Source organism: Odocoileus virginianus, chromosome 2 (genome assembly GCF_023699985.2).
Source record: "Odocoileus virginianus isolate 20LAN1187 ecotype Illinois chromosome 2, Ovbor_1.2, whole genome shotgun sequence".
Lineage (NCBI taxonomy): Eukaryota > Metazoa > Chordata > Mammalia > Artiodactyla > Cervidae > Odocoileus > Odocoileus virginianus.
The window spans coordinates 41,488,979-41,549,926 of NC_069675.1; the positions used below are offsets into that span (position 1 = coordinate 41,488,979).

The window sequence follows — 60,948 nt, forward strand, 5'->3', positions numbered from 1 at the left end:
AGGAGCCTGGTAGGCTGCATGCCATGGGGTCGCAAACAGTCGGCCACGACTGAGCTATTTCACTTTCACTTTTCACTTTCATGCATTGGAGAAGGAAATGGCAACCTACTCCAGTGTTCTTGCCTGGAGAATCCCAGGGACAGCGGAGCCTGGTGGGCTGCCGTCTATGGGGTCGAACAGAGTTGGACACGACTGAAGTGACTTAGCAGCAGCAGTGGTAATAAATTGTCACTCATGTCAATAATGGAGTGATGCAATGTATAACAATTTATATTTCATTAGATATTTACTGAGCATCTTAATACTCAGGGCACTCAGTACTGACCACTGTAGGGATAAACAATGACTATGACAGTCAATGCCTTTAACAAAAAAGCTAAAGTACTGATTTTAACTTTTCCCATGGTGTTCAGTTGAGAACTTTTGGGAAAGTAGCATGAGGGGTTTTTTTTTTTAAATTGAGGGACAGTTGATGTACGATATTACATAACGAGAGTCTTAAAAGATACAGAGCCGTGGGAGGGGGGATCGGGATGGGGAATACATGTAAATCCACGGCTGATTCATGTCAATGTGTGACAAAACCCACTACAATATTGTAAAGTAATTAGCCTCCAACTAATAAAAATAAATGAAAAAAAAAAGATACAGAGCCTGTGAATACTAAATACTCCATATGTTAGCATTTTTACCAATAAGATTATGGCTGTGAGGTAACTATCAAATATTTTCATATTGCTTCCTATCTTAGATCATATTTGGAAATGTAATGTGACATGGAAGATCCAAACTATGAGTTTGGAGGTCTAGTTTCAAGCTCCAGCTCAGCAAATTAGCTGTATGATGTGGGCATAGCACTAAAATTTTCTGTGCCTCAGTTTTTTCATGTGTAAAATGAGGATGTGAATTAAACATTCTACAGGATTCCTTCCAACCTTAAAATTTAACTATCCTCTGTTGAGACATATCAGAAACATCATATGACTTTAAGGTGCAAATGACTTTAGTACCAGTTCTGAAAAATGCTAACTCTAAATCTGTGTAAGTAATTATTGGATCACATGCTTGTGAAACAACAGCTATTATTACTACTGTTACAGAAACCTAGTATACTGAGTCATGCTTCCAAGCAGTGCTATATACATAAAGCTAACATATATAGAACTATAAGGCATACACAATATAAAGATTAAAAAGAGAGAGAGATTTGACAAATGAATGTTTGTGACTGCTTTTTAGAGTTTTCAGATTCTAAGATTTCAATTCTCTGGGTGTTCACAAGCCTTACATTTCAGTTCCTCAAATGAAAATAGGTGAGCAGGGCATGTTTCATCAGGGCTAGAGGTTCTTATTTTAGGGACTGGTGGTGGATACGAGGGAAAACAGGCAGACGATCTGGGTTTGCTGCTACACTCCAAACGATTTATGCAGTTTGAAGTTAATCTATGTATTTCTATTTTCCTGGTAAATTCAGGAAATTCTTGCTGCATCAACAGTTTTCCATATAAGCCATCTAGGCCTTTTCTCTGACTCCTGCTTCTTCTTAATACCCTATGTCTAGTTGGTCACCAAGGCTAATCACTTCTCTTTGTAATATCTTTTGTTTTCCTTCCTCTCATTTTTTTACTTCATTTCCACACTCAGTATTCTGGTCTGTTTCAGGCTCATATTTATTTCACTTCAATAACCACTTAGTGGAGGCTTTAAACGCTACCAGTCTGATTTTCCTGAGATATGGCCCCCATCACAGCACTCTTTAGTTTAAGAATTTGGAATATTTCTCCAATGACAAGGAGATAAAACTAAACTATTCCTCCTGGCATTGTAACCTCTCCATTACCAGGTTTTAACCTTATTTCTATTTCCCAATATGTACTCATAATATTAGTTATTGTAACGCTAGCTGCTATAACAAAGAGATTCAAATGCAATGTGTGAGAAAAAGAGGTTAATTTCCCAATTTAATGTTTGAGCTCCAGTTCTCAGAACCCATGTAATCATACAGATTCTTTCCATCTTATTTTTAACCTCTAGGACAGCATCCTTAATATTAGAACTAAATCTGGATAACAGGACATCTCATTAGCTTGAGGGAAGGCAAACAAAAAAGAAGTAGGCTCACCATCTGAAAGGCTCTGCCTAGGAATGGGTGGGCATATATTTCCACTCAAGGGAAGCTGGGAGATAGAGTGTAGTTGGGCAATCATACACACCAAGCTATAGTTAACACCAAAAAAGAAGAAAAGTCAGCCAACACTGTCTACCACACACCCTCTGCTTCAGTTTTCCTGGTTGCTCCAACATGTAGGTTTTCCTTCTTTCTTTTCTCTCCACTTAGCCAAATGACATCCACCCTTCTCTTTGCAGTACTGCAGCCATTTTCAAGGAATGCTTCAGTATGTTGAAGAAAGTGGAAATGATTCCAGGACTCTTCAAAGCTGATTTGTAGTCCTCATTTTTTTATGTTTTTAAAAAAAATTTTTATGTATACATTTTATGTTTTTTCCCTTACTTTTGTCTTTCATAACATCTTAATTTATGGAAGTGGATTTAGGAGATCTCAAACAGTGCCCACATAGAAAGTAAGTAAACAGGGGAGGAGCAGTGAAGAGATACAGTGAAATCTACTCCTAAGAACTGAGTCCGGCTATTACAACTGTATGTCCTGACTAGTAGTACTTGAATTGGGACTATTGTAGTCTTGATAAAGCTTAATTTCTTGTAAAATAACCCTGTAGCCAAAACTGATGTAAAATATCTGCATAAACTATGAATAAAAAGGGGTATCAAAGAGAAGCCATGGTCATGTTCATCTGGGGCCTGCCTGGTAGTCCAGTGGTTAAGACTTCATCTTCCAATGCAGGGGGAGTGGGTTTGAGTCCTGGTTGGGGAGCTAACATCCCACATGCCTTTCAGCCAAAAAAACCCCCAAAACATAAAACAGAAGCAATATTGTTCTTCAGTAAGTTCAATAAAGACTTAAAAAATGGTCCACATAAAAAAAAATCATTAAAAACTGAAAAAATAGAAAATAAAATTTTCTAAGGAAGAGATGCATTGAATCTGATGAACAGGATCATTCTAGTTATTACAGCAGTGTAAAAATAACTGCTTATGCACGTTAAAGTTTTGAGAGAGAAGTGTACTACTGTCTACAATTCAAATCCAAGGTCTGTGTTGTTTGCAAAGCCAGGGCCTTAGTTAAGTATGGAACAACAATAATTCAACAGCCTTTTTTCACAGCCTCCATTAAATATTATTTAGGATTCTCTCACTTATAGGGTAATCAATACAAAATATAGATTTCAGGGCCCTTCTCCTACCCACTGAACCAGAATTTCTGGGAGTAGAACCAAAGCATATGTATTCCCAAGAAGTGATTCTTCTGACCACCAAAATTCAAGAACCAGTGTTCCAAACCATTGGGGATATTCTGGAACTCTATGACCAAACAGTCCACAATAACATAGGAATACCTCTGACATTTACTGCAGGGGTAGTCAGGAATGCTAGACGCTAGATTCTCTGCAAAGAACAGTCTAGTATGGCCAAGAATTGTCTCCCATCATCATGACCTTCCTATGTCTCACCAAAAATTTACATTCATATACATGAAAAGTCTATTTATAATGCAAGCCTAGATCACAATTCCATTTTACATATGAACTTCCCAGGAATGCAATTATAGTTGTTCGTCAGTGTCCAAAAGTGATTGGTTCTAGGACCTTTCCCCCCATATCAAATATTCTCTTATGCCCAAGTTTCTTACATAAAATGGCATAGTATTTGCATAAAACCTACAGCAATCCTCCTTATATACTTTAAATCATCTCTAAATTACTAATAATACTCAATACAATGGAAATGCTATGTAAATAGTTGTACATACAATGGAAATGCCATGCAAATAGTTGCTAGGGCACAGCATATTCAAGTTTTGCTTTTTTGAGCTTTCTGAAATATTTTCCCCAAATTATTTTCAAATTGTGATTCGTTGAAACTGTAGATATGGAACCCATGGATACAGAGGGCTGATTGTACTGTATAAGTCAAGAGATGATTATTTTATGAGAAAAGCTTTTTAAAAGTTGAAAAATTGCAACTGTGATAGCCTACTAATACAACACATCAGTATCAGGCTGCATTTGTAGCCTGTGATTCTATGTATAAGTACAAACATTTAAAATCTTCATTATGGTCTTTTAATGTAGTCATGCCCAAACATTTACATATCAAAGTCAATATAATTTTTCATAAATGGCTTTCTATTTTGCTTTATATTGCTATTATGGCATTATTTTTGTTTGAAAACATACATGTAAGGTAGATTATACATAAGACTTTCATTTTGGGGTAGTAAAGGGGATGTTACAAATATTTGCTATAAAACAGTGAACACTGACTGAGCTGGTTGGGCAGAAAGGCATTACTCTTGATACTAAAGAACATGGCTTAAACATTTTAATTCTTGTTGTGGAAAGAAAAAAAAAGACACCTGTCATTAAACTGAATAGATATAGTTATAACAAAGTTTTATAATAAGATTCATTGTAGGCTCAGAAGAGCTATCCAAATGTAAGGTATATGCTATACCACACACTAGAGTCCAGACATGGTGGCATGTTCAATGAGCACACCAGGGCAGAGAAACAAAGGTGCTGATTTCTAGACAAGATAATTCATTCAACAAATATTGAACTTCTGCTATGTGACAGCCATCTGGAATAAGAGGCCCTGCTTTCAAGGATTTTATAGTTTAGTAAGGGAGCCAGGCCAGGTGGTGCTATTGGTGAAGAACCACCCTGCCAATGCAAGAGACATAGGAGATGCAGGTTCGATGCCAGGGTTGGGGAAGATCCCCTGAAAAGGGGCATGGCAACCTACTCCAGTATTCTTGCTTGGAGAATCCCATGGACAGGAGCCTGGTGGGCTACAGTCCACATGGCCACAGAGTCAAATACGACTGAAGTGACTTAGCACACACGCATGGGAGCCAGGCGCAGGACCTGTACTTCCGTGTGGTAAAATGAGTGGTAGATGATTTGCTGGCTACTATGTTGCCCAGAGTAGAAACAGCCTATCTGACCAGAGGAATCTGTAATAGTTTCCTGTAAGCGAGGTCTTAAAGGATGAGGAGGAATGAACCAGGTGAAGAAAGGTGGGGGCGGGGGCGGATATACAAATTATTGGGTATAAGATGGGTTCATGGGGACCCTGGTGGTTCAGTGGCTAAGACCCTGTGCTCCCAATGCAGAGGGCCAGGTTTGATCCTGGTCAGGGAACTAGATCCCACATGCTGCAACTAAAAGATCCTGCATGCTGCAATAAAGACCTGGTGCAGCCAAATAAGTAAATAAATATTATAAATAAAAACACTTAAAAAATAACAAGATTATAAGATAGGCTCAAAGATGTATTATACCACACAGGGAACATAGCTAAATATTTTGTAATAATTATAAATAGAAAATAACCTTTCACAATTGTATAAATTTTTTAAATGTATTAAATCATTAAAAAAAATTGAAATAAAATGAAAAAAAAAATGTGCACAGGATGCAGAGAAAAGGGAGGATGCAGAGAAGAGGGAGGTGGTAAGCAAGGTCTCAAGGTAGGGTCTCAAGGTTGTGTGGCCTTGGTGGTGAAAAGTATTCAAAAATCTTTTCAAATACTTTTTAAAAAAGGAAGTATACATAAAGTAGACAATCTATATACCAGTATAGCTCGATTAACTTGTAAATATATGTAACCTGTTTCAAAGATAAACAAAGCCAAACACTAGAGAAGAAAGATTCTATTCAGTAGGAAAGATAGCCCAGTATAAACTGACTGCAATTTTTACTTGTGCAGAGGTAACTGTACATTTTCAAGGGAGAATGAGGCAATAGGGAAGCAAATAGGCAGCATGAGGGAAGTGGAAATTTATAAAAAGTGGGAAGGGGAGCTGGCCAATGGATTTAGGCCATCCAAGTCTGTTAACTGGCACTTCCGGAAGTGAGGGTCCCACCTACCCACAGAAACTGAGAGATCGCGGCCCTTACTTTAAGTGTTGGCTGGAATAAACAGCAAATTCTTTTGGCAACCTTCAGTTTTCTTAAGCTGAAAATCTATGGGTGCTGAAGTTGTCATCTTAGGGTTGCGGCCTTGAGCTACAGAAACTTTGCTAGAGTTTACTCAAGTCTTTTAGCAAGAGAGGGTTGACAGCATCACTTGTGCTGAGAACCTTCAGTTGTTAAAGGTCAAGCATGAGGCCAAGTTGACAAGAGGGCTCAGAAGAGCCTGACAAGAGTTTGGTCAAGGAGAGAGACTTTGTCACTCATCCCCCAGATCAAGATATGGGATGTTTCCAGCAACTCAAAAGGCTCCTTCAGGGCCACTTCTCATCAATTTCTACCCTCAAAGACACCTAGTATTTTGCCCTCTATTATAATAATTATTTTTATCTGTTTTTGAACTTGATATAGGTGGATTCATATAGTATATACTCTATTGTATGTGACTTTTTAATTTATAACTCACCCATATTATGTGGCAATAGTATATTCTTTTTCATAATTGGGGATAAGTCTATGTTATGAATATATTACAGTTTATTTATCCATTCTGCTGCTGATAAATATTTGAGTTGTTTTCCTATTGTTAGATAATATAAATAAAGGTGACTTAAATATTCTTATCTGTCTTTTGGTAGATACAGACACTTATTTCTGTTCAGAATATATCCAAGATTAGTATTGCTGGATCATTAGGTATTTGAAAAAGTTGGCTTAAAACTCAACATTCAGAACACTAAGATCATGGCATCTGGTCCCATCACTTCATGGCAAATAGATGGGCAAACAGTGAAAGAGTGGTAGACTTTATTTTTTGGGGCTCCAAAATCACTGTAGATGGTGACTGCGGCCATGAAAATAAAAGACATTTGCTCCTTGAAAGAAAAGCTATGACCAACCTAGATAGGATATTAAAAAGCAGCAACATTACTTTGCTAACAAAGGTCCATTTAGCCAAAGCTATGATTTTTCCAGTAGTCATGTACAGATGTGAGAGTTGGACTATCAAGAAAGCTGAGTGCCGAAGAGTTGATGCTTTTGAACTGTGGTGACAGAGACTTTTGAGAGTACCTTGGACTGCAAGAAGATGCCACCAGTCCATCCTAAAGGAAATCAGTCCTGAATGTTCATTGGAAGGACTGATGCTGAAGCTCAAACTCCAATACTTTGGCCACTTGGTGAGGAACTGACTCATTAGGTAAGACCCTGATGCTGGGAAAGATTGAAGGCAGGAGGAGAACGGGACAACAGAGCATTAGATGGTTGGATGGCATCATTGACTTGATGGATGATGAGTCTGACCAAGCTCTGGGAGTTGGTGATGGACAGGGAAGCCTGGCATGCTGCAGTCCGTAGGGTCACAAACAGTTGGACACGACTGAGTGACTGAACTGAACTACTGCCAATTTGCCCAGGTTGCTGTACGAATTTACATTTCAACAAAAATTTTATGAGAATCCCATTTGTTCTGTCTCCCCACCAACACTTAGTATTGTCCTTTTAATTTTAGTCATTCTGATGATGATGGCTCTAAGATTAATGAATAGCCTTACAGACCACAAGAGTGGTCTGATGTGCATTCGTCCAGAGGATTCAAGCAGCAATGGGTTTGAATATGACTGAAAGGCTTTCAAATGGGACCAAGATATAGACAGGCAAACAGAGGTCCATTACAGTAGTTCAGGTGAGACATGATGAAGATTTGAACAGAACAATGTCAGTTAAGATGGAAAAATAATGGATTCATATTGGGCTGGTAAAATCAGCAGGACTTGATGATCCTACATTGTGGGTTAGGTGGAGGACAGTTAGAGAGTCAGAGATGGCTCCTAACTTTCTAACTTGTGTCTGGGTAGATAGTGGTTCAAAAAATATGGGAGTAAGGGTAAACTTGGAAGAGAAGATGTGTTGATTGAATCCAGGATGTCTATGAGTCTCCTAATAAACAATCAGATATACAGGTCTGAAACCCATGAAAAGATCTAGGCTGTATATATGGTCCTGGTACAACAGGTAACATTATGGGAATGGGTGACACTCCCAGGGAGTATGTATGTATGTTTGAGCTTAGAGGTACTTGGCATCCCTCCTTCATATTTCCATTCAGATTTAAATTTTCCTAGTTCTTTGTCTTCTTTTTCAGAAAGAAACCCATTGATATACCCTGGGTTAACAACCACATATGAAATACTGTGTACTACTCTGACTTTATATTTATGACCACAAATTTCAACTGGTCATTCAGTACAGCCAGACACATATAATGTTCCACTTTCACACTGCATTTTAAACTTCTCTTCTTCCTTGCGCCCTCCACTCTCAGCTAAACATAACCTCATACCTTACACATCACTTAAAAAAAAAAAAAAATGGAATGCGACTGACTACTTTATCTCCATACCATCAGGTCTACCAGGTTCTGCCTTCCTTCCTGTTACCAAAGAGGAAGTGTCTGCATTCCAGTCTGTGGCCAACCCTATAACCTGTGCTCTAGATTTCACTCTTTCTCCCATACTCATGATTCCCTTCCTCTCAATCACTGCCAGTTTCTCCTTCACTAGTGAGTCAGTCTCATCTTTTACAAACATGATTTAATTGCACCCTCTCTAAAAAAAATAAGAGTTCAGTACCAGAGACTGCTAGTGATTACTCATGTTCAACATCTTCCCTACTTCCAGGGCACATAACTAAATTCCATTTCTCCAATTATATTTCTCAGCCCCTTTGTGGAGGCCATATGGAAAGTAGACAGAAGTAATGTATTCCATTTTCAGGTCTGGCCCATAAAAATCTCCCATTTGTGATTCTCTACCCTCTTTCCTTTTCCAAGGTGATTTTGAAGGCCACATGTTGGTGCTACAAGATAAAAGGAATTTAGGCTCCTGGATTACTTACAGAAGAAAGCCACTCAATTTACAATGGACTGTGACTCAGCAATAAATAAACTTTGGTTCTTGTTGACAGGGAGGTGGGAGTTATAGTCCTTAGCCTAATACAACCCCATATCCCCCTCCAAATAGTGTGCCATTTCTGTTTCCATTAACAGCCTTCAAAGCATTCTATATACTCATGCTTCCATCATTTCTCTTCTCAACCTTCTCCATTTCAGCTTTCATTCCCACCATTCCACAGACATGGCTCTCATCAAGGTCATTAACGACCTTCATGTTGCCAAAGGCAATCGTTTCTTTATTCTCATCTTTTGCAGTCTCAGCATTATTTAACACAGCTGACCACTTTCATTCTTTTTGAAGCAGTCTCTTGGTCTTCCTCCTAATTCACAGGCAGTGGCTTCTTTTCTACCCACCTTCTTGGGCTCTTTTTAATTTTTTTTTTTTCTCTATGTTCTTTCTATCTCTTTTTTTAGTGAAGTGTTCCTGACTCACACACCTCTCCCCTTAGACTAGTTCTACATATATCCAACTACCTACTCGAGATGTATAATAGGTATCTGTAACTTAACATGTCTAAAACACAACTCCTGGTTTTCCCTTTTAGAGCTTTTTCTCATCAGCCTCCTTTTTACCTGGTTGCTCAGACAAAAAAGTGAGTTACCTTTGATTCCTTTTCTCCCCTTCCATTTGCATCCAATCCATCAGCAAGTCCTTCAGGCTCTTACTGAATATTCACCCAAATCTTACTGAATATGACCCCTTTTCACCATCTCCTCTGCCAGAACACTAATCCAAACCACTTTACTTCTGTAGACCACTGCAACAGCCTCTCTGCTGCTCTACCTTCACGCTTGCCTCTGGTTTTCCTACAGTGCCCCGAACAGTTTAACACATCCTCCAGAGTAAATCTCTCAAAACATAATCATAAATCAACCATGTGCTTAAAACTCTCCATAGGTTCCTCTGTGCAGCTGGAATAAAATTCATCCTCCTTACCATGACCCTGCTTATCTCTTCAACCTCATTCAGTCTGGTCTGGTCCCACTGGCCTCTAAGTCCCTCAGATTAACACTTTCCTGTCCCAAGGACTTCACACTTGATGTTCCACCGACTGGAAGGCTCTTTCCCTGAATCCTTCTGTGGATGTCTCTCATTCCTCAGGACTCGGCTCAAATGGCACCTCTTCAGAGTATGCCTCTCCCTCTCAATCACTTTCTATCCCATTACCTTATCTTCTTTACAGCAATAAAGAAATAAAATAGCTTAATTATAGTATTTGAGATGATCTTATGTGTTAAAATGCTTGATGTCTTTCATGTGAAATATAGCTGCATGAAGGCAAAGATTTTGTCTTTATTTTTTTTAACTGAGGAATAGTTGATTATCTTGTTATTAATGTTTGTGCCACAATCTAAAGAGCACCTGGCATAGAGTAGATATTTGCTGGACTGAATAAATAGTATCAACAACTGCAAGCCCTTGAAGAAAAATACCACGTGCTAGTCATTATAATGGGCTTCCCTGGTGGCTCAGTGATAAAGAATCTGCCTGCCATTGCAGGAGATGCAGGCTCAATCCCTAGGTTGGGAAGTTCCCCTGAAGAAGGAAATGGCAGCCCATTCCAGTATTCTTGCCTGGGAAATCTCATGGACAGAGGAGCCTGGCAGGCTACATATAGTCCATGAGGTGCAAAAGAGTCGGACATCACTTAGGAACTAAACAACAACAACAATTCATTATAATCCCCACCAACTAGCTACCAATCATCTTTACATTAATACACCATTTTTTTCCCAGGGTAAGTCCTAACAAAAATAAAACTACTGTTCGTATTTACTGTTGTTTTTAGTCCAACCATTACCTTGTCTTGTAATCTTCCTTTCTTTCTAATTAAATTTATCCTGCACAAGTGAAATAGTTTCACTTTTCAGATGTGGGCTGGATCTTTGATAAAAGGGTTCAGCAAGTTTTTAAAAAACATTTATTTATTTATTTGGTTGCACCGGGTCTTAGTTGCAGCACGTAAATGGTGACATGTGGGATCTAGTTCCCTGACCAGGGATGGAACTTGGGCCCCCTGCAAAGGGAGGGCGAGTCATAGTTACAGGACCACCAGAGAAGTCCTAGCAAGTTTCTAAAATAGTGAAAACGTTTTCAAAAAAGCCTTTTAAGGGTGAGATAATATAAACCTATGGCTTACGTGTTTGACAAATACAAATAGCTCTGGAAATAAATACAAACATGCATTCCTATTAGTGAGGAGGTTTAAATAAGTTAAGTCTTTGGAAAATAAAAATAAAGCGAATTCAAAATTGTGTTGTGTTACTAAATCTCCTAAGTTCCAGCTTGTGATTTCACAGATAGGAGTGGTTTTAGAACTCTGGGGTCCTGTACCTGGGAGAGCTTTTCTGTCTGGATCCAAACTCTTCTGTAAACAAACATTATTGTGTTCTATTAAGAAGCACCTAAAGTCAATCAGTTTCTGGAGGTGAAATATAAGAAAATAGATGCAAAATATTTTCCATTACTCTTTGTCTCTCATCCTCCTAATGGATTTGTAAATGTTTATGTTTAGTTCATTCACATAGCCCTGACATTTGGGGTGGTAAGGGTAAATACAAGTCTAAAATGATTACACTGAAAAATCTGCCTAGCCCCAAAAAGAACAGAAAACATTTTCCCATCTTTTTTCATTTAGCAATGCTTTTAGAAAAAAGGAAACTGTAAACAAATATTGTACACCTTTAAAAAAGCTAAACAAGCTTCTTGCCAGTTTTGCCGCCCCCTTAAGATCCCAAAGAAAGGCAATCCAAAAGAATGCTCAAACTACTGCACAATTGCACTCATCTCACACGCTAGTAAAATAATGCTCAAAATTCTCCAAGCCAGGCTTCAGCAATACGTGAACCGTGAACTTCCAGATATTCAAGCTGGTTTTAGAAAAGGCAGAGGAACTAGAGGTCAAATTGCCAACATCCACTGGATCATCGAAAAAGCAAGAGAGTTCCAGAAAAACATCTATTTCTGCTTTATTGACTATACCAAAGCCTTTGACTGTGTGGATCACAATAAACTGGAAAATTCTGAAAGAGATGGGCATACCAGACCACCTGACCCACCTCTTGAGAAACCTATATGCAGGTCAGGAAGCAACAATTAGAACTGGACATGGAACAATAGATTAGGAAAAGGAGTACATCAAGGCTGTATATTGTCACCCTGCTTATTTAACTTATATGCAGAGTACATCATGAGAAACACTGGGCTGAAGAAGCACAAGCTGGAATCAAGATTGCCGGGAGAAATATCAATAACCTCAGATATGCAGATGACACCACCCTTACGGCAGAAAGTGAAGAGGAACTAAAGAGCCTCTTGATGAAAGTGAAAGAGGAGAGTGAAAAAGTTGGCTTAAAGCTCAACATTCAGAAAACTAAGATCATGGCATCTGGTCCCATCACTTCATGGCAAATAGATGGGGAAACAGTAGCAGACTTTATTTTTTCGGCTCCAAAATCACTGCAGATGGTGATTGCAGCCAGGAAATTAAAAGACGCTTACTCCTTGGAAGGAAACTTATGACCAACCTAGATAGCATATTAAAAAGCAGAGACATTACTTTGCCAACAAAGGTTCGTCTAGTCAAGGCTATGGTTTTTCCAATGGTCATGTATGGATGTGAGAGTTGGACTGTGAAGAAAGCTGAGCGCCGAAAAATTGATGCTTTTGAACTGTGGTGTTGGAGGAGACTCTTGAGAGTCCCTTGGACTGTAAGGAGATCCAACCAGTTCATCCTAAAGATCAGTCCTGGGTGTTCACTGGAAGGACTGATGCTCAAGCTGAAACTCCAATACTTTGGCCACCTCATGCGAAGAGCTGACTCACTGGAAAAGACCCTGATGCTGGGAGGTACTGGGGGCAGGAGGAGAAGGGGACGACAGAGGATGGGATGGCTGGACTGCATCACCGACTCGATGGACATGACTTTGAGTAAACTCCTGGAGTTGGTGATGGACAGGGAGGCCTAGTGTGCTGCGATTCATGGGGTCGAAGATAAGGGGACACGACTGAGCAACTGAACTGAACTGAAGATCTTTCTTGGGGGCCTTGGAGCTATCCCTTTGAAATCTGAACATCAAGGAAGGTGGGGCCCCAGCTCCCTATCTCTGGGAGTTTCAACCTCGAGTTTTAGCTCCAAGATGTAATTCCTATTATTTTCCCTTGGGAGAAAGACAATAGGTATTGTAATTGATTGCATCTATCTGATGATATAAACGAGTGAGATTTCCTTTTTCTCTTTGCGGTCTTTTAAGTGCATCACAATATGGCTTAAGGCTTATGCTATCATAAAACTGTTTCATTGTTTTCTATATTTTGTGGAAAGGGTGCTTTGGGGTGGAAAGAGGGGTGGTGACAGGAGAGTTTATTTTTAATTATTTCCCAACTGGGGCCTCCAGTTTGGGCATTTGTATGGCTGATAGTTCCCAATGCCCCTCCATACATATTTTAAACGGTAAAGGAAAGTGGAAAGAGCATGGAGTTTTGGAGTCCGAAAACTTGAGTTTAAACTGTTCTTTTTTACTAGCATTCTGAAGTACAGGCAAGTTACTTCTCTGAACCCTGATTGCCTCATCTATAAAATGAGGATAATAATACATTATAAATGGGGTAACTAAACTGACACATACAATATTCTTTACACAGGAAGGAAACAAAAGTTACCCTAGATTCTGATGTTACACGTTTGTCCTCTTTTCCTCGTGGGTCTGTCAAATCCCAATGGGGTGTCCACTTCATTAACTTGGAGCACTGAGTCACGAGGAAACGAACTCACACCGCGGACCTTACGAGTTTGAAAACTTTTTTAGTTTGTCAAGTACGTTAATAGAGCCCTCACAGATGAGATGATGCAAAGGGAGAAGATCAGACTGCGGGGGTCCCCGTATGCAAATACCTGAATTACAGGCTCACCAAGGCCGCGGCAGCTTCCGCACTTCCCCTCTAGGGCGGTCCGGGACGCCCGCGCAGCGCCGCCCGCCCGTCCGGGGGCGGAGATTTGCATGTGCGACAGAGGGAAGAGGGGGAACCACCCAACGAAAACCCCGGCCGTCGTTCCCCCTAGCCCGGGAGGGCCGGCCCCACTTCGCCGCCCGGCCCGCCCCGAAGTGCTCGCGGGCGGGCGGGCGGCCGGCCCTTCTCGACGTCACCGCACCCTCCCACCCCTCCTGAACTTTAAGCCTAGCGCCCAAGAACATCCTGGAGGAGGGGGATTTCTCGGGAGCCGCCGCTTTCGCACGCTCGGGGCCGTCACTCACCGGCTCCCAGCGTTCCCTACGTTCCCGAAGAGCCAGCTTCCCCGACCGGTTCCCGAGCCCACCCCGGCTTCAGCAGAGGGGGTGGGGGGGCGGGGCATGGGCGGGGCGGGGCCGGGCAGCGGTGGGCGGACGCACGCGCGCAGGTCGCAGGACGCTCCGCCCCCGCCCCCGCCCCCGCCCCCGGGTAGCGGAGGTGAGGGATCCTACGTCAGTCGCGGGAAGTCCCCCTCCCGCCGGGCCGCCTCTCAAGCAGACTTGCTCTCCGCTGTCTCTGCGCTCCGCCTCCTGGCTTCTGCCACCTGGACGGGCGACGCCGGGTGACCGGAGCGCGAGGATTAAACGGGTGGGAAGGTGTGAGCCGCAAACCCAGAGGAGGGCGGGAAGGAGGAGGAGGAGGCCCCGGGGGTGGTCAGGGGGACTGGGGATCCCGCCAGCAGAGTCCCTGGGCAGGCCGACTGACTGACGGGCTGAGTGACTGTAGCGACCTCCGGTCCGGACTCTCGGAGCGGAGCGGCGCGGTGAACGGAGCCATGGCCTCAGGTGAGCGTTCCTGGCGCGGGCTACCGACGGCCGGGCGTGGGCAGGGTCCCGGACGACGGGGAGGGAAATAGTGCGTCCAAGGGTCTAACTGCTCAGGGTTTCGGGGGCCCAGTTTTGGTTGTCTCATTCTGTTTTTAAAATCGCCTCTGGCAAGTTTGTCAGCCTTTTAAAAGTGACCTGGTTCAGGCTTCGCGAGCGAAATCAAAGTCACGCTCTGTAATTTGATGCCATTGTAATAGCCGGCACCTTCGACCTTCCAAAAGACTTGGTTTTTGGATTAAGGAAGTAATAAGAATCTAAATAAAGGAGGACGAAAGAGTTCCCGTATTTTTAAATTGATATAAGTTGAAATGGTGGTTTTTCGTTTTAGAATAGGAATGAGGAACCTTTTGGTCTTAGGAGAGCTCTGTCTTTAAGTTCAGTTTCATCACTTGGCAAGAGGTGATCGCAGTTGTGCTGACAGTTGGACAAATGCTACGCGCCTTTAAAAATCACCAGTGGTATTTTAACAGGTCTTAAGTGGAAATGTTGCTTCAACAAGTGGATCATTTTTACTGTAAAGTGCCTATCTTTTAATTTATGGAGCAGAAATCGGGTTTTGTTTTCTTTTGTTCGAAGGAAGGGGAAAAGAGGATTTTTAGGATCCCTGTGCTTTAAAGTAACGGGTGAGAATGAAAACTTTATGTCACTTATGTGAATACTTATATGTAGTCAGTAAATGCGGGAATCTTTTGCTTTACCTAGAAACTGCTTAAAGGATGAGGGAGGGAGCCACCCATCCAGCCGTGGTTTAGGTTTGCCTGCAACCTAAGGGTTACTAAATCAAGTAGACTGCTTTGGAGTGGGACCTTCACAGTAGTCTGGCACAGTTCTTGGGGGCACCTTACCCGCAGAGGGAGCAAGCGTGAACAGAGGCAGGTAGGCCTAAAAGTGTCTATTAACGCTGTGCCAGAGGCTGAGGACAACAGGAGGCTGAAGAAGGAGGCTTGTTTATGTTTGACCTGCATCCTCCCAACACCCTGGTTCTGTGACCCTCAGTAGAAGACTAATGACTACCAGAAAAGAGGAAGTAAAAAGCATAAAGGACTTCTTTTTTTTAAAAGGGTTGAGCAGAACAAAGCCATAGCTACTGCTTTAGGCCAAAAAGGAAATTGGGGTGGTTCACATGACATTTGATTTCAGTTTGTCTGTGGTTTTCATGTGAGAATACAAATGTAGTTTAAAATATTTCAACTTTCTCTTTAGCCACTTCAGTGACCCTAAACTTTCAAATAATCTTGTAAATTCATAAATTCAGACCATGTTGAGATGAAAAGTGCAAAGATGATTGAAACACTTGGTTAATTTATTGACTATCAGAAAGATTTTGTATGAAAGTTAAAGAATGGTTAGCATAGTAAAGTAAAAAGAAAAATCAGCCTTATGGTAATTTAACCAAACTTTGTTGATATATGGCATGAATGTAACACTTGTAATCCATTCGAAAGAGAAAAAAAAGAATTAGCCATTTATATAGACTATTGTAAGACCCACATCATTTAAAAATGTGGTACAATTTAAACTTGTTTAATGTCATTTGTTTTTGTCTTATTGTGAGGACTGATTTCCTAAATAGAGGGGGGAAAAATTTAAAGAGTAATTATCACCCTCCCCTTTTCAGGAATTATATTAAAATGACATTATTTAAAATGTAACAAGTTATTTAAATTGTAACTCAGTTGTTTGAAAACTAAGGAAAAATCTGGGTGTACTTTTCCTTAATCATTTGTAAAAACCTTAGAGAAAGAGATTCACAAAATTATAAGCTCCCATCCTGTTTTGAAACAGTAATTTAAGCAAAATAGTAACTGAAAAAAACCTTTTGCTTAGTTAGTTTACCATTGTCTAGTTTATAGTTTGTTTGTAGTAAAGAGTATAAAACCTCAGGAAGTATTTTTATTGATTACCAAGCATTTAAGACTGTTTCTCCATTTCTCACCGGATGTTATATGTAAATAGGTGTCTGTAGTTGAATATATGGTCTGTATAATGTGACAGTAACATCATAATCTCATAAATAAAATTATATAAGTACTATGAATAACTGGGACTATATGTATGATTCTAAATTTTGTTCAGTTAAACTGTCATATTTAGGATTTCACAGCTCAAGTTCTATTAAGCTGTCTTGATTACTTTTTTTAAAAAAAATTACACCTTGATTCCAGTCTTTTGACACAGTTAATTAGGACAGGCATTAAAAAAAAGTTCTCAATCCCATCCAAGGTATACATAAGCAGTCCTTACTCTTGTATATTTATGAATCTAATCTGTTTAAGGTAAATAAAATTAGCTATTTTTTGGTCTGAATATAAAGCTTCTCCTTATTCCAGTAGAAAGTACAAATAGTTTTGTGTGCTTTGTTTACTAATAAATAGTACTGTCTTTGGTAAAATATGTATTAAAATTTAGATAATTTATTTTTATTTACAGTTTTAAAAATTATTATTTTTTAAATTGGAATATAGTTGATTTATAGTATTGTTTTAGTTTCACGTGTACAGCATAGTGACTGGGTTTTTTTGCAGATTATATTCCATTATAGGTATTGTTACAAGATACTGGATATAATTCCCTGTGCTGTACAGTAAATCTTTGTTGCTTATCTATTTTATGTATGGTGTATTCAGTTTTCTTTAGTAGTATTCTGCTACATCATGTAATAGGAAGTACACAAAGAAGTTGTATTTGCAGACCCACTGCTTATCACCTTTGTAGTGTAAATTTCAGGAGAACTCTTTTGAGTAAGGAGGAAAAATCAGTGTATGACACAATCTTTAATGATAAAACTGGATGCTGAACTTGATAGGTAAAGAAAATGCTTTTTTTTTTTGCATAAAAAACTAAACACATAAACATGAAGCCTGCTTCAGAAGTGCAGTACGTGAAAATGTCAAGATAACAGTATTATGAAGGAATTAGGGTGATATATGATAGACATAGAGTGAAGGGAATGAACTAGTGAAATGACTGGGGAGGAATCAAAGGATGAGTCATAATTAGGAACACCTCGGCTGTGTGTAGTATCTTTCTCAAATGTAATTTGAGGGACTCAGAATTTCCTTTTATTCCATCTTTCCTTCAACTGTGTTTTCTACAAATGACTGTGTTTGTAGGCATACGACCCAAATAATTGCATGGAGTATACATATGGTAAAAAAATTATTTGTTTGGTTCATATTTAAATGGGCATCCTATAATTTTTATTTTTAAATATGGCAGTCTTAATTGCCCAGATGATTTGGCCCTGCCATATATTTTTAACTTAGTTTCTCTACTTTTTTTCATCCTGGAAGTTATATTTTTTTCAAGACTTATTCCTCCACTCCATACCCCAACAGCAGTGGATTCTCTAGCAGTAGGATCTCTTTGCCAAATTTTTTTACATCTCTTATTTAGTTTATGGTGCATACATCAATCAAGTACTCTCCTGCACATCCCTTATTTGGATTCTTAAAGCCCAGATGAGAGGGTAAATCTGATATATTGGGGTAAACCTGGACTTCAGTCCATGATGGACCTGGGTTGGTTTTTATTCTAGTTCTGCCCCTCTGTGATTTGAAAATGGGTCTAACTATGTAGAGTCTTAATAGGAGCAAATGAGGTAATATATGTCCATAAATGTTAGTTTTCTTCTATAGTGGAGCTGTTTTGGGACTCAGAACTCTAAGAAATAGGTGCTACTAGGCACATTTGGCACTTAATATTGTTTAAGTATCCTGACAATTATAGAATTTTACGAAACCTTAAGTTTTCATAAAAACAGACTAAACCAGATGCTAGATAGAAAATATATCTTTTAAGAATGTGTAAGAATTCCCATTTACTTGTAAATAAGTTGAAGTGTTTCTGTATGTATTTAAACTAGGGGAGTAGAAGTTGACAGTGATCTTTGGAGGCCATCTCCTTGGTCCACTTAATGATAGCATTCTGAAGGAAAAAGTAAATAAAAAATTGTTTAGTAACTAAACCACATGTCCTTTTGGTAATTTGATTGATATAACTTATCTATCCTTCGTCTGATTTCTTCTGCACCTTCTGTGTTAGTCTTCTTCTGACTTTATGGGAAGAGGCTTGAGTTTTCTCTGCCCTTTTGTTAATTGGATGCGATATCATCTACGCAGGAAATGGTATCTCTAAATTACGTAGGAAATGGTATCTCTAAGTTTTTATCGTAATTGGGAAGAAATGGAAAAAACTCACCTGTGTCTTGAGGTGAAGAAAGAGCAGCATAATTCCTAGCAGCTGGGTTCCTAGGTTTGAGGAAAGAATAGTAGGTCTTTTCTTTTTCTCCAAAGTGAGTAGAGCTGATATTTGAAAAAGTATCTATTGTTAGCTGCATTTGCTACTCTGAGTCTTAGGCAGTCTGTTATCCAGGACTTCAATGAAGGAGATGCAGGCTCTAGTCAGTTACTAAAAGCTCTGGTGTGTCACACTGGCATGCTGTCTTGTAAGAAATGTTACTGATGGTAGTTATAATAACTAATTTTGTATAAGATGTATTTTAAATAAAGCAGTGTAGTTGAAGGCTGTCTCTATAATAGCACCTTTTTTTTTCCTCTTGCTTGCCTTTGGGCAAACTTTTGAGAGAGGGAGAGAGTTAACAGGTAGTCAGAATTCCTGCGCCTAGTTTATCCATCACCTGGCTCATCCTTGTACATGGATTTGGGGATTGCTTCTCTAGATATGTGCCTTGTTGTTTCCACCTCTTTATGTTTTAGGGCAGTGGTTCTTAATCAGGAGTGTGTTCAAATTGCTTGGAAAGTTTTCTTCAGAAACAGGTCCAGGCTTTAGATTGATTTCTATTTCTGTTCAGCAGATCTCAGGTGGGGTCAGGGCATGTATTTTTTGAGAAAGCTACCTAGATGATTCTGATATATAGTCCCAATATGAACTCTGTTCTAAGAATTTTGTTGGATCCAAATAGGATCCAACAAGATGCATTATTTTCTTAAACTAAGTTGCATTTATTTTAGCTCATTTGCTCTATCAGCTATTGTGACTTTGTCCCCAGCTATTTTTGTGCTTGTTCTGATAAATTTGATATCCCCTCCCCACCAGGATCCCAGCTGTCATATTTGCTAATCTCATTCATAATTTCTTTTTCTTATAACTTCATATAATTTTGAACTTTAGTTTTATCAACTGTGAAATGGGATAATATTTGCTGTCCTGTTTTTATGAGATTAAAGTTAAGAGGATCAAATGAGAAGTGTCTTAAAAGAGTGTTTTAATTACTGTAATTAACATTTTTTTCACTGTTCAACTAATGCTGGTTCCCAGTGCTACCTGTAAGGTTTTAGTTAATAATCTGCCTGTCTGACAACTGATAGTCCATTTTTAACTTTTATTTCAGTATACTTTCTTTTCTTTTTTAAAATGTACTTTCTTTTTTTAATCTTAAAAAATCAAGTAGCACTCTTTCTTGCCTAAGTGCAAATAAAAACAAATATATCTTGCAAACATTTTGGCTATATTTCAAATATTATTCTAGTCTGCATTAGCATTTTACAGTACTGTTAAAAAATTTAGGAGTCAATCCCAGCTTTGCATAATATAGGTTAAAGAAAAGTACAGTGATCTACTTGCTTAAAACCAGTTTTGAAGACATTTCTATTGAGATAATCTTAGTTAAGAGTACTCATTTTCTCTACAATTCCCTAATTTATGTTTTACTGTCTTTCACTCCATAAATGATTGCATTTCACCACTTTTTATCTTCAAGAAGGACAGCACTTTAAAACAGGGTACTGAGGAAGAAAGTCACTGATACACTGTACAGAGGCATGATATTATAAATGATTTATAAGTGGGAAGCTTTTTAAAGTTATAAACATAGATAAAGAAATTAGAATATGAATAGATATGAGGAGTATGAAGGTATAGTGATTTTAGCACTTAAAACTTTTTCCCTAGTCGGTTCAGTTCAGTTGCTCAGTCATGTCTGACTCTTTGTGACCACATGGACTGCAGCACGCCAGGCCTCCCTGTCCATCACCAACTCCCGGAGTTTACCCAAACTCATGTCCATTGAGTCAATGATGCCATCAACCGTCTCATCCTCTGTCATCCCCTTCTTCTCCGGCCTTCAATCTTTCCCAGCGTCAGGGTCTTTTCAAATGAATCAGCTCTTCGTATCAGGTGGCCAAAGTATTGGCGTTTCAGCTTCAACATCAGTCCTGCCAATGAACACCCAGGACTGATCTTTAGGATGGACTGGTTGAGTCTCCTTGCAGTCCAAGGGACTCTCAAGAGTCTCCTCCAATACCACAGTTCAAAAGCATCAATTCTTCTGTGCTCAGCTTTCTTTATAGTCCAACTCTCACATCCATACATGACCACTGGAAAAACCATAGCCTTGACTAGACAGACCTTTGCTGGCAAAGTAATGTCTCTGCTTTTTAACATGCTATCTAGGTTGGTCATGACTTTCCTTCCAAGGAGCAAGCGTCTTTTAATTTCATGGCTGCAATCACCATCTGCAGTGATTATGGAGCCGAAAAAATAAAGTCAGCCACTGATTCCACTGTTTCCCCATCTATTTGCCATGAAGTGATGGGACCAGATGCCATGATCTTAGTTTTCTGAATGTTGAGCTTTAAGCCAACTTTTTCACTCTCCTCTTTCACTTTCATCAAGAGGCTCTTTAGTTCTTCTTCACTTTCTGCTGTAAGGGTGGTGTCATCTGCATATCTGAGGTTATTGATATTTCTCCCAGCAGTCTTGATTCCAGCCCAGTGTTTCTCATGATGTACTCTGCATATATTTTTCCTAGTGGTAGAACCTAATAAGGAAAATCCAAATAGTTATTAATATAGTCCTTCATTGTTTGCATGAGTTACACAAACAAAAAGATCTCCAGATTTTCAGTCATTCATTCCACAGATAATTCCTGAATATCTGTGCAAGACTGATGAGTAAGACACAATTCCTGCCTCCAGGTAGCTTGAAGAAATAAAACAAATGGCTTTTTTTTTTTTAAGAAGAAATAAAACAGTAAGTCTTCCCTCACAGTTATTTGCAATAATTGCCATAAACAAAATGCTGCAGTAGTTTAGAGCAGGAGGTTATTTCTGGCTAGGGGAATGGAGAATATTACAATAGACTCTGATTGTCAGACTTTTTACCATTAAAGATCTTCTGCAATAGGAAGAAGAGAGTTCAGGGGTTTTAAAAGTACTTGATATTATATGATAACTAATATATGTCATTCTTAGTATTCAAACATCTTTTTAAAATGTTTTATTTAATCTTTCAACAACTGCTTTTCTCTTCTCTTGTCCACAAACTTTTTTCTTAAACACACTTTTTAGTTTAAGGAAGTGTTGTATAACCAATGAAAAATATTTGAATGCTCACTTTAAGCCTAGCACTTCTATTCACACTCCTCCCTTAAAAGTTAGCCACTTACCATTAATGATGTCATTTTGTATCAACTTCCCACTAAGATACCTTTAAATAAGCAGTGGGCAGGGATTTATTTGACCTTTATTTCAACCACATAGATGATTTAAGATATTACTTAAAAAATACTGTTGAGTATTTTGAACTTAATTTTGAGAGGAAAATGTACTTTCTTTTAAATACTCCTACAAGGATTTGTAAGTATGTGAAATATTTGAAACTGAAATGTGAATTTGATTATTTGAAATATATGAGGATATATATATAAGGATGTGAAATTGTTTTGACTTTTTTAAAATTAATTTTTATTGGAGCATAGTTGATTTACAATGTTGTGTTAGTTTCTCCTGTACAGCCAAGTGAATCATACATATACAGACATGTATAAATATACATATGTGTACACACACACAGAGCCACTTGTATTAGGTTCTTTTCTCATACGGGTCATTAGAGTCTTGAGCATGTCCCTGTGCTCTACTGATTAGTGATCTGTTTCATATATGGTTATGAATTACTGATTAATGCTGATTAGTGATCTGTTTCATATATGGTTATGAATTACTGATTAATGCTGATTAGTGATCTGTTTCATATATGGTTATGAATTACTGATTAATGCTGATTAGTGATCTGTTTCATATATGGTACTGTATAGATGTCAATCGCAGTCTCCTGATTTATCCCTCCCAAAGATGTGAAATTGAAATACTCATCTGTATGCCTTACATTTTTCAGTAAAATTGAAATGAGTATTATAAATTTGATTAGCTTAAAGTCACTTTTCTCTGGCTGTTTGTGTTTGGAGTAAACAAATAGATAGTAAATTCAAGCACAAAGAGTCTAAACCAAACAGTAGAATTAAAGATACCAATAATATTTTACTTAGAAAATATAGAGCCATCATTGATTCTTTACTTTCTGTTTACCCTAATGTTCACTCGGTCACCAAGTACTGTCAATTTTGTCTTGTAAATAATCCTTCATTCCTGTTACCACTACCAAATATCACATATACCGTCATTATCGCCCACATTGCTGTAACAGCCTCTAAACTGATCACCTTGCTTTCTCTTTTTTCAGTCTGTCCACTGCCACCAGAATTCTTACTCTAAAATGTCAATCTGATCGTGTGATTCCCCCATATAAAACCGTTAATTGATTTTCTGTCACTCAGAGTGAAATCCCGATCCCCAGATGTACTCTGGTCTGGTTTTCTTTCTAAGGGTAGAAGTGTATCTTAGCTCCATTGGGGCTGTCCTGTGATTCTTTAGCTCTTTTTTTCTCTGCCACCACCTTTGGACACCCTCTTCCCTTTCCCTCGAAATGCCTGCCTTTCTTCCTTCCTTCTCCTAACTCCCCACCCAGTATTTCAGTAACTTTTGTTTTCCTTGACATAGATAGGCTTTCCTGACTCTTTTGCTCTTATTATCATTTTATGCAGAATTTTGTTAGCATAAAAAAAAATTTTGTTTTGTTCTTTCCTCTATAGTCTAATAATTTGTGTTGTTTGCTACATTGTTCTGTAAGATCCTTGAAAGTAGTTGTTATACTTGAAAGTATCAGGATAAATTATATGCTTTAATTATATGCTATAAATTACTGCTTTCAATAAAACATCTAGAATAATAATAGACCATTTATTGAATATTTGTTATATGCCTGACACTTGGTAAGAAACTAACATTGTTATCTCTGATCCTCACAACATCCTATGTGATAGGTGTTATTGTTATTATGTCCATTTTATAGAGGAGAAAGCTTAAGAGATATAATATTTCCAGTGTCTTCAGTGTTAGGAAGTGGCTGAGTAGGACTCAAAAGGCCTCTTCCCCGTACTGCACTGAAAAGATCCACTGTGTTACCCTTTCTGAAGATTTGCTTGCATCCTAACAGAGGATAAGCCTTTAGTTAAATAAATGGATATCTAATTGTGGGAGTTTAGAAATCACTAAACTGATTGAGGGAGGGGTTTTTTTGGGGGTTGTGGTTTTTGATTTGGGGTTTTTTTCATGGAAGACATCTTTATACCCCAGAAATAAAGATACATTGCTAATATCCTACTTGTAAGCACACTGGTGTGCTTTATTTAACTGTCATTTCCATGATTTGGATAATAAGAGTCGATAAAGGTGCATTTGTTTTAGACAAATTTATTGGCATATAACTAACGTACAATATTTAGAGTGTGCAATTTGATAACTTTTGACATATTTATACAATTTTGAGATCACCACAGTCAAGTAATTAACATGTCTGTTGTCCTCTAAAGTTCCTCATCCACTCCATACCCCTATGCTTAGGCAACCAGTGATCTGCTTTCTTCCATTATAGATTAGTTTACATATTCTAGAGTATCATGTAAATAGAATCTTAGCACATAAAATTATGTGCACTTTTGATTTGACTTCTTTCACTCAGCATATTTAGGTATTCATCCACATTGTTGTGTGTGTCAGTAGTTCATTCTAAAGGTATATTTTGAATTACATTCATTATAGAAAGTAAGTAATTATTTTCCTCTATTGTGTCTTATACTTTAGAGGGACTGACTGAAAATTCTTTTGAACCTAAATCCCTTCTGGAAGTTGTTTTGATGTACTATGTGTAAGTCCTTTAAGAGTCCAATGGAGATATTAAAAAAACTTAACATTTCCTTCTGCAAGGATTTAAATACATTTTTATTTTCAATGAACAGTCTTTTAGTCCACTGTTAAGATAAGTCTAATGTAAAATCAAGCAAAGTCATTTTGGAATATAATATTGTACTTCTGAAGACTATCTTCTTGACCCTTCTGGGAGAATTTTGGGGGAAAACCCTTCTGCTTGGTCTCATGTAAGTGGGTATCTCTGAAGTGGTTATCACAGAACTTCATGGTAGCATTAGTTACAGATATTAAATGATAAAGTGCTACCCAGTAAATATGATTTGAGTGACTTGTGTTTACACAGTAAGGGAGTACAATTTGAATGAGAGAGGAGTGTCTTCACCACCCAGTCTTGGATAATTGCATTTCAACCTTGTTATTTAGTAGAGAGGGAACATTTTTTAGACTACTGTTTCCTAAAAAATGAAATGGTTAAAATCCATTATTATTTTGATTATAATCTCACTCTTCCCCCTTTTAAAATTTCCAGGTGGGTTTAACCCATGTATAGAGATAATTGAGCAACCCAGGCAAAGGGGAATGCGTTTTAGATACAAATGTGAAGGGCGATCAGCAGGCAGCATTCCAGGGGAGCACAGCACAGACAACAACAGAACGTACCCATCCATCCAGGTAATAGAATGCTCCTGTGTGTGTGTATGTCTCTTAGTTGCTTCATATTTTAGCTACAGCAATTATGTTAAAGATCCAGCTTCTTCATATTGATTTCCACCAGCTTTTCTTTTCCTTTTTCCCCCCTCTCTTTTCTTTTTAATTAATCCCTAGTGCATAGAATTCTTGGGACATTTCTTAAGTACAGTATGGACTCTTCATTCCTGCAGATACTTGTGTGTTACTCTAAGTGATTCCCAGTGGTTAGTGTACATTGGCAACTTTTTGGATGATTATCCCTTTTGTGGGACAAAAAGGTAATGAGGAAAAAGCTTTCTCTCTTTCCAGAGGTGGGCAGAATTGTTCTGGAGATTGAGAACATGTATTTGGGAACTGACTTAGACTTCTTCCTACAGTCACTTGGCTAATCTAGGGGCTATGGAAGAAGAAAACATTTTTGCCTTTTTTCTCCTTACCTTTATTGCCTGTCTCTGATACTCTAGGTTGCCTTGACTGACTTGAAATATTGTCAGTTTTTAAATACAGTGTTTTCATGTTAGCATAAAATTTGAAAGTAATTTTGTAATCCAGAATGACTTTGGTAATACAATGTATTTATAAACTACACTGTATTTATATTTTATATTTGTATATTACATTTCCTTCCATTTTTAATGATTTTTTGATTCTTTAAATGCCAATTTAAAACCTAATGGCAGAGTGCATTTTGAAAAGCATTATTCAATGTTTCATCAGTAGATTTTAATCCACTGTTTTATAACTACATTATTTACAAAATTTACTCTATTGGACTTTAAGAAAATGCTAAGTTATATAACAAACTAGTATTAAAATTACATATTGAATTCCAAATTCCATTTTTTTATCACATTTTTTTGTTAGCAATATGGATTTGAGTTATCTGTCTTTTTTTAAATATTAAAATGGGAGAGATGTTAATAAAAAGTAAATAAGAAAACAGTAATCCTTTCCTCTAAGAGCAATTTTTAACTCTTCTCCATAATTCAACTTATTCTATATAGTCTCTTGAATATTTCTATAATCTGTATCCTTGCCATTACAACATGTTCTAAACCACTTTGCAGCTTGAGTTCTACATTAACCTACCTTTCACTTTTTTTTTGCTTTTTTTGGGCTGCACTACACTGCTTGCAGGATCTTAGTTCCCCAACCAGGGATCAAATCTGTGCCCCTTGCAGTGGAATCTCAGAATCCTAACCACCAGGCTGCCAGGGAATTCCCAACCTTACAGTCTTAAGTTGTTACTTTCTCTTTTATTCAGAAAGGCAATAAATACTTTCTGATTACTGTTCAAATTAAGTTTAAATTCATAGTTATGGATTTTAATGCCCTTTAACCTGTGAAGCCACCCATTTCTCCTTAACTGCCTTGTTCCGTGTATACTGGTTTCTCATGTTTCCTGCTTTGTGCTTACAAATTTGCTAGCTTCCAAAGTAAATATTAACTCCTTCCCATAAGATCCTCCTTCCTCTCCCATGTTTAACTCTTCTCTTCATTCTCAGTGTTCTGTGTGAAAACTTAATTTTTCAAAACTCAGCTTGATTTATTGCCTGTTATACAGTGAACACGGGATATGCTTACTGATTAACAAATAGTTTTGTGAAATGAAATGTCATGTATTAAGTTACTTAAGTGATCATATTTATGTACTATCGTTTCCACTGTCGCTTAAATATGTACTTTGAAGGGATGTTTATGGTATGGCAATGAATATAGCAGCATGGCATTCAGTGACTCAGCATCTTAGAATTTCCTCATCCACTGTGATAATATTTTGGAATACTTTGACTTGTTTTCAAAGGAAAATAAGCAAAATCAGATGATATAACCAGTTGAAATTAGGGTACAAAATGATATACCAAGGAACTGAGAGGTAAATTCTTCCCTACTGGTATTCTCTGGAAAGTTTCATGCATACTACAGTTGCCAGTCAGTTGTACTTTATCCAGTGCTAACTATATGATGTGAATTGAACTATTTGATATAAATTCTGATACTGATGTAAATTTTATAATTCAGTTCTTGGTGAGACATATTTATGGATCACATATTTAATTTTTCCCCTTTTCAGATTTCGAACTATTATGGAAAATTAAAAGTGAGAATTACATTAGTAACAAAGAATGACCCATATAAACCTCATCCTCATGATTTAGTAGGAAAAGACTGCAGAGATGGCTACTATGAAGCAGAATTTGGGCAAGAACGCAGGCCTTTGTTGTAAGTACACAGTCACAGACATTTTTAGGAATAGTATAAGAATAGGATTCTCCTATTTCCTATCTATGTATCTCTGTTACTTTTTGGCAGAATAAACCAATTCCTCACTGTACTTCTATTTACTGTAGTATATATTTGCATTCTCTTACCATTTGCATTAGAACTACCCTTTCATTTTTTATTAGTAGACACAGCCCATGATGGTAGTAGGAGTACTTCTTTATTGTAACTAAAAATAAACATAAACTTATTTTATGCTGCAATTTTCTTTCTTAGTTTGAACAATTTATGAAATGTTTTCTCTAACTTAAAAATTGTCAGATGAGAAAAAATCACCTGGAAAACTGGAATTTTTATTTGAAAAAGGCAGTATAAAACTAACACACAACAATAGTTTTAAAATTTAAAAAAATATATAGTACTTTGTGTTTGAGGCTGCTGGGTTCATTTTCATCCTATTGGTGAAAGTGTAAATAAATGAAATCTTTCTGGTAGGCACTATATGTAGCAAAGCCTGAAATTATATGAATGTCTCTTGAACTAGCAATTCTACTTCTAGGAATTTATCTTGAGGAAACAATTTCTAATTAAGTATGTTCAGAAACTTAGCTGTAATGATGTTCGTCGAAGCTTTGTAATGGCAAAAAGTTAGAAGCAATCCAGATTATAAACAGGGAGATTAGTTAAACTGGCACCTCCATGCAGTGTACTCCTATGTAGCCTTAAAAATAACATTGCAAAAATGTCTTTGTATAAAAAGATATTCCTGATATTTAGATAAATAAAATAAGGCTTTATAATGAAGTGTGATAAATAATTTTAAAAATTGTTATTTTACATTGGAGTATCATTGGTCAACAATGTTGTTAGTTTTCCAAAAGTAAGTGTATACATATACATGGTAGTTTAAACACTAAGGTGTTGATAGCAGTTGTCTCTGGGTAGGAAGAATTGTGGGGTTTTATGTTTTTCTTTTAACTGATGTTTATTTTATAATTCTTTTTTGTAATGAACATGTATTGCTTCTGAGAAAAAAATGAAACTGATTGCAACAGGAAAAGATTAGTAGCCTCCTTAAATACAATTAGTAACCATTTAGAAAATATACTTTAGTAACAGCACAAAGTGTAAACTATAGTAACAGCACAAAGCATAAACTATCTGGTTATACAAACTTGGCAAGAAATACTTCCTGTTTATATTATTTTACCTCCCAATGTTTTACATTGTAGATTACTCGCTTACTGAAACATAATTGCTCCTTGTTTTCTGATTTAGTGAGAACAAACTCTTCTGTTTTACTTCTTATTTCTCTGGCTGTTCTTTGTCAACCTTAGGTATAGGCAGTTCGATTTTTGGACTACCTTATTTATGTCCGGTGATGCCCAATAATGCCTTTAGAGCAGTCATGAAGTTAAAAGATGCTTACTCTTTGGAAGGAAAGTTACAACCAACCTAGACAGCATATAAAAAAGCAGAGACATTAGTTTGTCAACAAAGATCCGTCTAGTCAAGGCTATGGTTTTTCCAGTGGTCATGTATGGATGTGAGAGTTGGACTATAAAGAAAGCTGAGCGCAGAAGAATTGATGCTTTTGAACTGTGGTGTTGGAGAAGACTTGAGAGTCCCTTGGACTGCAAGGAGATCCAACCAGTGCCTCCTAAGGGAAATTGATCCTGGGTGTTCATTGGAAGGACTGATGTTAAAGTGATGTGAAGAGCTCATTCATTTGAAAAGACCCTGATGTTGGGAAAGATTGAAGGCAGGAGAAGGGGATGACAGAGGATGAGATGGTTAGATGGCATCATTGACTCAATGGACATGAGTTTGGGTAAACTCTGGGAGTTGGTGATGGACAGGGAGGCCTGGCTTGCTGCAGTTCATGGGGTCGCAAAGAGTTGGACATGACTGAGCGACTGAACTGAAGGGAACTGAACCTTGCCCCTCAATCCAAAATCCTGTTAAGGATCATACATTGTATTTAGGTGTCATGCTTATTTAGTCTCCTTTAATTTAAAACATTTTCTCAACTTGTGTTGGTCTTTCATGACATTAACATTTTTGAAGAATATTAGTTTTGAAGAATGTTAGTCAATGTGGGTTGCTCACGATTGTGTTCATGTTAACATGAAATATTTTGGATGAGAAATCTACAGAAGTGATGCTGTATTGTTCTCAGAGTAACACTTCAGGAGATGGTGATACTAGTTTTTTCCCATTGGTGATATTAATTGGCATTCTATTATAAAGAAAAACTTCTCCGTATTCCCCTGCCTCAGTTGAAAAAATACCAGTATAGACTCATGGATTCTTTTTTTGACAAATAATTTTGTTTATTTATTTTTGGTTGTGCTGGGTCTTCATTGCACACAGGCTTTCTCTGTTTGCGGAGAGCAGGGGCTACTCTCTAGTTGTGATGTGTGGGCATCTCTTGTTGTGGGACACAGATTATAGCACTGGCTTCAGTAGTTGCAGCTCCCTGGGCTCTGGGGCATAGGCTCAGTAGTTGTGGCACACAGGCTTAGTTGCTCCATGGCCTGTGAGATCCTCCCAGATCAGAGATCCAGCCCGTGTCTCCTGCATTGACAGGCAGATTTTGAACCACGAGAGAAGTCCAGACTCATGGATTCTTATAGTCAATGCCTTATAATTGAATGATAGTCTGTTACTAGCATTATTATTCTGATTTTCATGTTGACACAAATTTGACCAATGCAAGCCCCTTCAATGGAGAAGGAAATGGCATCCCACTCCAGTATTCTTGCCTAGAGAATTCCATGGACAGAGAAACCTGGCAGGCTATAGTCCATGGGGTTGCAAAAAGTCAGACAGGACTGAACGACTAACACACACACACACACACACACACACGCCCCTTCAAACTCTTTACACCTGCTCTAGACTGTGAGCTCTATGAGAGGAGGGATTGTATATTCCCATTACTCATCACAGTCCTTGATACATAGTAGGAACTCCAGAACTTATTGAATGACTATGAATGAATGAATAATTGATTCAGGTAATCTCTGTGATCATGGTTTCCTTATGTCAGAATTTATGTATGAATAGCACTCAAATAGGATTATTCAGATGAAACAATCAAGTAGTGTGTAAATATCTTCAAAGAGTCCTTTAAAATCTTTTGTCAAAGAAAAAGTGAGAACCAACCTAAGAATCTTTCAAAAAAGTGGAATACTTTTGAAGAGAAATATGGTTTTAGGGTTCAAGAAAGGATTACAAGTTCAAGATTTTTTTGTAAATTTTGGAGGCAGAAGAAGGAAGTGTTAAAGATATTTTAGGTGTTAAAAATCACAAGGGTGGTAAATATGAAAAGCATGAACAATAAGACAACAGAGCATAAAGGGGGCAAACACGGCAAGTGACCTCCTGTTGCCAAGGGCCATGTGAAGTTTGAGCAAATAGTAATGTTTTTATAACCAAGTTTTGCTTCCTTATTCACACCCACCCAGTTGTAATGATGTCATGGTTTTTCCATGTGGGAACAAGTATGACTAGTGGTGGTAGGGGAGTTCCCCCCACCATCATCTGTACACACATATGCAAATTAGTAATATTTGTAGCTGTTGAGAAATTTTCCATAAATGACATTTTGAATCTCTGGTTAAATATTATTGTTAGTTTTAAATATCTGTCTAATGAAAAAATACATAGTTTGATGCTTTCTTACGATAAACGATTATTGTAACTTCATGTGATAAGGCATAAAACATATTCCAGTGCTGCTAGTAGTGAAGTCATTTGTAGTCAGAAACCAGATGTCTGTGGAGTGGAGAGGCTGAGGTATCAGAGGACTAGCAGGCACTGCAGCCAACTGGAGAACCCCGTGTGAATGGGGCCGCAGGTACTTAGCTCCAGGCCGGTGTTTCTGTGTCAGTCTACTGTTGCCAGACCTTTAAGATATTCAAGAGAAAGCAGGAATGTTTATATGCAGTTACCTGATTTTTAAATGTTGGTAGTCTGCACACATTTAAAGAACATGTAGTCAGCATTTTTATGAGCTCAGCAAAACTATACATGTAGGGGTCAGCCTGTGGGCAACTTTTTATAACTTTTGCTTTATATTATCAAATGTACAGATTTCATTGATTTGATTATGAATTTTTCAGGGAGGTAAATTTTACCTTTTTGGTGTTGCTTTCCTATTAATCTTTGTCTACTTTGATATGTTTGATGCAGGGATGTTAGTAAAATATAATTGTAAAACACTGTATATAAAAGTACTATAGTGTATATTACTTTTCTCTTAACAGTTCTCTTAGAAATATAACCCCATTTTTAATCCTCACATCTTTATCATAGGAATTGGAAATGTATTTCATGCTTTTAATATCTCCATCTGACATTATGATGACTCCTCAGTGTTGGATATATGCTTGATTTTTGCAGTATTCTTTAATAAAATCTCATTTATGTGTCCCTGCATTAGCTCCAAAGAAGTTTGAAAGTTTTGTGTTTCCCTTCTAGTTTTCAAAATTTGGGTATTCGATGTGTGAAAAAAAAAGAAGTAAAAGAAGCTATTATTTCAAGAATAAGGGCAGGAATCAATCCTTTCAATGGTGAGTATGTTTGATTTAATTATTTCTATTATTTGGATATTTAGTTATTTGTGTTAAGTGATTTCTATTTGTGTCTTTAACCTGTGTTTTAAAAGCTGTCTTAAGTTCTGTGTTCACTTACATACTTGTCTTACACCAGTATCTGAGGAATGAAATATATTTAAAATGCTTTAGTGTTGAAAAAAAATTCTTATGTAGACAAGGCTTTGTGAAGTGTCATTGTTTTCCGTAATAAAATCTTCTCAGAAATATTCTGATTCTCTTTGAATGTGGCCTTCCTTTTGCCATACCAGCAATTTATACTCCCCTTGCTGAATATTGAATAGGCACTGTGGTTATAAGGTATTGGAATGCATTTAACTCAAGGCATATTCAGTGATGAAGTAGTTTAGAAATAGTAGTATAGAAATAGTAGAGGCCATGTAAAATATCTTCCCAGTGTATTTGTTTAGTGGATCTACTAGAAATTTACTGTGTAGTAGATTTTATTGGGGATGGCGCTGTCTGGTGTAGCACCTGGTAACTGTGCCACAATTGCTACAGGACAGGTGAGGGCTGCTGACGTCCTGCACCATAGTAGTCTCCTTTGTAAAATCATCTGCAGTCACTTAAATATGCGTAATTCAGGTATTGAACAGCTATACAATTTTCAAAGAATAGATTTCTTTAATTTTTTATTTAAAATATTTAAATATCCTTATTTAAAATTATTATTTAAATTTTTTATATTAAATATTTAAAATTATCCTTAAATATAAGGATACTTAAAATATCCTTATAGTGTTGGTTTGTGTTTTTCTCAGATGTTTATACTAGATCTTTATTTTTCATACTATTTAGTATAATGCAAAAAGCAAAAGTCCCTTTCTTCCTCTTCAGTATTACTCACTGTAAGAGACTACAGTTAAATTTGATGAAAATTTTTCTAGAATTTCCTTTTCACATGTGTCCTGTATTTATACATTTTTTAATATAAATGGAATCATGTTGCACTTCCTGATCTACTATTTCTTTCTTTACTCAGACATATATCTTAAATAACTTTCCATATCCATACTTATAAATCTGTTTTGCTTTTTAACAGTATTCTGTGGCTTAGTTAGGCTTTAATTTCTTGATCTGGTTATCTATTAATAAACATTTAAGTTATTTTCAATTTACTAAAAAGCTCAATTGAATATATACTTTGAACTCTTGTGTGATGCTTTTTCCTTAAATTGATTATGTTCCACTTCCTTATTTATAAAATGGAGATAATAATAGTACCTATCTCATAGGTTGTCATAAGGATTAAATAAAATATGTGAAGCACTTATTATGTACTAGGAACTGTTCTAAGTGCCATATAAGTACATGTTATTAACACCAAGACTTGTTCTGGATTAGTAAAAACAAAAAAGAAAAAAAATGCTTCAGCAGTGGCCCATCTGCCATTCTGCATTTTGCTTTTTTCATACCATTTCTACTGGAAGAAGATTTGGGTTTGAATTCCAGCTCTGCCCCTGGTATATACTGTGTGACATGGGAAAGTTAAGTAACCAAAGCTTTGGTTTTCTCTGCTGTAAAGCAGTGCTGTAATGATAAAATAAAATAGTATACACAAGTTACTTAACATTTACTCTTTGACATACAAATAATACTTAATAACTGGTAGCTATTATTTATAAGCTCCTTGTTTTGTACTACATTATGCCTGTTTCATACTACGCCTAGGCTAGATGGCCTCTTTAATTTAAAAGTTGGCCTTTTACTTTAGCAATGAATCAGAATTTTAAATGAGCATACTCTTGACCCAGAAATTTTCTACTTTTGAAAATTATCCTAAGGAAATAATACCTGGTGGAGCTAGGATTTGAAAACAGTTACCTTGGCTCTCAGGTGCATGGTTTTATCTCAACTATGCTTTATTAACTCCCTGCCCCCATTAAAATAATCTTAGAACAATGCTTTAGCATATTACTGTGATTAAAAAGTTCCAGTGGTTCCTTAAATAGTCTAAAAATTAAATGGCTTTAAATTGGAAATTTTCCACATGTAGCTCCAACATATGTTTCCTACCTTCTCTTCCACTGTTACTCTATTCCAGATCCACATGTAGCTCCAACATGTTTCCTACCTTCTCTTCCACTGTTACTCTATTCCAGATCCACATGTAGCTCCAACATGTTTCCTACCTTCTCTTCCACTGTTACTCTATTCCAGATCCACATGTAGCTCCAACATATGTTTCTTACCTTCTCTTCCACTGTTAACCCTATTCCAGATCCACATGTAGCTCCAACATGTTTCCTACCTTCTCTTCCACTGTTAACTCTATTCCAGATTCACATGTAGCTCCAACATGTTTCCTACCTTCTCTTCCACTGTTACTCTATTCCAGATCCACATGTAGCTCCAACATATGTTTCCTACCTTCTCTTCCACTGTTACTCTATTCCAGATCCACATGTAGCTCCAACATGTTTCCTACCTTCTTTTCCACTGTTACTCTATTCCAGAAAAACTGCTTTGTTCACTTACCCTGACCAGTTCTCAGTCAGCCTCCTCTGTTCTCACCACCATTGGTCTTGATCGCCCTTCTGGCAGTTTATGCACCCTACATCCAGAAAGATTCTTCTGAAACCAGTATGAATCATTTCAGAATTGTGCTTATTATCCTTCAGTGGCTCCACATCATCGTCACCAGTGACTCTCAATTTGAATGTGTGTAGTGCCCCCTTAGTACTTGCTAAAAATGTAGAATCCAGGCCATATTTTCCCTAATTTGATAGTCTGGTGTGGCCTTGAGCGCTGCATTTAAAAAAAAAAATCTAGATCCATGTTTCTTAACTACAACTCACAGTAGGAAATAGATTTTATTTCTCTACTCAATAGATACACACATAGATTTAAAAAAAAGCAATATTGTTACTTCATGTAATATACTGTCTAATCTGTTCCTTTTCATTTTATTTTTTTTATAGAAAAAGCATGTCCAATCCAGTAAATTATGACCAGTGGCCCTAAACTCTTAGTACATGCAATATGCCCTTCATCTGTTCTGTTCCGTTCCATTCCAATTCTTTTCTTTTTTCCTTTTTAAGAAGATGCTTAGTTAATCCACTAAATTAATTTTAGGACCACTGGGTCTCAAAGTACAATTTGAAAATTTCTGCCCTAGATGATTCTAGTGCTGGTGATCCATGGACCACACTTTAAGGAACTCTGATATACTGGCTAGATTGAGTTTCTCAAGCATGGCATTTAAAGCCCTTCATATTCTGATCCTTGTTGTCCATCCAGCATCATCTCTAGGTATCATCTTCTGCCTCTGTGTTCTGTTTGCAGTTCCTTGCATGAAATGCTTTAATCTGTCTGGTAAATTCTTTTTGCTCATCCCTCAAATTTAAGGGACACTTCTTTCACACTTTCTGTGACCTTCTTGGAGCGAAGTACCTGTTTGCCCAAAGTGCTGTATATATTTCTAACACTGTTGGCTACAAATTTATTTATATGTTTCTCCCTCACTAAATTGTGAGACTGAAAGGTAGGAACCATTCTTCTGTGCACCTCTGGTACCTAGACCAGTGTCAGATACACAGAAAAAGCATAATTAAAATATGTTGACAGAATAAATAAATAACTGAGTGAATATGCTTTGTTTGTACTTGTCTACCAAAAATACTCAAATTTCTTTCTTTTGCTTTCCTTATCTGAAATGCCTTTTTAGTTCTCTTGAGCCCAAAGTCCTATCCCTTCAATTATACCATTCACTTAGCAATTGATCACAAAAAACTTTATGATAACTGTTAGGTCATTCAGTTGTCTTCTGAGATGAATTTCATGCTTATTGTGGACAGAGTCTCTAATGGAACTTATTTATATTTGACTTTTGGCACCTAAACAATGTACTTGTGTTACTGTTATATTAGATATTTATCTTTACAGCCAAGATCTTCAGACAATGTGTTTTCTCCCTTATACAGTAGGTTACTCATCTTAACTACTTATGCATTCATTCCTTGGACAGATTTTTACCTTATTTTATCCTTATAGTCCCAGGTTGTTCTTGGTGCTCAGGATAAGTCATTAAATAGAGCAGATAGAAATTCCTGCCTTTGAATAACTTATATTCTAGGGAGAGAGACTAGGAGTTAACAATTAAACTTACTAAACAGATATGTAATTCATTGGGAAGCCCAGGGGGTACAGCGGTAAAGAATCTGCCTACCAGTTCAGGAGGTGCAAGAGATAATGGGTTCAGTCCCTGTGTAGGCAAGATCCCCTGGAGTAGGAAATGACAACCCACTCCAATATTCTTGCCTGCAAAGTTTCATGGACAAAGTAGCCTGCTGGGCTACAGGCCTTAGGGTTGTGGAGTCAGATATGATTGGGTGGCTGAGCAGCCACACACACATACAATTAGTAGACAGCTAGAAGTACTAATGGATAAAAACAGCAGTGTAAGGAGCCAGGAATCTGCAGTTAGGGGGATGGGTTATAAATTTAAATAGAATGGTTAGAGTCACCTCATTCTCTATTCTGATGTGGCTTTTGTAATAGAAATAAATATTCTATGTTTTGTTGTTTTTCCTAGACTGTTGAAATAAAACCTAAAATGAGCATTTCTAGTATTAAGCAAAACATATAATATCTAATCCCCTAGAAAGAACTCAAAAAACACTAAAAACTAATGGAAGTAATCTGAACTCAATTGTAGAATTACTCTTTCTTGGTTGTTTATTCTGTGTTATTTTCAGAATACACCAGTAAATTCTACCACTTGTATAGGAATTTGCCAGAGCTGAACTGACACTTTTTAAAATAGATGTATCACTTAACACAGGAAAATTCTACTGATAAAGAATTACAAGATTAGTATCTGACTTTGTGTTATATATTTATGATATATAGAAACAATGGAATTGGAAATGTTTAGTTGAATGGGGGGAGAAGGCAAGTACTCTTGCCTGGAAAACCCCATGGATGGAGGAGCCTGGTAGGCTGCAGTCCATGGGGTCGCTAAGAGTCGGACACGACTGGGCGACTTCACTTTCACTTTTCACTTTCATGCATTGTGGAAATGGCAACCCACTCCAGTATTCTTGCCTGGAGAATCCCAGGGACAGGGGAGCCTGGTGGGCTGCCATCTATGGCGTCGCCGAGAGTCGGACACGACTGAAGCGACTTAGCAGCAGCAGCAGCTGAATGGGATCTAACAGTTCTGGTCTATAGACAATCTGATTATAACAGTCCATTTCCTAAAGATCAAGTATGTGAAAATATAAAGACTATTAAAAATTGTTTTTGCTTTGTGTGTATCTAGGATGTTTAAGGTGAGTTCTTTCTTGCCATTAGTTCTTTAAACTAGTAGCTCTCTCTTGCAGAAAGGGACATACAATAGTCAAGTAGTATTAAACTTGAGGCTTCATGTAAAATACCAGTTCAAGTTATCTAATATGTGCTAAAGTCTAAATTGGATGGAGGAATTTAATTAAGGGCTCTGATAGCAAACTTTAACTGTGTTCATTTAGCTGGCACCAAAAAAAAAAAAAAAAAAATAGAAGAAGACAGACTTCATGGGGGACTCCTACTGCAAAAGCAGGGAAAAAAGTTTTAGCTATCACTTTCTGGCTATGTGTTGAATGACATATAAGGACTTCTAATATTCAGTGATTAAAAGCCATAAGATTTTTACAATAAAGAATTTGCAATTCTGTTTTATTAGTTACTTTATGCTGTTTTTCATGTACAGAGGACACTGTGTTGTTAGGGGAGCACAAAGACTATTTTACAGTTAAGTTTGGGTGGATAATTTTATATTGGTAGTCTGAGAGGAAGTGCAGTTTAAAAAGACAGATAGTCTCTAACAGATTCTCCTCTCTAAAGTGTGGTTAAATACAAGAAAATAAGAGCCTTTCCTCACAACGTAAAGCTTAAAAAGCAAGAAGGAAGAAAAAACTTTTGTGTACTTTGTTATCGTTTCTTCACTGCAATCATTTTAGAAAGGCCTCTTTATTACCCTGTGCGGAACTTGGGAAACTTCTTTTATGCCTTCAGTATAAAGGCATATGCCTTGAACATACTCCCATTATAACACTTTTCATGTTATTACATTATATAATTTTAGCTTATATATCTGTTTCTCATCCAGACACTAATCTCACTAAGGGCAGGCACTGTCTTTTCATATCTCTATTTGGCATTTGTTTTAGTGTGTAGCACATAATAAAAACCCAATAAATATGTTGAAAGAATAAGTAATGAATGGTAGATTGCTGTGACCATTTACCTTTTGGTTGGCACACAAGCACTTAAAGTTAGCTTTTACTGTATTATATCTATACATTTTACGTAACAGAAATTAAATGAATTATCACTAAACTTTGTTTTTCTTCCTTAAATGAGACATAGCTCTTAAAATTGTTAATCTGTGTACTGTATGTTTTTGCCCCATTAATCACTTTTTAAATTTTAGTAATATTTAGCAATAATTAGAATTTTTTTTTTTATTTAGCAATAATTAGAATTTTAGAAAAGTCACATCTCTAGAGCTAGTAGGTGTTATAATTGATTTAAAAATTTTAATCCCTACTTTCAGAAGAAATCATGATATCTTTTTGATAAAAATAAAATTCTTACTGCATATGCACTGCTCCTAAGATTAAGGAGTGACATTTATTTATAAAGATAGCTTAAGGAGAATAATTGTTACCTTGTATTTATCCTTTTAGAGAAATTTTAAACTAGTTTAAGAGAAATTTAAGAGAATTTGATTAGTCTCATGCTTACTTTTGTTAGATTTCCAACTATCATTTTTCACATTGCAGAATTTTTTAATAAGGCCTTTTGTATTATGGTATGTATGTATTAAAAAGCCTACAGTAAACATTATCTAAGTGGAGGAAATGGAAGCATTCACTCTGAATCTAGGAATGAGAAAAGGATGTGTACTCTTGCCGCTTCTATTCAGCACTGTAGTGGAGATTGTAACCAGTGCACAGAGATCCAGTCAAAACTGAGGAAATAAAACCAGTTATTGGAAGCTATTATTTACAGTGAGAATGCAAAAGGATGTAGAAATTAGTAATATGTTTATTAATAAAAGGGTGAATGCATGTAAAATTAACATAACAAAAGTCAGTTGCATTTCCGTAGAACAGAAGCAAATAATTAAAGGAAATATTCTTGAAAAATATAAAATACCTAGCAACAGATCTAAGAAATCATGATCAAGATTTCTTTAAAGAAAATTTCAAAGTTTTATTATGAGATAATTGTTGTTTTGTTGTTTAGCTACTAAGTCATGTCCAATTCTTTTTGTGACCCCGTGGACTGTAGCCTGCCAGGCTCCTCTGTCCATGGGATTTCCCAGGCAAAAATACTGAAGCGGGTTGCCATTTCCTTCTCTGAAGGATCTTCCCAACTCAGGGATCAAGCCCACATCTTCTGCATTGGCAGATGGTTTCTTTACCACTGAGTCACTAGGGAAGCCCATTATGAGAACACCTAGATAGATGGAGAGGTATATCATGTTCTTTATTATCAATATTGTAAGATAGTATTTTTTCCCAAATTGATATATAGGTTCAGTGAAATTCCAAACTCCCAACAAAAATTTTCAATAAATATGATAATATGATTCTGAACAGGAAAAGGAGGATAATTTATAGAAGAGAAACAGCAATGAGAAACTGACCTTATCAGCTATTAGGACTTATTATGAAGAAATAGTTATGAGATACTGGGGTTTATTTTGAAGAAGTACTAATTAAGTAGTATTGTGGTAACAGTAGATTAAATGACCAGTAGAGTAAAACTGAGAGCCCAGAAACAGACTTAGGAAAGTATGAAACTTTAGCAAATGACAGTGGTAGCATGTCAGATCAAGAGAAAGGGAGGAAATATTGATGCCTGATAAATGAAGCTGGGGAAAGTTGTATTCATCAGCTTTCAAATGCCTTAGACTTCAGTGTAGATCAATACTTTAAGGATTCTTAGTATAAAAGTAAAACTCTAAATATATATATACATTTATATATATAAGCCTCTTAGTATAAAATGTTGGTAGATAGATTTTAGTCCTTGGTTTCTATAGAAAGATAAGACATGAAGTGTTTGCTATAAAACAGTTGATAATTTGAAGACATTTAAAATTTCAGTTTATTGTGTTTTTCGGTTCTATTGAATTTTGCTTGGTTCCTTTTCTAATAGTTTCAAGTACTCTGCTGAACTCTCAGTATTATCTTTAGCTTCTGAAATGTATTAAATATAGTTATTTTAAATCATGTGTTTGAAAACTTAATTATTTGGAATGTTTGTGGTTTGTTTCTATATGTTGTTTTTCTTAAAAAAAAATTACTTTGTCTCTTACGCCAGGACTTCCCTGGTGGTTCAGAGGTAAAGAATCCACCTGCAGTGCAGGAGACCTGGGTTCAGTCCCTGAGTTTGGGAGATCCCCTGGAGAAGGGAATGGCTACCCACTCCAGTATTGTTGCTTGGAGAATCCCACGAACGGAGGAGCCTGGCAGGCTACAGTCCACGGGATCAAAAAGAATCAGACATGACTGAGCAACTTACACTTTCACTTCTTTCTTATGCCTGCTTATTTAAAACAGAGTACAGTATTCTGGCCTTGAGAATTCCATGGACTGTATAGTCCATGGGGTCACAAAAAATCAGACACAACTAAGCAACTTTCACTTTCACCAGTCACCTTATATGCAGAGTTTTGAGGTCTAGGATGTAATCTCCCTTCAGAAGGCTTTCTTGTGGTAGGTGGCTAGTCACACTAGAAGTCTGAGATCATCTAAAATTAGTGAATGATTTAGGTTATTTGAAGCTGGGCTTTTATCCCTGTGAGGTCTGGTATCTTTCCATTCAGTTCACTCTTACTCTGGGTTTAGCTTCTCAAGAGCCCCAGCCAAAGCACTGGGCATTTATCAGATTCTCTATCTTTGGCAGACCCTGCACTCCTTTATTTTTCATCTATGGTCTTTTGAAAGCTCATCTCAATTTCTCATCCTTTTAGCTACCTCTAAATTGGCAAGATATATCTGGAAAACAAGAAGCCTCTTATCCTGAACTTAACTCTCTGGGTTTCTTTGATCCTGACTTATAATAAATATATCTTTATTCCCATTCCTGGTTTATTAACCAGTTTATTTTTCTTCCATGTACTATTTTAAAAGATTTTAAAGTTTTCTTGAGGTCTCATTTATATGATGTGGGATCCACCCAGATGTATATAACACCACCATAGTCAAGATGAGAAATATTTCTACTACCTCCACTATTACTACAAAATTTCTTTGTCTACTTCCCAGTCAGTTCCCTTTCTCCTCTCTGGCTCGAGTCAGCTATTTGCTTTCTTTTGTCATCAATTAATCTTTTCTAGAATTTTCATACAAATGAAAGCATGTGGTATATATTTTGTATCTGGTTCCTTTTGCTCATGTCACATTTTTGAGATACATACATATTTATGTATATATTCATAGTTCTTTTTTTATTACATAGCTGTCACAGTTAGTTTATCCATTCACATAGGTTTGTTTTTAAACTTGTCAGAGCACTTTTCTAATTTATTTTTGTGTGTATTGATTACTCATCTTAGGAATTGAGAAACATTATCTTAAACTGTAAATTTATAGTGTTTAAAAAAATTATTTTGATGAGGTGGATCTCTCATTGCCTACCTAATTGTGCCAACAGAGATTGCTGTGGCACAGGTGTTTGTATCATAATATTTGACCTTTTAGTTGTAAACATATGTTTTTGTAGCCTCTTTGGAATTGTAGGCTTAAGAATGCTGACAGTGGAATAATTTTTAATATCATGATAGCTACTGAGTATAGTTTAAATGAAAACAGTCAAAAAATACATTGTCATTTTTGTTATTGCTAACTGTGAGAATAAAGAATTTGGGTTTTAACTGTTTTCAGATTTCATATTTCAAGTTTCAATGCTTTTTGAAAAATAAAATTTTCATATTATTTAATATATGTATTTCATGCTTTTTATAAACATGGCTGTTAGTTATCGTTGATTGCTACACCTTATAGTATTCTTTGAAAAGACAGTTATATTTTCCTTTGGAACTAGACTTATTTTAAATAGCAGTTTAACAGACTGTCATTATATTTTGTCATAAAGCATGTTTAAAAAATTTTTTTTCAGAACTGTAAAATTTTCCTGCTATGGAATTTTTGTGGTTTTTTTTTTGTGAGGAGAGTTAAGTTTGCACATAAAATTTCTTAAGGAAACTAGCTGACTTAACTCATTTAGTATCCTCTTGGTATTTGATCCCTAAAATATTGATCTAAGTTTTAGTAAATATTCCTGTGCATGTCATTTTTATGCAACGCATATGTAAAATTTTGTAATAGGGTTCAGTTTTTTTAAGAGCATAGGCTCTGGAATCAGTGGCCTGAGTTTGAATTCTTCTCTGCCACTTCTTAGTTGTGAAACATTAGATATGTAATTTCATTTCTTTAAAATTAGTTCCTCGTCTGTAAAATGGAGTAATTCCTATGCAGATTTTGGAGATAATTTGCAGAGTCCTTAATGCATGACTGAACTAAATACATATTTGTTAAATTAATGAATGAATGCCTAGTTTCTGTTGTGTAAAACCTACAACCATTTTTTGTAAAAATTTGATTTATGCAACTTTGGGGTTCTGCTTTAAATACCAAATGACTGGGATAGTTACTTCCTGACCATGGTCATTACTTATGAATTATGGATAGTGAAATATATGATGAAAAGCATAAAAGGCTGGCTTGAGATTGTGTACCATTGTATTTTTGTTAGTACAGATTTGGATGCTACTAAAGGTTATTGGCTGTATTGGGCAGGGAGGAGGACTTAACCCGGCTTTAGTTCTATGTGACTATTCTATATTCTTATTTTTTAAAAAATGTACTATTCAGTCCCTGAACAACAGCTGCTTGATATTGAAGACTGTGACCTCAACGTGGTGAGATTATGTTTTCAAGTTTTCCTCCCTGATGAGCATGGTAATTTGGCAACTGCTCTACCTCCTGTTGTCTCCAACCCAATTTATGACAACCGTAAGTAATTTGTTTTTCTTGTATTTGTAGCCTTGACTTTTTGTTTTATTATTTATTTGGCCACGCTGGGTCTTTGTTGCTGTACGGGCTTTTCTCTAGTTGGAGAGAGCAGGGGCTAATTCTTTGAGGTGCACAGGCTTCTCATGTGGTGACTTCTCTTGTTGTGGAGCACAGGCTCTAGGGCACTGGCTCAGTAGTTGCAGCACTTGGGCTCAGTAGTTGTGATGCACAGACGTAGTTGCCCTGCGTCATGTGGAATCTTCCCAGCCTAGGATCGGACCCATGTCTCCTGAATTGGCAGGCAGATTCCTAACCATTGGACCACCAGGGAAGTCCCAATGTTAGCTTTAAAAAAATTTTTTAAGTATTTTGGCAATTTAAAAAAACGAGTATGCTCATTATGGTAAAATTCAAACAGTATGGAGTAGATGTTATCTATCTGAAGTAGATAATAAGCAGAGTAAACCTCCTATAATCTCATTCTAGAAAGATATTTCATCAGTTTCTTCTTAATATATATACAACAAATACGTCATCTCATCATCATCATCATTCACACCATTTATTTTTGGCAACTTTTTGAAAAATCATCACTGATTTTTTTTTTTTAACTGTTTTTTTTCCTCTTAGAAACATATCTTGAACCTCTTTCCCTTTCAGGTACCTTATTCTTTTCATTAGCTGCATATGATATAACTGTATCATAATTTTATAAATCATTAGCCTGTTACAAGGCATTTGGTTTGTTTCCCTCTCAATTTTTTTCTTTTCCCTTTAACAAATTGTACTGCAATAAATATATCCTGTAGGTGCCTATCTTGTGCAGATGTCCCTAGCATAAATTTGTAGAAGTAGAAATGTTGGCAAATGGTAGATTAAAGGATCTGGATATTTATAGTTTTAAAGATTATGAAATTGCCCTCAAATATTTCTGTGTATGTATACTCTTAACATATATGTGCACCAGTGATGTATGACTATACCAGTTCTACATGCAAAAAGGTAGTGGAACGTACAGTTATAAGGGTAAAGTAAATCAGACTGTCCTCATCATGGAGAGCTTTGAATACCAGGGAATTATTGGAATAATGTTGACCAGATAATAGGAAGGATGAAAACTGCATTGCCATAGGGTTATGGTTATGATTTTAAAAGTTTAATCTGATGAGAGTGTATGGGATGGATAGGAAAAATCACAGTTTACAAGCAGGGAGATTTAATTAGAAGACATGTTAATGTCTAGAATTGAAATCACAAAGCTCTAAATAAACCAGGGCAATGCCATTAAGAAAGGAAAGGGATAGATATGGAAGATTAAGGTATTGAGTGTCCTTTATTTGTTTATACACTAAAGTTTTTATTGCTATCTATCCTGTAAGTTGTTTTCCTAAAATTTTCCATCAAAGAGGAATAAAATGTATTACTAAGTTTCAGTTCAGTTCAGTCGCTCAGTTGTGTCAGGCTCTTTGTGACCCCATGGACAGCAGCATGCCAGGCCTCCCTGTCCATCAGCAGCTCCCAGAGTTTACCCAAACTCATGTCCATTGAGTCAATGATGCCATCTAAATACCTCATCCTCTGTTGTCCCCTTTTCCTCCCACTTTCAATCTTTCCGAGTATCAGGGTCTTTTTCAAGGAGTCAGTTCTTCACATCAGGTGGCCAAAGTATTGGAGTTTCAGCTTCAACATCAGTTCTTCCAATGAATATTCAGGACTGATTTCCTTTAGGATGAACTGGTTGGATCTCCTTGCAGTCCAAGGGACTCTCAAGAGTCTTCCCCAACACCACAGTTCAAAAGCATCAATTCTTCTGCGCTCAGCTTTCTTCATAGTCCAACTCTCACATCTATAGATGACTACTGGAAAAACCATAGTAATTTTGAGCATTACTTTGCTAGCGTGTGAGATGAGTGCAATTGTGCGGTAGTTTGAGCATTCTTTGGCATTGCCTTTCTTTGGGATTGGAATGAAAACTGACCTTTTCCAGTCCTGTGGCCACTGCTGAGTTTTCCAAATTTGCTGGCATATTGAGTGAAGCACTTTCACAGCATCATCTTTCAGGATTTGAAATAGTTCAACTGGAATTCCATCACCTCCACTAGCTTTGTTCGTAGTGATGCTTCCTAAGGCCCACTTGACTTCACATTCCAGGATGTCTGGCTCTAGTTGAGTGTGAGTGATCACACCATGGTGATTATCTGGGTCGTGAAGATCTTTTTTGTATAGTTCTTCTGTGTATTCTTGCCACCTCTTCTTTATATCTTCTGCTTCTGTTAGGTCCCTACCATTCCTGTCCTTTATTGAGCCCTCTTTGCATGAAATGTTCCCTTGGTAGCTCTGATTTTCTTGAAGAGATCTCTAGCCTTTCCCATTCTGTTGTTTTCCTCTATTTCTTTGCATTGATCACTGAGGAAGGCTTTCTTATCTCTCCTTTCTATTCTTTGGAACTCTGCATTCAAATGGGTATATCTTTCCTTTTCTCCTTTGCCTTTCACTTCTCTTCTTTTCACAGCTATTTGTAAGGCCTCCTCAGACAACCATTTTTGCCTTTTTGCATTTCTTTTTCTTGGGGATGGTCTTGATCCCTGCCTCCTATACAATTCATGAACCTCCATCCATAGTTCTTCAGGCACTCTATCAGATCTAATCCTTTGAATCTATTTCTCACTTCCACTGTATAATTGCAAGAGTTTGATTTAGGTCATACCTGAATGGTCTAGTAGTCTTCCCTACTTTCTTCATTTTAAGTTTGAATTTGGCAATAAGGAGTTCATGATCTGAGCCACAGTCAGCTCCTGGTCTCGTTTTTGCTGACTGTATAGAGCTTCTCCATCTTTGGCTGCAAAGAGTATAATCAATCAGATTTTGGTATTGATCATCTGGTGATGTCCATGTGTAGAGTCTTCTCTTGTGTTGTAGGAAGAGGATGTTTGCCATGACCAGTGTGTCCTCTTGGCAAAACTCTATTAGCCTTTGCCCTGCTTCATTCTGTACTCCAAGGCCAAATTTGCCTGTTATTCCAGGTATATCTTGACTTCCTGCTTTTGCATTTCAGTCCCATATAATGAAAAGGACATCTTTTTTGGGTGTTAGTTCTAGAAGGTCTTGTAGGTCTTCATAGAACCATGCAACTTCAGCTTCTCCAGCATTATTGTTGGGGCATAGACTTGGATTACTGTGATACTGAATGAATTGCCTTGGAAACAAATAGATCATTCTGTCATTTTGAGATTGCATCCAAGTACTGCATTTCAGACTCTCTTGTTGACTGTGATGGCTCCTCCATTTCTTCTTGCCCACAGTAGTAGATGTAATGGTCATCTGAGTTAAATTCACCCATTCTAGTCTATTTTAGTTTGCTGATTCATAAAATGTTGATGTTCACTCTTGCCATCTCCTGTTTGACAACTTCCAATTTGCCTTGATTCATGGGCCTAACATTCCAGGTTCCTATGCAGTATTGCTCTTTACAGTATCAGACTTTACTTCCATCACCAGTCACATCCACAACTGGGTGTTGTTTTTGCTGTGACTCCGTCTCGTCATTCTTTCTGGAGTTATTTCTCCACTGATTTCCAGTAGCATATTGGGCACCTGCTAATCTGGAGAGTTCATCTTTCAGTGTCCTGTCTTTTTGCCTTTTCATATTGTTCATGGGGTTCTCAAGGCAAGAATACTGAGGTGGTTTGCCATTCCCCTTCTCCAGTGGACCACGTTTTGTCAGAACTCTCCACCATGACCCATCCATCTTGGGTGGCCCTACATAGTGTGTCTCATAGTTTTATTGAGTTAGACAAGGCTGTGGGTGCAGCAGACCTGGGTGTGGCATAAACCCTCTTGGAGGAGCTTGCCATTAATCCCACCATGGAGCCGCCAGAACTTACACAGGACTGGGGATACAGAATCTTGAAGGGCACAAACAGAACCTTCTGTGCACCAGGACCCAGGAGAAAGGAGCAGTGACCCCACAAGAGACTGATCCAGACTTGCCCCTGAGTGTCCAGAAGTCTCTGGCGAAGGTGTGGGTTGGCAGTGGTGTGCTGTGGGGTTGGGGGCACTGAGTGTAGCAATGAGTTCATCAGACCTTTTGAAGGAGATCGCCATTATCTTCATTGCCTCCACCATAGTTTGGCCCCAAGTGAAAAACTGGGAGGGAACACAGCCCCACCCATCAAGGAAAATTGGATTGAAGATTTACTGAGCATGGCCCTGCCCATCGAGTTTCTCCCTCAGTCAGTCTCTTCCTCAGGAAGCTTCCATAAGCCTCTTATCCTTCTCTATCAGAGGGCAGACAGACTGAAAACCACAATCACAGAAAACTAACCAGTCTGATCACATGGACCACAGCCTTGTCTAACTCAATTACTAAGGCAGCAACCCATTAAAAAAAATCCTTTGTATTTAGGTGCTCCTAATACTGCAGAATTAAGGATTTGTCGTGTAAACAAGAACTGTGGAAGTGTCAAAGGAGGAGATGAAATATTTCTACTCTGTGACAAAGTTCAGAAAGGTATTCTTTGGTTTTTTTGTTTGTTTCATTGAATTCAGAATATATTTTAAATTGATTGGTACATTTTACTTTGTGTTCGAATTATTTGTTTTCGTATTCACTAGATGACATAGAAGTTCGGTTTGTGTTGAATGAGTGGGAAGCGAAAGGTGTCTTTTCACAAGCTGATGTACACCGTCAAGTAGCCATTGTTTTCAAGACTCCACCATACTGCAAAGCTATAACGGAACCGGTAACAGTAAAGATGCAGTTGCGGCGACCTTCTGATCAGGAAGTTAGTGAATCTATGGATTTTAGATACCTGCCAGATGAAAAGGGTATGACCTTTTGTGTTAATGTTTTATGTGTTTCTTAGTCCTGCTAAGAACATTTTCTTGTAAGATACATTAGAATATAATCATGTTATTTATTCACAATTTTCTTTTCCTTAAAGTTTTTTGTTGATTTTTGACTGATCTTTGTGCTCTTTGAATCTCTTTCTTAGGAAAGGTATCTGGAATAATTTCAACTTATCTAGACTGTTTATCAGAATTTGTTTTTTATTTGAGATTCTGTTTTGGTCCTTATTGTGCCTTCTTGATAGATGGCAAACTTGCCACTCAGAAAATGGTCTCCATCTTGGTCCTTATCTTCCCTTAACCCATTAATTGACACTGGTTAACCTGTAGGTGTTACAGTAAAATAAGATGAATATTATAAACTATTTTTTACTAAGAGAAAAAGGCATTTTATTACTGACTTGGGACATACTTTGTGACACTTAGAAATCCATGCTATGTACATTTATTTAAAGCATTTTCTATGTAGGAATAAAACATCTATATATGTGTTAAAGGAGAGGAAGCATACTCATTGATGATTCACACAGTTTCTCAATTTCTTTCTAACCAGACACATATGGAAACAAAGCAAAGAAACAAAAAACAACTCTGCTTTTCCAGAAACTGTGGCAGGATTGTGGTAAGAATATTTTGGTTTGATTGGTATTTAAGTAAATTTGGTTTTGGGTTTTTTTTTTTCCTTTATTCAGTTTTTCAAATTTTAACTGATGTACTGTTGTTTTTCAAATTACATTTAATAATGGAAAAAATTTATCACAGGAGTTAATTTTCCTGAAAGACCTAGACCTAGCTCCCTAGGACCAACTGGAGAAGGAAGATTCATCAAAAAAGGTATTTTATACCCTATAGAGTATTCCTTGTGATCAGAGAGACCAGTGTTTTGCACAGTATACTGGAATTCCATTCTTAGTAATGAAAACTGCGTCTTTGATTTATTCCATTCCTACATATTTTTTCATGCTATGAATATTGAATGAATTGATCTCACCTTCTGAAAGTCCTGTTGGCAACTGTGATTATGTTTTGGGATTTATTGTTTGAGAAATTACATTTCATTCCTATGGTGGTAATTGTACTAATTACATTGTGTGTCATGAAAGAAATGGTTTAGAAATGTTAATTGCCTATATTTACTTATAAAGTTTTACTAGAACACAGCTCATTTGATTGCATATTGTTTATGGCTCTTCTCTTGTACTATAGCTGCAGAGTTAAGAAGTTCCAATAGAGGCTGCATAGTCCATGAAGCCTTAAATATTTACTCTCTGGCTTTTTATGGGAAAAAAGTTGCCAATTTCTGGTTTAGATCATTATCCAGGGTTACTTAGAAGTCTTTTTTTTCTTTTTATGTTCTTAAATCAGTGCTTTTTCTTGGTTTAATATGTACAGCAGTCATATAATATGTAATTAAATATAGACTACTCCATTTTTTTCTGAAAATTTTATAGTACCTTAGCGTGAGTTATATCATAATATGGCTTAGAAATTTATGTAGATTTCTCAATCATCCTTAATGTTTCCTCCATCCCTCGATTTTCTCCTGAAAGAAGAGAATATGAAATGATTTTGAATATTTAGAGGCCCATTAAGTGAAATTCTGACATTTATCTTTCACATTTCAAAAGTACTTTTATAAGGCCTCAGAAGCTAGATTTCCACATTTAACTGAAATGAAATTTTCTATGCCAAAATAACTTACCAAATTATTTTATAGGCATTTGTAAAACAGTATTATGGAATTCAGCTTTGGATTTGTGTTAATAATTATAATCCTATTTAACGTTTTTATTTGAAGTGTTACATTTATTTCCTTGAAAATTTTTTTATGGTTGTTTATATAATTTTAATTTAGAATTTTGTTCATTTCAGTTTTGTAAAACTCCATTTCCTTCCCCACAGAACCAAACTTGTTTTCTCATGGTGCAGTTTTGCCAGAAACTTCCAGGCCTGTTTCAAGTCAAGCAGAATCCTACTATTCTTCCTCTGCATCCATCTCAAGTACATTGTCACATCCTGCTTCAGCCATACTACCAATGGGTACTCAGTCTTCTTCAGGCTGGTCATCAATCGCCCACCCCACCTCACGCTCAGTCAATACGAATTCACTGAGTGGTTTTTCAACAGGGACACTTTCCTCTAATTCACAAGTTATCCCACCATTCCTGGAAATGAGTGATCTGAATGCTTCTAGTGCTTGTATTTATAACAGTACTAATGACATAGGTAGAATGGAAGCATCATCCGTATCACCAGCTGACTTATATGGTATTTCTGATGCCAGCATGCTGCCTAACTGTCCTGTGAACATGATAACGCCCAGTAATGACAGCATGAGGGAGACCGATAATCCGAGACTCGTGAGCATGAATCTTGAAAATCCTTCTTGTAATTCAGTGTTAGACCCAAGAGACTTGAGACAGCTCCACCAGATGTCTTCTTCCAGTATGTCAACAGTCACCAGTTCTAGTACTGCTGCTTTTGTTGCACAGTCAGAGGCATTTGAGGGATCTGACTTTAATTGTGCAGATAACAGTATGATAAATGAGGCAGGACCATCAAACGGTACTAATGCAAACAGTCATAACTTTGGTCAAAATAGTCAGTATTCAGGTATTGGAGCTATGCAGAATGAACAATTGAGTGACTCATTTCCATTTGAATTTTTTCAAGTTAACTTGTAAGATATAAATGTTGAGAGAAAGAGAGAAGTCGCTTAGTCGTGTCCGACTCTGCGACCCCACGGGCTGTAGCCTACCAGGCTCCTCCGTCCATGGGATTTTCCAGGCAAGAGTATTGGAGTGGGTTGCCATTTCCTTCTCCAGGAGATCTTCCTGACCCAGGGATTGAACCCAGGTCTCCTGCATTGCAGGCATATAAATGGTGATTCAAGAATTAAATCCTTTTGAAGGTAACTATTTTGATGCTACCTTTATATATGCTACCTTTATATGCTATTTTGACGCTACCTTTATATATCAGTCAAATTTCCTTGACTGATACCATACCACATTCATAGACCCTTGGACCCTTGAACAACATAGGTTTGAACTGTGTGGGCAGGTCCCCTTATATGCAGATTTTCTTTACTATGTCACAGTTGGAGGTTGGTGAATTCATGGATATAGAACCATAGAAACAGAGGGCCAACTATACAGTTTTTTTTTTTAATTGGAATATAATTGCTTTACAATGTTGTGTTAGTCCAACTGTAGAGTTTTAAACACAAATTTTTCACTGTACTGTCAGTACAGTGTCAGTACCCCAACCCCCATGTTGTTCAAGGGTCAGCTGTACTTATAACTAGGTATGTAAGGGGTTCCTCCAACAGGCAGTTTTGGCTTGGGAGCTTCTTGTTTTGCTGAGACAGGCTTTTTTGAAATACAACAAATGCTCAGTGCTTGAAGCTGTAGCCAAAAGAGAGGGAGGAACTCATTTCCTAACTTCAGGAAGAGTTACAAAAAGTCTAGTATTCATTTACAGAAGACTTTTGCTTCAAAAGTAGATAAATCCGACAGACTGAACTCCTGGGCTATGATGCATTGTGGAGTCCTACATACAAAAAAAGTTTACATAAACCAATGTATGATAAATCTGACATATTAAATATTGAATAAAATCAATTTTTCCATTTAAAAAAAACAGCTAACTTTGGGTTGTTTTGGGTATGTAGAAGCAACCCATACATACTTTAGGTATGTAGAATACAAAGTTGGAAACAGTCATAAAAGAAAAATTCCAAAATAGAAATTTAAAAGAGCTTTACTGTTTCTTCTTTTGAAATATTTGTGGTAAGAATTCTGACCTAAAAAAAAAAAAGAATTTTGTCTTGAGAGTCCTGCCTCATTTCCCCAGGAGAGACTGAAGGAGAATATTAGAGCAAAAGTTCAGTTTTTTCATTTCAGTTTCATTTTTTTCTACTTCTTTTATAATGTATTAATGTAGTCTTAATTAAATGAATGAATGGATATTTGCTTTTAAGCAAATTAAAGGTAAAACCTGTAATGGCTATGCCATTGGAAAAATTAATTCCTTTATTTTTGGGGACCCCTAAAATAAACCCCAAGGTGACCCCTAGGGGGTTTTCTAGGATTTTTAGAGTTGCTAAGATTTACATGTAACTCAAACTTCCTTTAAAATGCTAAGTTGAGCAGAAGGCAGTAAGCTTTCAAGGTATGGGAGTTCTCTACATTTTGTACTGTTTAGATCCATACCTTTAAAATTGCTTGACTTTAGCTTTACAGTTGAGTTCAGTCACTCAGTTGTGTCCAACTCTTTGTGACCCCATGGACTGCAGCATGCCAGGCTTCCCTGTCCAACACCAACCTCTGGAACTTACTCAATGTCCATCGAGTCAGTGATGCCATCCAACTATCTCATCTTCTTGTCAGGCCTTTCTCCTCCTGCCTTCAATCTTCCCCAGTATCAGGGTCTTTTCTAATGAGTGAGTTCTTTGCATCAGGTAGCCAAAGTATTGGAGTTTCAGCTTCAGCATCAGTCCTTACAATGAACATTCAGGACTGATTTCCTTTAGGATTGACTGGGTTGGATCTCCTTGCAGTCCAAAGGACTCTCAAGAGTCTTCTCCAACACCACAGTTCAAAAGCATCAATTCTTTGGTGCTCAGCTTTCTTCATAGTCCACCTCTCACATCCATACATGACTATTGGAAAAACCATAGCTTTGACTAGACGGACCTTTGTTGGCAAAGTAATGTCTCTGCTTTTTAATATGCTGCCTAGGCCGATCATAACTTTCCTTCCAAGGAGCAAGTGTCTTTTAATTTCATGGCTGCAGTCACTATCTGCAGTGATTTTGAAGCCTAAGAAAATAAAGTCTGCCACTGTTTCCACTGTTTCCCCATCTATTTGCCATGAATTGATGGGACCAGATGCCATGATCTTAGTTTTCTGAATGTTGAGTGTTAAGCCATCTTTTTCACTCTCCTCTTTCACTTTCAAGAGGCTCTTTAGTTCCTCTTCACTTTCTGCCATAAGGGTGGTGTCATATGCATATCTAAGGTTATTGATACTTCTCCCAGCAATCTTGATTCCAGCTTATGCTTCATCCAGCCTGGCGTTTCACATGATGTACTCTGCATAGAAGTTAAATAAGCAGGGTGACAATATACAGCCTTGAGGTACTCCTTTTCCTATTTGGAACCTGTCTGTTGTTCCATGTCCAATTCTCACTGTTGCTCTTGACCTGCATACAGATTTCTCAAAAGGCAGGTCATGTGGTCTGGTATTCCCATCTCTTGAAGAATTTTCTATAGTTTGTGGTGATCTACACAGTCAAAGGCTTTGGCCTAGTCAATAAATCAGACATAGATGTTTTTCTGGAACTCTCTTGCTTTTTTTGATGATCCAGTGGATGTTGGCAATTTGATCTCTGGTTTCTCTGCCTTTTCTAAATCCAGCTTGAACATCTGGAAGTTCACGGTTCACGCCATACAACTGAAGCCTGGCTTGGAGAATTTTGAGCATTACTTTGCTAGCATGTGAGATGAGTGCAGTTATGCGGTAGTTTGAACATTTTTTGGCATTGCCTTTCTTTGGGATTGGAATGAAAACTGACCTTTTCCAGTCCTGTGGCCACTGCTGAGTTTTCTAAAATTACATCCATGTTTTAAGAGGAAGTTTCCTTAAACCTTTCCTCTTCTGTTTTGCATCCAAACTCACTGTGATCTCATCAAGTTTCATGCTGTCAACTTCCAAATTTTACCTCTAGCTTAGACCCACCCCTGAACTCCAGACTTGGAGAAAGAGAGAGAGAGCTTGTGTGTGTATGTAGAACAGCTGGTGTAACATGTCTACATAAAATTCTAATTAAAGCTCAAACTCAACACACCCAGAGCTGAGTTCTTAATCTTCTCTCCCAAACTTGCTTGTCCTTCCTCAATAAATGGCAATGCCATGTTTCTAGTTGCTCATATTCAAAACAATGGAGTCATCTTTGCTTCTTTCTTTTTATCTCCCATATCGAATCCACCAGCAAATATGATAGGCCCCACCTTTGAAATATATCCAAAGCTGACAACCTCTTTTGACCTTTGCTGTTAATATCCTGTTCCAGACCATATCTTCTCTTGCCTAGATTGAATTATCGCTTCCCCAAACTCTTTACATCTTTGTGCTCCTGCAAGTCTATTCTCTGTTGAGTACCCACAGCGATTCTTTTTAAAAGAAATGAAATCATAATCATTTGCTCAAAACTATCCAGTGGCTCCCCATCTCACTCAGAGTAGACACCAAAGTCCTTAAAATTAGCAGGCCCACACTCCCTTCCTCTCCTCACCTCACCCACTACCATTTTCCCCTTCTCATTCAACTCCAGGCTCTCTGGCTTCAGCACTCCTCTTCAAAAACACCAAGTATAGTTATAAGCAGCTAATGAATCTAAATGAGTAAATGGTGCTGAGTACTTTTTTTTTAAGCCACAGTTTCATTTTCTTAGTTAAAACAGGATTAAGTGGTGATTTTTTTTTTTTTTTTTAGCAACTTTAATTGTTAACAATGGGCTTCCCTGGTAGCTCAGTTGATAAAGAATCTGCCTGCAATGCAGGAGACCTGGATTCAATCCCTGGGTTGAGAAGATCCCTTGGCGAAGGGAACGGCTGCTCACTCCAGTATTCTGGCCTGGAGAATTCCATGGATTGTATAGTCCATGGGGTTGCAAAGAGTTGGCCACGACTGAGTGCCTTTCACTTTCACTTTCACTTAAGTATAACAACTGGAATTAAGTGTATTTTCTATTAATAAAAATGAATTTTGACCAAAAAACCTAAGTACACTCCTGCTGCAGATCCTTTGGCCTTGGTGTTCCCTCTGCCTTTAATGTTTTTCTCAGCTGTATATGTAGCTCACACCTTGCACCCTTCAGTCTCACTCAACTGTTACTTGATCAAGGCCTTCCTTAACTGTATATACCTTGGTACTCCATGTCTCCCCTCCTTTAAATTTGTCCATAACACTTATCATGATCTGACTCTTGTTTGTTTGTCTTTGTTTTCCTATACTAGAATATAAGCTTCATGAGGGCAAAGCTTTCTATTTTTGTTGAATCCTGCATTTGTAGAACCATGTCTGCTTCATATTAAACACTTAGTAATTATTGAGCATTCAGAGTATTACTAATAGAACTTTGGTTTTTGAAAGAAAGAATAGCTTTAATTATTAAATGTTTATGATTTTTATAGTTCATGTGACATTTCAGTCTGTTTCATGTGACATTCAGTTTATTATATCAGAATCATGTATATCAGAATCAATCATTCAGGTTGATGATTAATAACTACTTTGCTTTCAAAGCTATTTGCTTTCAAAACTATTTGAAAGCAAAGTAATTCCAGTGACAAAATGACTGTAGAATTTGGACAGTAATCTTAATTGTGATGCTAAGTAATTTATTAAAGACCTAGTTTATTTTACAACTAGACCCTGCCACAATTGTTGAGCATATTCCTAGCTAGAAACAATGTCTTTTCACTTATATAGGGGCTTTCCTGGTAGCTCAGCTGGTAAAGAATCTGCCTGCAATGCAGGAGACCCTGGTTCAATTCCTGGGTCAGGAAGATCCCCTGTAGAAGTGCATGGCAACCCACTTCAGTATTCTTGCCTGGAGAATCCCCATGGACAGAGGAGCCTAGTGGGCTACAGTCCATGGGGTCAAAAAAAGTAGGACACAACTGAGTGACTAAGCATAGCACAGTATCCAACCAAACCATAAATTTACTGGGATGATTAAAAACTAGTCAATTTTGTCAAAATGAGGAATGTGTGAATGTCATAAAAATTAAAATTCTGAGTTGAGTGATTCTAGGAAATGAGGGAGAACAAGATAAGACTGGGGGTCAGGACAGTTTGAGAAGCAATAAGATACCTAACTCACTAATATTTCTGAGTTATGATTTCAAAATGACATACTTTTATTATACAACTGTAAAAATCATAAGCATATAATATACTTTAGTAGAACTTACCAGAAAAAACCTGAAGGCATAATTTCTTTCCTGTTCAAAATATGAACCCAGGATATCTCCAGACAGTGGCTTATAGATGACGAACTTTTTTTAAAATACAGAATCCTATAATTTTGTATTAACTTGCATTTAACAGCTTAAACACTGTTAGGATATTTTAAATTAAACAACCAACTTGTTCTGCAGGTTTTTTCCTGTCTAAGTGGAAGTAAGTTCCTGCTAAATTTGTATTCAGAGTATTTCCAAAGGATTTTTAATTTTCAGGTGCTATTTATTGATCATAAATTTTATAATTTTAAAAAACTGGCAGCTTACTTCTTCTTTTTCTCTAAATGTGGTTATACTTTCATCTGTTCTTCTGTCACCCCACTTTCAGTTCTGAAGAAAAAAGGACCTCTTGCTTTGTAAGCTCTTCTTATATAGCAGATCCCTCCTTTTCTCTCCCATCTTGTTTCTGTATCCTCATGTAACATTTAGTGCTTTTCTTGTATAAACACAGTAGATGTTTTCTCTGTCTTAAAAGAGCAAGAATAGACACTTATCCCACTGCTGTCATGCTCCCTCCCTTCACGTCCAGCACTGTCCAGCTGTATGAAGTATGTTCAGCCTGTTTCCTCACTTCCTAGTCATTCTTTAGCCTGTCAGGCTTTCTCTTTTCTCCTCCTATTACTTAGGATATCCTGGGAAGTAACCAGATACCCTCCCTTGTCAAATCTAGTGTGTTCTTACCAGCCTTCACTTTGCTCGACCTATTCATAACCTGTCCTCTTGACCACTCCCTCCTAGGGTACTCTTCTCTGATGTTGACTTTTGTTCCAGGGTCTCGATCCCAGCGCTCGGTTGGTGCTACTTTTTCCCCTGGTTAAGCTCGTGAGTGCCCAGAAGAAAGCTTCAGCTTTCTCTCAAAAACTGGCTGCTCCTGTCACATTCTTGACTTTCATTAATGGCATTACCATGGACCCTGCCACTGAAGATATTTAATAGAAGCCTCAGAATCATTTTATTCTTTTTTCTTCTCACACTGAAAGAGTTATCAAGTCTTTTTGGATCTGCCTTCTAAAAAACTCTCTTCCATTTGTCCCTGCTTCACTTCTGCATTCTTAGTTTAGGCCTTCATTCTTCTTCCCTCACAAGAATCTTTTCCATGTTGCTCCAGTTAAAAAAGAATTCCCCATACTTCCAATCCAGTATATTACGTAGTTAGCATTCCTTGAGAAACAAACAAACAAAAACCTCTCTCAGGTCCCTAGGCCTCCGTGCCTTTAACATGTTGTCCGCTCTGCCTCTGCTCTTCACAACCACAGCAAATGGCCCTTGAGAGCTATGTGATGTTTGGTCTGCCTCCCTAGCTGAGGCACAGCTTTGCACATGTCCCCATTGCAGACCTCCTCGCACTGAATTATACACTTACAAAGTTTATCTCATTCACCTTTGGGACTCCATTGCTTAGCATAATCCCTAGTTGGTGCTAAATAAATGGTAGTATTGAGAGGGAAAGAATGAAATTGACATAGATGTGATTATAAAAAATGTGAACAAGTATATGATTTTTAAATCATATAAATGATTTAAATGATTATTTAATCTGGTAGGGAAAGCAGTGATTACCAGGCTTGTGAAATATTTTACTCTCTGCCTCCTATAGTATCAAGGGTATTGGGTAGAAATTTTACAGTTCTTAGGACTGTCTTGTATCTCTGAACTTACTCCTCTCTGCTCTGTGTGGCAGGTTTAATCTCACCTTTGGGGCATTCCCTTAGCACCGTCCCCTTGCACAGAAACTCCAGTATTCATGTAACCAATCACATTTTTGAATGTCCCATGTGCAAAGCACCATGTTAGGGGCTAGAAAGGGCATTAGAGGTGAATGAGACAACAGACTTGCTCTCAAAGATGTCAGGCTTTTTCTTTTGAGGGGTAACATACAGTAAAGTACATAAAGTAGGCTAACTTTAAATTTACAGCTTGATAAATTTTTACATATGTAAATAATCATTTCTACATCCCCAGAAGCTTCCTTCCTGCCCCTTGCCAGGAAGGAACCTCAAAACCACTATCTGATTTCTGTCATCAGAACCTACTCTCTAACTGGCCTTCAACACTGGTAGCTGGGCTTCCCTACTCAAAGCCTTAGTGAACAACAAATAGCTGGGTTATTTCTAACCTAATGCTTCAGAAAAATGAACTATGCTGTCCATGTTAAGAGAGACTTAAAATTGGTGACCCAGGGTGCCTAGTAGCCCCAAATAATTTCTTCTATCATAAATTGATTTATTGAGGGAGGGATTTAAAAAAATTACTGTGTGGTGTTAAATAAAAGAAATGGGAAGAGTAATTTGCAGTCAGGACATCTGGGTTTGAGTCTTCAGCTCTGCCACTTAGAAGTTATATAATATTTTGCAGATGGCACTTCCCATGGGCCTGTCTCTTCAGATATAAAACACACATGGTTCCCAGCCTACTTACCTCACAAGGTGTGTTGTATTAAGTAAAATAATGCATAAGAAGCACTGTAAACTGTATAGTACAAATCAGATATCGTTAGTAGACCAACATATGCATATACCCTGTGGCCCTGATAATCTCCAATCCAGACATTTCTTCCAGTTCAGAGTGACAAATCACTGTGGGTTAGATTCTTTAGTAAGAACCCTGAGATGACCTTCTCTTTAGAGTGGCTAGCTATTGCCCAGGCCAGGTCTGGAGGACTTTCATTTGGCCATATCCTTTCCAGAACATTTCCTATTGTATACTGAAAATAAGGTCAATTAATGACTTCCAGTTCTCAAATTCTGACTCTTAATTTCTTTGCCAAAATTGACTACAAGTTGTGAGTATTATGACTGTATTCCTAAAAAGGAGTCTCATCTTAGTTAATGAAGTGGCCACTGAAAGATATCTGATCTGTTTTGCTTCCGGAGATGGAGTATATGCTTTTTGCATTGCATGTAACAGAAAATTTCATGCTTTTTACATTATAAGCCCAGATGTGGACAGTGAATCAGAGATAAATATATGAGTTGTCTTGTCCAGTTTTATGCCTTTGTCTAAGATTCAGTCAAATTAATATTTTAACTAATACATCTTAGCAGAGTTTAAAGTACAAACTTAACATCAGTGAGTAAAGTCAAATCTCAATAGTAATCATGTCCCCACTACCTTCACTAATAAAACACAGGTACAAAACAATTATTTCTTATAAATATTTTTTCTATTCTAAATGTCTATAGTTTTAGAAGAAAAATAAAACACCTGCTAGTAATTATATATTTAAAGGGAGTAGCATTTATACTCTTCATTACATGTCTTATTTCTACAACTTCAGTTTACTATTGGACTTCAGAAATTTAAAGAATAACCAAAAAATCATTAAACACCTATGTGTGAACAGTAATAAGCAGTAATTAGTGCAAAATGTTGGTGCTTCAGTAAATCAAGTTCTCAGGAATATGGGCAGGTCAATAAAATACAAATTTTTGTTAAAGGTAGCAAACATTCATCTTGCTTATTTTCTTAAACTTTAATCAAACATTATAGCTTTGCATAAAATGTAGTGAAAAATAAGTTGGAGTGTTTGAGGATCTATTTCTGAAATTTAGTCTCAGGAGACTTTGTTGGTGACACACTTGATTTTATTGGGTAATTAGATAAAAATACTGATCACTGATCCCTGGATTTCGACCATCCCCTGGAGAAGGAGATAGCAACCCACTCCAGTATTCGTGCTTGGAGAATTCCATGGACAGAGGAGCCTGGCAGGTACAGTCCATGGGGTAGCAAAGAGTCAGACACAGCTGAGCTCGTGGTGCACACTTCAGACAACTTTAAGATGAGACAGAAAGGAAACCACCAAGTTTTGGGGGTAATGGGCATTCTTAAATGCATGGCTCAAACCAGATGAATCCTTTTCTAGATGACTTCTATTTTTTTAGGTGTTCTAAATATTTGTATATGCTTCTTAATGACTAATGAATTTGGAAGCACTGAAAAAATGATTTTTAAAAGTTCTCAGTGTTTAATTATTTAATGTTAAGTTTGATACTTAAAAGCTGAAATCATTTTTAAAATGTCAAAATGTCTTTTGTACAGAATATTTTATTACCTTTGTAATATCTTGTATACAGTGATTTTTTTTTCTTGATAATAAATGGAAAAAATTCTAAAGCCGTTACAAAAATTTGCTATCTGACTTTTAAAACATTTGAAATTTTCTTATATTTATAGCATACGCCTTACAGAAGAAGGCAGTTTTGGTTGCTTAGAAACATTAGACATTTTTATGGAATGCTATAGCTGAATATATTTGCATATGTAACTGTCCTTTAAAATGATAATTCTGTGTAGTACCAAAATGCCTTCTTAAAAGATTTTCATTTTCTGCCTTTCTGCCTTATTTGCTTCCCTATGTCTCTCCCTTCTTCAGCAATTCAGAACAAAAATCATTTGCTTATTCTGCGCAAGGTAAGAGTTACATCTGCCACAGGGAGAAAGGTGCCGGCCCAGTGTGGGATTACAGTGTGGAGCCTAGGAACATTTGAGGGGAGGAGGGAGGGGGATCTCAGCGATCTTGTATAAGGGTGTGGCAATAGAAGATTGGTTATTTATTAAGGGGAATGATCTATTAAGTAAAATGTTAAGGCTAATGGGAGCCAGATTTCTGTCAGAAGGGAACTGCAAATAAGGAAAGGGAGAAAACTAGAAGAAGGTTGGAACTGGAAGTA

General features: G+C 37.1%; 1 protein-coding gene across 1 annotated transcript; it reads left to right on the forward strand.

The window, feature by feature from the left end:
- Window positions 1–14,621: 14,621 nt before the first annotated feature.
- REL (REL proto-oncogene, NF-kB subunit) lies at window positions 14,622–60,609 on the forward strand. Its single transcript, XM_020909059.2, has 10 exons — window positions 14,622–14,802; window positions 25,384–25,526; window positions 27,619–27,767; window positions 32,253–32,344; window positions 43,258–43,398; window positions 47,804–47,908; window positions 48,013–48,225; window positions 48,800–48,868; window positions 49,009–49,080; window positions 50,149–60,609. The coding sequence occupies exons 1-10, from the start codon at window positions 14,793–14,795 to the stop codon at window positions 50,928–50,930; spliced, it is 1,776 nt and encodes a 591-aa protein (XP_020764718.2). The 5' UTR covers window positions 14,622–14,792; the 3' UTR covers window positions 50,931–60,609.
- Window positions 60,610–60,948: the final 339 nt, after the last annotated feature.

Bases quoted from the DNA above. Each gene is read 5' to 3' on its own strand.
- REL (XM_020909059.2), top strand. The intron at 25,527-27,618 runs GTAATAGAATGC...TCCCCTTTTCAG, and splicing joins GAACGTACCCATCCATCCAG to ATTTCGAACTATTATGGAAA. The intron at 48,226-48,799 runs GTATGACCTTTT...CTTTCTAACCAG, and splicing joins ATACCTGCCAGATGAAAAGG to ACACATATGGAAACAAAGCA.